This window comes from Mastacembelus armatus, chromosome 8, assembly GCF_900324485.2.
Source record: "Mastacembelus armatus chromosome 8, fMasArm1.2, whole genome shotgun sequence".
Classification (NCBI taxonomy): domain Eukaryota; kingdom Metazoa; phylum Chordata; class Actinopteri; order Synbranchiformes; family Mastacembelidae; genus Mastacembelus; species Mastacembelus armatus.
Genome location: NC_046640.1, coordinates 12,476,420 through 12,548,508, shown reverse-complemented (window position 1 = coordinate 12,548,508; position 72,089 = coordinate 12,476,420). Strand labels below are relative to the sequence as shown.

The 72,089-nt window shown below is 37.8% G+C and overlaps 2 protein-coding genes across 2 annotated transcripts in view; one reads left to right on the top strand and one right to left on the bottom strand.

The window, feature by feature from the left end:
• The window catches only part of usp31 (ubiquitin specific peptidase 31), a 13,387-nt gene extending 4,575 nt beyond the window's left edge, over positions 1 to 8,812 (top strand). Inside the window, exons 10-16 of the mRNA XM_026326154.2 lie at positions 212 to 289; positions 1,198 to 1,327; positions 1,707 to 1,826; positions 2,808 to 3,033; positions 3,134 to 3,292; positions 3,517 to 3,669; positions 4,322 to 8,812. Of these exons, the coding sequence (XP_026181939.1) occupies positions 212 to 289; positions 1,198 to 1,327; positions 1,707 to 1,826; positions 2,808 to 3,033; positions 3,134 to 3,292; positions 3,517 to 3,669; positions 4,322 to 5,808 (2,353 nt within the window). The 3' untranslated portion in view covers positions 5,809 to 8,812. The remainder of the gene's footprint in view (positions 1 to 211; positions 290 to 1,197; positions 1,328 to 1,706; positions 1,827 to 2,807; positions 3,034 to 3,133; positions 3,293 to 3,516; positions 3,670 to 4,321) is intronic.
• Positions 8,813 to 39,850: 31,038 nt separating this feature from the next.
• hs3st2 (heparan sulfate (glucosamine) 3-O-sulfotransferase 2) lies at positions 39,851 to 55,185 on the bottom strand. Its single transcript, XM_026326168.1, has 2 exons — positions 54,674 to 55,185; positions 39,851 to 40,469 (listed from the first exon to the last, which is right to left on the bottom strand). Exons 1-2 carry the CDS (start codon positions 55,183 to 55,185, stop codon positions 39,851 to 39,853), a joined length of 1,131 nt encoding a protein of 376 aa, XP_026181953.1.
• Positions 55,186 to 72,089: the final 16,904 nt, after the last annotated feature.

Below are 72,089 nucleotides of genomic sequence, written 5' to 3'. Positions count from 1 at the left end.
TCACAACATTGCTGGTCTATAAAGGTGCGTGACTGTAACTAAAATAAAAGTAGTTGTAGTCATTAGTGTGATTAATTGGTGCTTTTATAAAGACTAGAATGTCTAGAATTGTATTGCCATAAATACATAACTTGCCAATAAATACAGTTTTATACATGACAGTCACCTAAATAACTTGATTTGTTTCCCACTGTTGTTGTTTCCCCTATAGAGCATATAAGTCCTGTGGACAAGGGGGACCACCACATGTGAAGATTGTGGTAGAGTGGGATAAAGAGACCAAGGACTAGTGAGTAAAAGAATGAATTAGTGTTAGTTTTGTCATCAGTCTTGTTTTATGTGCACTGTGTTTGTTTTGCACAGAATGAAGGGAAGGGCAGGTAATAGCTGTAATCTGCATTGGGAACAATATATTGAAAGCTATAGTTGCAAAACTAGTTTGGGAGACATGCAGAGACCAAATGGCATTTGATTAAACCATAGTGTTTTGCAATAGCAGGTTAAACCACTCATTTTAACAACTTGCTTCGGGGACATGACATTGAATGTGTAATTTGGTGTAATTTTATTGAAGGAGATTGATTAACAGGTAGGGTTAAGAGGCTTGGCTGTCCAAGAAATTATGCCCAAAGCACAATTTAACCAACCAAGTCAGTTTTAATGTTACTAAACATTATAAAAACATATGCCATAACCTAGCAGCAGTTAATGTAAGTTAATTAATAAGTTGTGTGGTTGTTGCACATGCACACACTTTTTATGGTCTGTTGGAAGTTGCATCTTTATTAGAACTCTTGTCTGTGACAACTTTGATTACCAGTTTTTGCATTGGCACCATAGTGACAGCCTTTGGCAAACATATTTAAGACAAACCAAGGCACTGAATGAATCCTCTCAGACTTGTTATTAGTTGATGTTTGTCCAAGACCCTTTTACTCCTAAACAAGACCCGATACTTCAAGAAAAATAAAAAGTACTAGTAGTAGGTTTAGAATATGGTCATTGTATTATTATAGGCAAAACATATCGAAGAACAAATTGGACAACATAATGTGTTAAACAGTTAAATCATTTCATGATGTAAAATATTTGACTTTGACATACAGTAGGAGGCAGCTTGATCTAAATCTCAGGGATCCTATGATCCTCACATGACATAAATGGACAGTGAATGGGCAACACTTCATGTTCCCACAGTCTGTTTGGACACACTGAGGAGGAGTACATTCCTGATGCTGAGAGTGTGTATCTGCACAGGGAACAACATCACCAGCCACAGGCCTGCACCCTTGCTCAGTGCTTTCAGCTCTACACTAAGGAGGAGCAGGTAACATTTTGACCACTCAGATGGATGCATATGCAAATGCAGTCAATTACTGCAGTAAATGTAGTTTGGCATTTTGTCACGTCAGTGGTCAGAATATGTGAAGAAAGCCTTAACATTTGTCTGCTCACTTGTTTATTCTTTTGCTGAAGTTCAAAAGGCCTTCCATTGTGGTTTTACTGTGTAATTGACCCCTAATGCTATTTTTACAATAAACTAGAAATTCTGAGAACAAACATACATTGTGGTTTAACTTGCCTGTGAATGTACCAGAGGAGAATAGAAAAAAACATGAGAAAGACTCAGGGCCTCATTATATTTTATAAGCAGTGTGGTTGGAGTGTGTCCTTGATGACTGCTGTTTGGGCTGTGTGTGTTTTAGCTGGCTCCAGACGATGCCTGGCGCTGCCCCCACTGCAAGCAGCTGCAGCAGGGCCGCATTAAGCTCAGCCTATGGACGCTGCCGGATGTGCTCATACTGCATCTCAAGAGATTCAGACAGGTATTTCAGCTCATATAGACACAGTTTAAATGAAAAGTGACAGTAGGAATTTATAGTCAACATTACTACAAACAAACAGACTTTGTGTAATGAATAGGTAATTAGTTTCGGATGTATTCAAATGTGTTTATTCAGGATGAGGATGCACCAGCACCGCAGGCTATTTCTGATTGAAGGAAATACATTAAAGCACATGAAACTGACATCATTGGTATATTGGAGACTGGCTTGCAGAGTACTAAATTACGATATTGAGATGACCACATTAGATCTGTGTTCAAAGTACCAGTTGTGTTTGCCTCTGTCTCAGGTCAGACTCCTGTTTCTGTGTTGAGGTATTTCATACTTGGACATTTACCACTTCAGCTGTCTGGGCCTCCAGAGCCCTTCAGGTGTCAAAAGCACCCGATAAGTTAACGCGCACATTAAATGATGAACATGAATAACCCTGTTTGTAACAGCACTAAGGTCGTTTTAAATCTTTTCTCCACTGATGTGTAAATACAGACCCAGGTGTGTGTAAAATTGCACCACTGTTGAAAATAATTCTAGAGGAAACCCTGTTCTTTCATTATCAAGAGCAAGTTGTAGTTTTTTGGAGGATGTTAGGAATTGGTACTTGAGATCTGGGAGTGAAGTAAAAGTTGGCATCAATTCCTAGCAGGATTTGTGATCTTATTTACTTAAAATTTCAGTGTTAAACTCATTTCAGTATATTTTGTTTGTTGTTGTTTATCCTTTAGGAGTTAGACAAATAGGTTTATCTTAAATGTCAGGATAGTGCTGACTGGTATTTCAAATAATCAGTCAAGTTGTTGAATGTTTATTATAATGTGATTTTCATGAAACAATTAATAAACCCTATGGCTGAAAATTTATTATATATCACTCATCTAAAATTGCTGTATATTGCTATCAAAAGGTAAACTGGCCTTAGTTCTTAAATGGTGTTCTGTGTCTGTATCTTGCCCTTGTCTTCAGGAGGGGGACCGGAGAGTGAAGATGCAGAACATGGTGAGGTTCCCACTGATGGGCATGGACATGGCACCACATGTGGTTAAACGAAGTCAAAGCAGCTGGAGTTTACCTTCCCACTGGTCACCATGGAGACGACCCTATGGCCTGGGAAGGAACCCCGATGACTACTTGTATGACCTTTATGCTGTGTGCAACCACCATGGGAATATGCATGGCGGCCACTACACAGGTAATGCTACAAACAAGTGCAGCAGGTTCTTTAAGAAAACAAGGAGGTAAATCATGTCTTATGATCCATTTTAATGTACTTTTTTGCTTTGTGCTTACAGCTTATTGCAAAAACTCAATTGATGGTCAGTGGTATTGCTTTGATGACAGTGAGGTTTCACCAATAGCTGACGATGATGTGTGTCAGCAGACGGCCTATATACTGTTCTACCAGAGGAGGACAGCTATTCCCTCCTGGTCAGCCAACAGCTCTGTTGCTGGTCAGTAACTGTTTTTTACTATTTGTCTACCACCTGCTCTATATAAGAAGAAGTAAAATGTTGTGATTAGGGCCATGGTGAGTTTTATTGCGTTATGTATTGCTGACCTGTAAACACACATGGAAACTTTTGGTCATATCTGAAAAAGAAATAACTAGATAATAGGCTGTATTTAAGTTTTAAAAGTTTTTATAAGACTCAGATTTTTATAATTTCTTGCACAGGTTCCACTAGTTCTTCCCTGTGTGATCACTGGATCAACAGGTTGCCTGGTAGCAGGCCTGCTAGCTTGGCTTCTGGAGCTTCGTCCAGACGCACCTCTCTGGCCTCACTGGCTGAGTCAGTAGAGTTTCCAGGAGAGCGTAGTGAGGATGATGGTGAGACCATGTTTATGTTTGTTTTCTGTTCATTTATTTGATTTACAGGTGTTAGATGTGAACACCTGAACTTTCATATACAAAGTCCAAAAATACATCATTAAAATTGAAAGGCTCGTTATTACAAGGATGAGGCATACGTGACAAGTCACATCTAACTGGGATCAAAACATGCAACACCGTCATACTGTGGAAAGCCTGACAACCTACATGAATACAAATCGAGACGGATGTACTGGGCTGCTGTTTGTGGTTAATATAAATGTAGTCCTCCAGAACACTCTAGAATACAGGGTTAGTGTAGACCCAAATATGTTGGCAAGTCAAACTAGTATTTAACTGCAGCTTTCACAGATCTCACTAGGGAGAATGCAACCGTTACTGTGATGTACTGCATTTTGCTAAATAACCAGTTTCTATTGCTTATTGAGTGTCTAAATCTTTAAATATGGCAATACATTTTTAACACATTAGTATTAAGTCGTTAGTATTGTAGTAGATTAATTCTTTTTTCTACACCCTCAAATCTTGTTAAATCTATTTTGGCACAGATAACTGTGTAGTTTCTATTGTTACTTGAATTACATCAGGATTTCCAGTTACAGTCTAGCTGAGTTAACATTGTTTCCTAAAATATTTCCCCTGATTTAAGGTGGATTCTCTGTCCGTCCTTTTGTGAGGAGCATTCAACGTCAAAGCTTGTCTTCCAGGTCGTCCATAGCTAGTCCTTTAGCTTACAGCGACAGTGGGATAAAGCCTTCATGGTCTCTCTCTGCGAAACTGCACATGAGAGCTAACTCGCCTTCACGTTTCTCCCTTGATTCTCGTTGTTCTCCTCCTCTGGAGAGGATAGGAGAGGCCTGTGATGACAAGGTTTCAACATCCTGTTTTGGCAGCTACAGTAGACACGAACGGTATTTTGGCAGTAGAACACCACTGTCGATGGTGGAGAGCAACTTTAGTGATCAGGACAACAGTAAAAGGTTCCTGGACATGATGTACTGCAGGGCTCCCACGCCAGTGGAAAAGAAGAGCACTAAAAATGAGCCAACTGAAAACAACAACCAGATTACAGCAATAGACCAAAACATACTGCCCACCCAAGCTACTCCCTCGAAAGAACAGAAAGGTAAGAACAGTATTGGAGGATTTGCCTCAAAGGCAGAAAGCACCGGCACCACAAAGAGCTCCAGCAAAGTGGATCAAGAGAAAACTTCCAAAAAACGGTTGTGCTCAACCCAGAAGACCCCCACTTCTGAGACATCTTCCAGCACCCCTGTGAAAGGCAAAAAGGTAAGCAATACAAAAGAAAAAACTGTAAATGCTAAGAAAAGCACCTCGACACCCAGTGGGACTCCCTCCAAAACAAAAGTGGCAACTCTAGAATCAACGCCACAACATAAGCCATGTGTCCGTTCCACACCTCAGTCCTCAGCTTCTCCCTCTCCAACTGCAAAGAAGAATTCCAATGTCTCAGAGAAAGGCTCTACAAGTAGTCGGAAAAGACTGGTGGAAAGGAGCTACAGCAGAGATTCTATGCACACTAGCCCTATAGCTGACAACCTCCGTTGCAGCTCAGTAGTCCGCTCTTCAATCTCTAAGAGTGGGGAAAGCAACCGGCTTGAAAGGAGATCCGTGAGGAGCTCTAGCAGCAGTTCTTCTGTGACTAGCCTCCGCTCGCCAAGCGTATCCACTAAAGATCTGCAGCGCAGCAGCAAGTCTGAGGAAAAAGGGTTGTCTTTCTTCAAGAGTGCCCTCCGACAAAGGGAAAGCCGCCGGTCGGCTGATTTAGGAAAAAGCACCCTGCTTGCCAAAAAGGCCTCAGAGAGGACATGTAAGCAGAATGGACAAGCCAAGGACAAAGGTGCTGATAATGGAAAGACAGGAGATTCTGTATCTTTGCAGACTTTAACAGACACAAATAGAGGTGAGGTAAAGTCAGAGACAAAGGAGTCTTCCAAACCCCCAGGCTCTCTCAGTCGCACTCTACTAAACGTAGGCAGGTCCAAGTCTTCCACTTCTGAAGTAAGTCTCAAGTCTCCCACACACGGGAAGAAGCCTCTTGAGAAGATGGCATCTTCCCGAAAGCTGTCAGCAAGCATGAAATCTCCTGCACGTACAACACAGAGGCCTCAGTGATATATCCATAGTAGTTTCATGAAACTTAAATAATGCAGCTGTTTTCTTTGTGCCTAAGTTTCAGTGAGCACCAGATATATTTGTAAAGAGACCCATTTTTTTTAATGCTATGGTTTTATATAAAATGAATTTGATGGCTTTGAGGTTTGAATATTGACAACCTGCTTTGAGCTGTTACAATGTACACTAATATGGAATACTGTATATTATGGCATTTTATATTGTAGCATACTTTAGTGTTGTGTATATTATTGACTATTACACCTTTGCGCATTAGATATAATTTTAATGCGAGCAAATGTAATGTAGTGCTTGATACTATGTTTTCTGACATGGACACTACATGTTTTCTGACATGGACACTACATCAGCCTGGCATATGAGATCAGCTGGACAGCACAACTTATTTGATGGTGTGTACTAGAAGTCTGTATGACAGCTGACTTCCTTACTCGAATCTTTTAATTTTGATTATCTTTCCTTATTATATCTGCCCACCTGCAAACCATTAGTTCGGTTTGATTGCAAAATACCCCAGCGGATAAGCCTGGATAAGGATAAGAAACGGACTGATTTTGTATGCACCAATAATGCATTTTTTTTTCAATTGAACATATATAGATTAACAATCTTCCAGTTGGATGCAAACAAGCTGGTTGTTGATGCTTAAACCTCACTGCTGTTCTATAAGCATTTTAATCTCGACAACAGTGATAGCAGAAACGTTACATTGACAGTAGCCTCTGGAAAAATAGTAAACAGAGTTTTGCACACATACACTCTCATAGTCAAGAGTTCCATTCTGAAATAATTGCGGCCAAGTGGTTGTAGTAGTTTTTCATTCTTTTAAACTGATCAAATTGATTATTAATAAGATATACAATCTCTTCCCCACATACTCTCCATAAACCTCATGTATACATTGGTAAATGGGGATAATGAGAGTGGTTTTTGTCTAAAACTATGGAGGAAGGGCCATTAGTAGACTATATGTTCACATAAGTATTTTAACACTGTCTTGAGATGATCAAAGATTGAGATGGAGTAGAATTAACAAACCTTAATGATGAACATTAAAGTGACAGCTGTGAAATGCATAGATGATGTCAGGCTCTTGACCAAAACAGAAAGAGATTTAAGATGAGAAGTAATTATCGATATGCAAATTGAGGCAAGTTTTCCAATATTTTTGAACATTATTTTTGTTTAATAATAGTACCCTTTTGATAGAAATGTATTTTATTAAATGCGTATAGAAGTTTAACTTCTTTTGTCACAAAAGAGATAGTGTGTTTTAGAATGAAATCCTTAAAGTCCCAAATATAGAAAAGAAAAAATACACTTAACAGAATTATGTAATAATGTAGATACGTCTGCAAAGAGAATGACAGAAATCATATAGCCCTTTTTTTTCTTTCCATGAGCAACATAAAAATAATTTTAAGCGCCTTTCAGTACTGGACATGGAAACAAATAATTGCCTTTGGCAACATAGTAGTCTACTACTGTATGCATCACTGAGTAGGAATGTTGTACTGTTTGCACTTTGTACAGTTTTCTTTTGCAAAGACAAGTCATACATATATATATATATTTATATATATGACACACACACACACACACACACACATATATATATATATATATATATATATATATATATATATAGACATATACATACACACACACACACACATACACATCCAGTTAATATACACTCAGTTGACAGTGTATTAGTCCAATCTAATAGTCTTGAAAGTGATAATGTTGTCTGTTTGTGTGGTGTTGATTCAACTGTATGATTATTTTGGAATATGTAGCTGCTGTTGCAGGTGCTTGTGTAATTTACACTATTCTGAACAGAATAATTTAAAAAAGCCTGCCAGTATAACACAACACAAGTCAACAGGTGCAAAAACTAAACATTATCGCTGTCAGGTAGGAGGATTTACTGTAAGACTGTTAGATTAGACTGTCTCAGTTTTAGCTATGTGTACTTAATAAACTGTCAACAGAGTGTGTACACACGTACACATGCACACACTTAACAAAACTGTGTAATTTTGAATATGTTGTCTTTACATAATTTAGGGACATATCATAAAGTAGTGTCAACAGGCCTTAGACTTGAAATGGTAAAAGGGTACATTCATCTCAATGTTTCAGGGGCCATTTTAAGAAATCGTCCCGTTACTACACCTGGTGCTGTAACAACCTGCTGCTCCTCTGGCACTGATGTTTAATTAAATGATATTCACAACTGTGACCACACACACTTCAGTGAACTAGAAACCTGTTGGCAGCGTTTATTATAACTCGTGGTACTTCACAGGAGAGGATGACACTTTTTTCTTCATGAGGCTGAAACAGAATATTTGTAATGAGCCATTTAATTAATCATAGAACTGCATTTATATTGTGTCTGAGTAGTTGTCCAAATACGAAAATATAGGCTGAATTTTCTTGACTATCTGACTTCATTGTGTATTAGTTTTGCAGCAAATTGATTGAAGCATATAGTGCCACAGGAGCTGTCATTAAACTTGCTGGTTTCATTATGAACTTTAGGCTTTACCATTATAGAATAATAAGCCCACCAGTAATTGCAATATTCATACATTTTATACCAGCATGGTGTATGTATTTAATGAATGAATGTGGTTATGCCATCAAAATCCAACCATTAGTAAGTAGTTTTTACTTTTAAGCATGAACGTTTACAGCATTTCTCTCTACTGTTTCTCTGTAGCATCTCCCAGGTTTACACTGTTCTCAGATGGTTTCAGAGGAAATACCACTCAATTTAAAGATTAAGTATGGTATTTAAATGGCCGGTACAGAGCAAATAGGCAGCCTTAATGTGTCCAGCATAGATCTGTGTGGCGTTGTTTTTGGAGAAACTATTTTCAATCAGGATTTGGATAGCATTTCTTTTCTTTACAATGTAAAAAAAAAAAAAATCTGTAGGCAACATAGTCATGTCACCTTTTGCAAAAGTTGAATAGCTAACTGAATACTACAGGTTGTTTCATAACCAGACACTCAAGAATGCACAGCAAAGTGATCACCCATGCACAGTTGGCTGGCAACATTTTTGTATGTTAACACTTTTAACCCAAATTCTACCCTGCAATGTTTTATTTCTGTTTAACAGCCATATGCTGTGTACACTAATTAGGCCGTGTACACTAATTAGGCCATAGACACAGCAAACACAAATGATCGGTTTATTCCTGTGTGTAGTTTCTGAATAAGCTTCTCAAAAAACATCTAAAATATGTGAAACCAGAGCATTCAACTTGATAACAGAAAAAACTCTGTCAGGCACTTCACCTGTTAAGTGGTGGCTATTATTGACACTAAATCCATGTCCTGTATATCCTCAGGACATTTTTATCACTGTGGTCTTCAATGACTTAACATAGTGTGCAGTCCTAAGGTGTTACAATGCCTGCTGCAGAGCTGTGACTTTTCTGTGTCCTCATAACTTTCCAGTCTCACAGAACCTTATTCTATCCTAACATTAGAACAATATTATGACATTTGTGCTCAAGCTGTCCAAAGACCATAGAAATAACATACCTGTTGTTTAAATGATGTGGTATTCCTGTAGCTGCTCTTTTCTACTTAACGTTGTATTCTATCAGGAACCTGTGCATGGCACTTTGGATCAAAGCAGGGGAATTTTATGTAATGTTGGCTTTCATCTAATTTGCCTCTTTTTAAAGTCTGTAATTAAGTTGTAGTGGATTGTACATTAGCAGGTTGTTGGATTATTAATCCTTTCCTGTAGCCAGAAGCCAGTGCATTGGGATGGGATGGCCCTTCAGTTTTGACACTCATATTTTGTTTTGGTTTTTTAGAAGATAAGTAGATATGGTCAATTATACTGTATATTGCTGTAAATATGGGTCAAACTTTGAGATCCTGTTGTATCCACCTAAAGCTTTTATGAGGCAGAACTAAAATCTAAAAGCACTGGCCTATTCCGTTATTTTCCAGCCATTTTTCAAATGTGTTTATGGCCACCATATTGCCTGCTCTTCTTTTGTTTTTACAGCATATAAAGTTAGATGAACGTTGCAGTGTGCAGATCATTCAGTAGTTTCTTGATAGTGCTGTACAGAGGTCTGTAGTGCAGCACTGTTTTAGAGCCCTTATATTGATTTGAATGTCTTTGACATCTTGTCCTGTATTATACCACAGGAAGTTGCTGTCAAACAAAAGCTTTAATCACTAGCTTCCAATCATAAAATACTGTTGATTCGTTTTATTATACCTTGACCAACATACTAGTGGTAGAACAATGATCCAATATTTGTTTGATGTTCATCAGACTGTAGTTTGAATGACCAAAAAGTGCAAAATGACTGACTTTTGAGAGTTCAAAAGGCCAATGAAGACCAGACAAGTACTCCAGAAGTTACAATGATATATCCAATTAATTCACTATATACAGTACCTGTTGAAACTAGATATCAAAAATTAATGTAGAATATTTTTACTTGATTGGTTTCCCTCTGTGGCTTTCTTCACTGCAGTTATGTGGTTTTCTTTTTTAATTTTTTGTCAGAATAGAGTATGATTAAGGAATGCAGTATTGCATGAAAACGCTAATGCATGTATTTCATTAACTATGCAAGAACTTGTGACTGTGTATAGTAGAAAGCTGAGCATGGCTGGTATATTCCATTGCTTAATTTGCACACCATTCCAATATTTAGAAATTGTAAATTACAGAAAATTTCATCTGTACAATAGAACGGGTTAAACTTAAAAATCTTACCTGTATTAAAATCTATTTAATAGTATAGTTGCTTTCAGCATTATACCATTTAGGCTAATATTTATATTTTTCTCATTATTTTATTTTTGTATTTACGCTGATCTGTGCTCTCTTGGTGCTTCTACCAAAGTGGTAGGTTACTGTCTTTTGTTTCTTTTTTAGTCTTACTTTTGTATACCAGCTGTTGTACACCAGCAGAGACAACACTCTGGATGTGATCATCTTTATGTGGTTACTAAATAGCTTCATTTGTGTATGTATATATGTCTTGTGATTAAAAAACTTCCATTTATTCCCTTAAGTGACAACAGCTTGTCAACCAATGTTCTTAGCTGCATCCAAGATGTGCTGAGTCTCTAATATGTAGACAAGTCAAGTAAATATATATGTATCTATATATATCTATCTATATATGTATATGTATATGTATATATGTATATATATATATATATATATATATATATATATATAGCTAACTGCAATAAAGAAAGAAAAAAATTATAGTTTTGTATCACAATATGTAATGGACATCAAAAGCGAATGCTCATTTAATACATTTTGTAGTGTTTTTTAATTGTTTTAATCATGATGTGATTTTTATTTTTTTTAATATATTTCTTCAAAGCAGCCAGTTTATCATCAAACAAACCGTAACTTCCAGACATGCTTTACAACAGGTTCACTCTTCTTTTTTTTTTTTTGGGCCCTAAATATTAATCACAATTTGCATACAAATCCCAGCATCACAAATCAAAATGCATACAGGTTTCCTAGTAGAAGTTAATTAAAATTAGACAATCCTGCATTGAATTGTTGTTGTAACACAGCTGGAAGTAGTTTACAGCCACAAGAAGTTCCATGTTTTTAAGGAGAAACCAAGGGTTATTATTACTATAGACACAGTTTTGGAACAAAGCTGCAATAACCACTGAAACAGAAGTACCAAAATCCTGCATTTGAACCACAAACAGTAATGATACACAGAAGTGGTGTAATTATTATTAAAGGTAACCTAAATTCTGAGGTTGAGGTAAATAATTAGTACTTTGGGGCTGGTAGATGAGGCTTTTGAGGACATTTTTTGGAAATAGACGATACATGGTACTGAAAGTTTTCAAGAGCCTTAAGCGAAACAATTTTAAATGCATAGTTTTTGTCTTTGGGTGATACAGAGACTGAGGAGCTGTATAATGAATGAATGTCAAAAGGCTCATTTTATTTTGTGTAAGCTATCGTAAAAAAACACTATCATGCTATAAGCATAGCATGTCTCTACTTTGACATTTTTGTCTTTTGGCTTTTTTAAATGTATCATTCATGCAGCATTTTGTATGCTGCATTTATTGAGAACCTTTTTCACTTATTAAAGCTGTTTTACTGTAATGCTTGTACCATTTTAATGAGGTTATTGGCATCTGCATTGTCTGAACTGGCCTATTTTTTATTTGTTTGTTTGTTCTACATTAGGGCCTTTAAACAGCATTGGCTTGTTGATTTTTCTTTGTCAATTATTTTTCAATACATTTGAACAAACTGTTTTGACATTCAGCAGTATCAAGTCCATTAGACTGTGTCAAAGTCCTCTGTGTTAATTTATTATTTTGTTATATATGCACTTTTATAATTTTTTTTCTTTATCTCCTCCAAAAGGACAAATGTGTATATACTTTGTTGTTTTTATCATGCAAGTCTAAAAAAATAAAAATCTAATTAAAAATATTGAAACTATTCCATTGTGTGTCTTGTTAATACTGTTTGTGTGGTGTTGTTATACTTATTTCTACACTAGGGGGAGCTTTTCTCTAATAAATTGTCCTTCAATATGACACTTGGATAGACTCACTTACAAAAAATAAAAAAATACCACATTAAAGTTACAGACTTTTGTACGCTACTGTTTCACAACTTCAGTTTGATTAATATAAGCCTGTGATCTCGCCTTCAGTCAGTAATGAGTCTGTCCGCACTCACATAGCAGGCTCAGTTTTGTCTACAGTCTGCCTTTATGAAAGCATTTGTATTCACGGAGCTGTCATAAGTTGTACTGTACTTGTACAAGACACATTTTGAAGGCGTTTTTAATTTAATGTCCAAAAGGCTCCCCTCTGATCCAGTCGGGGGTTTGGCTGTTTAACAAGTGTACGAGCACACAAATCTGCTCCTCCTTGTCTCGTTGCTGCAGAGACTGTTTTGTCTTGGACCTCAAGGCTGTACAATACTAGAGCAGCTCTAAATTTTGGGGCAGGATTATAATTTCAACCTTTTTTGGCTGCTGAATATAGAGGTGCAGAAGCTGTGATGTGCAGATGCAAGCATGTCTGAGCTCAGTATTTACTGTGAGAGGTGTCAACTTGTTGTAATTTAACACCTTTACCTCCAGTGGCAGTGAAAAATGATTGTTTGTTACTTTAGTTTTAATAAGCAATAGGAATTGCTATTCATGTACCTAGGACTTATCATTTTAGTCCGCTTTTGGACTAAAAATGTCTTTTCCAGAATGCAGAGACAGCTTTCAGGCTTTTAGAGTTTACTCTAACGCAGGAGTTAATGAAATAAGTGCATTAATCATTAACCGGAACATATTTAGTGACCAAGAGACCAGGGTGTCACAGTATCATTATCTTCCATCACCCTGCTGCTTCCCAGTCAACGGGCCATCTTAAACTATGTCTGTCTTTGTATTTTATATGAGTATTTCAGTCCCACTCTCTCTATGGCTATTTGACTGACATCAGCATGTTGCTTTATGCCACGAAACAGGAAAGCTAGTCAGCTCTTGGCTGAGATCCACTTCATAAATCATGTGAAAATTCCTGGTAAGCAGAGGATGCCACTCTTATTTTCCAGTGCTTTTAAATAGAGTCCAACCAGCATCTGACTCCTCTCTCATGATAATATCAGTCCAGCATGGTACAGTGGAGTTACTTTAGCAATTCGCCTGTGGTTTTATCTCCTTTGTCCCCTCTTTTGACTTCAACCCAGAGAGTGCAGAAAAATCAATAATAATTGATTTTAGAAGGCAGGAAAAGGAGGTTGGAATTCAAGAGAATGACTTAGAGGAAGACAGAGACAGAGACAGAGAGGTAATAGCAGAGAGGTGAGAGACCCTAAGCATAATATGCATGTGCTGGCACAGCTAAAGGTCATAAACATGAACCTGTCTGTAATAACAGATTATAAAGTGTCTAGGTCTCACAGCCACTGAAGTCTCACATAGAAAAGAAGGACAACAGGAGTGAATAGTAGCACTGCCTCTGAACTGTACAAAGATCGAATCCATAACAAGAAAGGTCATAAACACATATTTTGTTGACATTCACCTGAAGTGGGCTGTACATGTAATGTACCGATACCAGTTCTGATGTCAAATCTGCCACTGTGCTATCAGCATTGATATGTTAGGTTCGTCCTTGTAGCAGCCAATTAGCTGTCAGTTCTCTACTGTCTGCTGCTGAAGTTCATCACACATTCACTTTCACACCGACTGTTTGTTATCCCTTTTTTTTTTTTTCCTCAAGACCACTCAATCAGCTTCACAGGGTAATAGTCAAAGCAGGACAAGACTGCTGTTTGATTTCTATTGCAGGATTCATCCGGGGCCCAGTGGGTCAGCGTGGCAGGCAGCTTGAAGATTGATGGTTGAGATCTTTCCCAGGCGGAACAGTGTTAGGCAACATGAGCAGTGATCCAAGGCACCAGTGGAGTGGGGCAGCTGCAGAGGTGGTGTATCCCTCAGACAAGTTTATGTATGGGTATGTGTGTGGTCCTTTGGCTGAAGGCCACATCGCCTCTGCTATCAAGACTGCTGAACAGAACTCAGTAGTCTACCTGCAGACTTAGATAGAAGCACCTGGGGACCCATCAATGTTTTAAAATGAGTAAAATTTCAAAGTAAATGGGAGCTTGTTTTTTTATGTCACTTTTTGTTCCTTGTTTTTTTGTCACTTTTTGTTCTTTGTTTTCTTTATTGAATTTTTATTATTCCTTGCTGTCATTTCCTTTCTTTATCTATGGTTTTCAGACAAAGCAAATACACCAAGATTAGCACTGAGAGAAATCGTCACTCTTCCTGATTTTGATCAGAGCCATCCAAAAGGTGAGTTGATTTTAATATAGATCAGGGCACACATGGACATCCAATCACAATACTGTTACGGTGTTGCACTGATTTTTCTTCTCTTATGAAAACGCTTGTAGAAAGTATTTTGTTGATTATCACAGTAGCGATTTTAAAAGTTGATATTTGTCTGGCACGGTCATGCTTCAGTTTGGAGTGTGTTTACACGAGTGTGTTGTGGGGAGGTGGGTGTTTCATAGCCCTCAGATGCACATAGTGTTACTTATAGAGGATCCACATTCTAAGAAATATTCGTTTTTTTTTTACAAGATTTAGAAGCATTTCTGTGAAATATTTAATTAGTGCATATCAAAATATGAATATCTAAATATCAAAGAGTCAGTCTATCTTAAATACTTCAGAAGATGCAGCAGAATAGTCTAGTTTAGGCTCAGTGGTGTAACACAATATGTTGGCTGTGAATTCTAGATACTTTTATATCAGTAGCATACAGTTTCTATTAAAATATCCTGTTGTTATTGGTAATCTGTATGACCAAATCAAACAGCTGTGTCGACCCTTTGTACAGCTCAGTGCCTCTTAAGGATAAATGTACAATATATCTGCACATATTTCTGGAGCAGCATGACATGAATTTTATGATGTGAACCATTTCTTCAGACTATAGGGTCCTTGTTTCCTTATCACATTTTAACTGAAGCTTTTCTCAGAAAATAAAGTGAAATCATTTACGACTGTATTTATGCAGCACCTTGCTTGTTTTTAAATATGCTACATAAGTAAATTTGTTTTGATTTGATTTGGTTCAAAGCGTTTATTGGAAATAAGAGCTTTTAGAGCAAAGAAACAACAAGCCAGCCATGAAAACCCAAAGTTTTTTTGAACATTGCATGAGAAAGAGCTGCATTATGGACTGGGAGGGGAGCAGAACTGTCACATGTGGCCTCCCAGTGCAGGCGTAGGGAGGCTGTAGAACTCCAGAAATTGGCCCAGTCAACCAAAACCAGAGAGAATGTTCTCTAAACCTAAACCTGGTATGCACTGTCCTGAAAAGCTGTCAGAAGGAACTAGAAATCACTGTCTTGCTATTTACAGCCATTAACGTTACATGTCAGCCTGTTGAAGAGCCACAATTATATGGGTGGCACAAAAGTCAGACTCCAGCCTGAGAGTAGATCAACTTTCTCCAAGATGAGATTATCCTAGTTGTGTTTGTTATTTCCTGACCCTCATGTTTGATGTTGTGACTCTAAATATCTAGATTATTGCAGTGAGAACAATACAATATTGGATTAACAGGCAAAAAGAAAAGTGTGTTTTTCTATAAGAACAAAAGGACTTGAAGGAACCATATTTTTAAAAAGGTTGAGTGCTCATGAATCCTCTCTGTCAGGATACATGTTTCATGAGCACAGCAGCTAATATGAATATAAAGCCAGATGGCTCCATAAGCTGTTTCATTATTATTTATTTACAACTGAATATCCTGAACCTCACTAATATGCCTGGAGGCTTTGGGAAATGGTTTAATGTATTTGTTAAGCTTGGTCTGGGATTCTTTATTGTCTGTCAAATCTCTTGAAATAACACTTTATCATTTGGTTTTATTTCTGTTTCTTTTTGCCTGCCTATGAAACTGAGAATCCTCCTAAAATGTGAGTAGTATCTTGTAGTGGGTGGTAGTCGGGGCACTAAGGCACTAAGATCCACATAAATGTTTTTATTATTATTACCTGCATTTACTGCAACTGAAAATGAAAATTTCATGATACTTGTCAAGGGCAAAACTGTTATTTATTGCATATTGCATGTAAAGGTAGGCATGGCTATGAATCCGGCAAATAATACTTTAAATATGAGGGAAAAGCAAGTTCCATCAATCATAATGTTGCACTACAACACAAAAGCATCCACATGTCTTAATGAGCTTGAGGTAAATGCTGCGTCTCTGCTCACATATTTACATTATAAACATAACCTAGAACGCTAAAGGGGAGTAAAATGGTACCTTAATAGAGTTTGAAGGGGCTTTGTCATTACTTTGCTGTCACACTATTTTTGTGCACTTGGAGAGGAGCAGTGTGGCTGACAGAAAGACAAATAGAAAATAGCTGTACTCTACATAACAATCTCTGGTGGATTCTGTTTGTTGGTTTAATGTGGATGAATGCAGGAACAAAGTGCCTCCCATGAAAGCAGAGATGTGCTTATTTGTGCTATTATGAGGATCCCTGTGCGTCCTGCAGATCCCTCAGTTAAATAAATTCATGAATACAAACTGAGGGACAAATCCAGCAGGACATCAAAATTTGACGCTCTGGCTGCCTCGTTGCCTATTTTTTACCTTTATGTGCCATTTCCCTTGTGAAAGATGAGACGTGAGCTACAGATTGTAACACTATTGGAATGAGTCAAAGTTTCCAGTCACCTAATGGCCTTGTGTCATGTTTGTGACAAGTTTGAAAAAGTGAAAGTAATCATCTCTGCTCTGCTAATTAACAGTAAGAAGAGTCCCTATAACAGTCCCCCGACTCTCTTTGTCAACAGTGAGAAAAACAATGAACCCAGCAGAATGAATTATAGATCACCCGATACTCTGAAGAATATTATGAGGACTTTAGTACACAGTAAAATTTTGGTGACCATTTAAAGGCAGTTTTAGGCTGTTTCCAGTACCCACAGAAACTGACTAATGAGTATACTGACTGTGCTGTAATGAGTCAGCCAAGCGTTGGCTTTAACCAGAGCAGCACGCTCTAAACCAGAGCCCTGTTGATGCTGCTGCTTCGTGTGTGTTTGTGTGTGTGTGTGTGTGTGTGTGTTAAGCTCTCTCCTTTATTTCCCACCAGTCTTTGGATGGCCTTCCAAACAGCCTTTCTTGGGTGAAAAGCACCGCCTTTGCTTTTTAAAATGCAAATAACAGTGTTAACTACACCTTTGTAGACATTCTGGAGAGCCTAAGATGAAAATGCATAATTAAGGAATATATATTTAAAAAACATTTAAACATTTTCAGCTTCTCAATGAAACAGAATTTCATATTGGAGATTTTTCTTCAATTTAAGATGTAGAAAATAAAACATATTACCTCCAATTCTACAGATTCCTGACCTCAATATGACAGCTTTTATCTTCTCTATAGCCTCAGAGTCTGCTAAAGGGTTCGTTCAGTTGTTTCTGTGAAAGACGAGATGGAGCTGGAGAACGTTCACTGCAGTTTGCTCCTCATGAAGTTGGAAATGTCAGCCGTGACTTAGAGGCGAGCTGTTTATGTCTACCTCTATCACTGCCATCTAAGAAAACACATTAATAAATAAAATATCAAGCTATACTTTGAGTATGTAAACTTGAAAATCCAGTTGCAACTCACGAGGATCTTAAAACTCTTATTTTCATGCATTTTTAATTGGTGGCAAAATAAAGGGAAAGAGCAAAGTAAACTGAACTCCACAAAAAGTCTTTACATGTAATGTAGAGGCAATTTACAGCAATTTAGTGTGGCTGGAATCCAGCAGCCTCCTTTGGTGCCTCTTTTATTTTCATAGAAGATCCAGTGACAGTAATGAATCATAGTTAAGACCATACTGCAGTGTAAGCTTGCAGTTTATTAAACAGTCAGCAGCTCATTGCTTTTGATCCTTGGGAACGTCATTGTAATCGATTACAGTCCACCATGCTGATAGGTCTCTGACCGATACTTCTCCAGCATTCCTTCCCCTCCATGTTACAGTTTTTATAGTTCTTCACATGGAGCTCGAAGGAAAAACAACAATAAGTAAACAGACTCCAGGAGCCACGTTTTGGAATGTGAATGTACTGACCTTGGCTCGCACTGTCCTCCAGAGCGTTGAGTTTCCCTGTGGCTGAAGGCAGGAATTTAATCATTGCATCCTTTTGTCACTGAAACAGGTTCACTCTGACATTCTGCTGAAGGACGAGATATGTTTGGAAAGAGTTATCAGGTCTTACACAGAAGCAGAACCCTTTCAGTTTTCACCTCGTGCGTCGTCTATCAACAGATGATTGATACTTATATCTGGTTTGGACATGGGGCCATTCTTCGTAATTCAACTCCACATCTGCCATTAACGCCGAGGCTGGGAGTCAGGATGGCTTTGTGCTGTTGATGAGCATGCACCATCAGCAGGGGTGAGGTCTGTGGTGGTGACAGAACCTGTCAAGTCCTGACAATATTGATGTGAAGGATGGAAATATTGTATTGTCACATTTAGAAACCCATAAAATGGGAATGTATTAGCTGAGCAACACCACAAGGTGCTCGGTGACTCAACTGCAACATTTAATTTATCACCCCTTTTGTAACTCTTACTGAAATAATACTAGTAATACTGAGCTGGATCCTATAGTTTCCAGTATTTTCCAGCACAGTAGTTCATGAAGTCAGTCAGTGTGCAGGTATTTAAGACAACTTATGCTTCTTAAATATGTGAATGCATGAAAAATGGATGTGGAAAATGTACCAAGGCCTTGACCTCCGTGCCCCCAGTCACAGCTGCTGTTCTGACTGCTAACCGCTCCATGTCAGTGTCTTTACAATTTCAAAGATGGTGGTAAATTATTCTATAAATGCTTGTTTGAGCAGTCGGAGTGATGTAGCACTTTAATTGTCTTTTCTTTTTACTGTGTATTCAGTTTTACCTAAAATATGGCCTTGTTCTGTGATGCAGCTGGTATTAACCTGCCCTATATGCTTTTCGTCTATTTTCTTGCCTCCATTTAGTGGTCACTTACATCATATTTCAACAACGAAGAAAAAGTTAAAATAAAGGAGTGAAAGTCAGAAGAAGAATTAAAAAAAAAAGGAAGTTTGTGTTTTAGGATCAAATTAAACGCACCTGTACTACCATGCAAGTGCACATGGGAAATGCAGTTCATTACATTTCTTGTTAACTGGCCTCACTATAAAGTCGTGAAGTCCATTGTGTCCAGCTTTGGCACTGCTGAAATTCTTGAGACAGAATGCTTGGTTTCATTGTTAGATAGTTGCATTGTTCAGTGTGAGGAGCCATCGTCCTTCAGAACTGAATGTATTAAAACTGTGTCAAGTTCTGTCATGTGTGAAACAGTTGAGAAACATGTTGCAGACACCAGCTGCCCATCACCACTTCCATCCTTGGTGAGACGATCGAACACAGTCCAGGACATAATGCTTCACAGACTGCAAAACACAACACACCGAGCTGGATGTTGAACAATGAAGTCCTTACATTATATAACATGCCAGGTGTTATACCACTTCCCCTGCTCTCCATCGGCTCTCAGTGTGTATTTTCCTCTGGGGATGTTCACAGCGGGAAATCGTGTGGTTGAGCTAGTCCCTGCTGGTTCAAGCTTTTTCTCTAACTCATGGAGGACTTTTGGTTAATGCTGTAACGGAGTCTGCACTCACAAAAGGAAAATCTGCACTCAGTACTCGGTGATATATACAGTTATATGTGCAGCTGTGAGGGTACACGGAAATATGTGTTCCTATTTCAGTGCTTACATTTCAGAGGTTCTTTCAGTTGTCAAATGTGAGTGGAAGATTATGGAGTGACAGTGAAACAGAGTTGGTGACAGAAATCACAGCTTTGTGGCAGAACAGCAAGACAGACTGTTTCTGCTTGTAAAAAAGCGAAATGAAATTCACTTTGAAAATATGCAGCAGTTGCTTTGTAATAAGATGCAAGTGTTTATCTTAAAACTTAAAACCACCAATATAATAAAAGTAGATGTCAGTTTTACTGTGACTGGACTCAATGTCAGTGAGGGTGGGACTGACTAAACACACCATGATCGTTTTTGGCCATAGTTCTTCTTTATGCAAATCAAACTAAGAGTACATATCTTAATAGAGTAGATAAATTAAATGATGTGCATTGTGTTCGCAATTAATCTTCATGATAAATGAACTGAGTAACATGCACTTCCTTTGGTTATTTAAGGCTAAGTGTACCACTGTTAAGTAACTCATTGAACTGTAATTATGTTTCAGTGGAGCAGTGGTTATTAATTGTAGGCTACATTTTTGGACTGATGATTTCAGTCGGTCTGTTTGAGTCTGCCAGGCTTTGTCTCTTTGTTTAATTATAGCAGGTCTATTTCCCCAAATGTTTCACCTCTTCATTATGTTTCCAAGAGTCTTAGCCATTTGTGCATCAGTTATTCTGTGCTCGATCCTGTGGTCTAGTTAAGGCTGTCGTGAACACGCACTTATCTTGACAATCTACACCTGGTTTGACGTGGTTGCACTTGGCTCAGCACAGGTGCGATGGGATAAACCAGGTGTTTTTTTTTAAAGTAACCCTGGTTTGTTTAAACTCTACTTTTGTGCACAGACAAACCTGCACAGGTTAAATTAGACAAAAACCAAGACAAGTGGTTGTTTTATTGATAAATTCCGGTGCCAGTGTCGACGCAAAAGCTGTGAAACTGGGTTAGTACGAAACAGTCCAAACTGAGGCCATGCCACTACGTGTTTGGAACTGAAACTTACTTTGGCCTTGACGGAAGATTTGACGAAACACAGACCTGCTGGTTCACAGCGGACCATAACTGGGCTTTGACGGGGATTTGACTGGAAAGTTGTACTTTGCGGAAGGAAACGATCAGTGTCACGACTCGTGGATAAAGGTAGGTTAAGTTTAATGCTTTAATACCCGCTGCTATGAATGGACCCACGTTGATGCCATATATGCTATATTTGATACCTGTCTCTTGGACTGTTAACTGCGCGCTTTTGTTTGGTGGCGGTGTTACATGATGAGCGGCCTTATTGGTGCACTTACCTCAGGGTTTGTGCTGCAGTGGCAGTTGCCTTTGTGTAACACTATTGTGTGTAACAGCGTCTTTGCGTTTGTTTCTCTCATAAAGCATCTGTGCGTAAAGTGTGCAAAGCATCTGTGCGTAATGTGTGCTGGAGTGAAAACACTGTGGGATGTGATCACACTCTGCTCCCTCGTGAAACCCTGTTGTTTATTAATGTTGTTTTGTTGTTGTGTATCAACTTTTGTGTCCATAGTAGTATCAATGTATATTAAACATTGCATGTATTCAAGAGAATGTAGGCTTTATATTTATATATATATATATAGAGAGAGAGAGAGAGAGAGAGGGAGAGGGAGGGAGAGAGAGAGAGAGGGGTATGGTTGTACATATTATGTAGTCTATGTAGTAGTATTACATATATTCTGCTAAACCTCAGGTATTGCTATTTTTGCACCACTGAGTCTTTGCTACTGATAACTCTGAAGATATGTAATAGGGAGTTGAACTATTGATTTATTGGGAGAGAGTTAGGTTGCTGCATTCTATTAGCAAACTTTTTTTTTTGTTTTTGCTGCAGTGCAGCCTGCATATTCATTTCTGATCTGAGGTTAACTCAAGTATTATCTGATAGGGGCACATTCTTTGGAGTACACGGAATATTATTTGTACAAGTATTAGACATGTAAGCTGAGGCCTATGACCAGTGTTGATAAACTATGGGACACTCTCACGTCATATGTGTATGTGCTCACTGTATTTGGTGCAGACAATCAGGGGATGAACATATTTTAAGAAAATATGTTTTTAGATGTTACAACTGGTGATCGAATTATGTAAATTGATGGTTAATGTTCTGGAATACCATGTTAGTTCTTTTCCATACTTTACACCAATTAATAGGTAATATTGTTGAGGTTAGGTGTGATTAAAGCAATCCTTCCCATGGGCCCTAATAAACCTGCAGAGAAGAGTGTACTTTAGTTCTTGAAATGACTGTAGACCCTAATTACCTGTAATGTGCCCTAGTTCTCTTATCCCGTATTCTTGTCACTGAGACCTTGGGGAAAATGGTTGTCCTTCTGATTCAAATGAAGGATGAAGGGTTATTAGAAATAAGACTGAACATCATACTTTTTTCAATTTATAGCATTTTAAAATTATTTTCCAAGCAGACTATGTTGGAAATGATAAGATCATGTAGCCTTTTGAATTTTCAGTCTTGTCTTACAAAAGCAGATCTTGTAGATGTGGCATATTTGACTTTCTATACTTAACCATAGATGATTGTACATCTGATTTGAACCAATAAGCCACTTAACAGATATCGAAAGAACAGGAATAGATAAAGCTACACCAAAGCCAGAATTCTTTTCCAATGAGATGTGGAGATGTTATTTTTATGCATGCCTGCTTCCCAATCCAAATAAATGCAGACACAGTTTAATGCAGCTTCTCCCACTGTCCTGGTGGTGGTGACAGAGGTAACACAGATTGATATGAGGGAGATTGTTGCTCTTTAATTGAAATGCTTCTTGTTAGGGATTGTTTGCCCACTTATCTGTCATCTAGTGAAACAAATAGTATCTATCTATATGTATGCATCACTGTCCATTAATGTCTGATTACAAAGAAAGAAATTCAGTCCTATTTGACATGTAGAAAAAATGACTCTAATCAGGTTATCATATCCTGAGACCCTTTTTTTTTTTAAAAAGTCGGCAGAATAAAGAGTCAATCCCACATCTGCTGTGCTCAGCATAAGGGATATGTGAGTGCAATCTAAAAATGTTCCACTAATGGAGACAGAGTATCTGTAGAGCTCTGCTTCTAGAGGCATATAATTTCCCATTTCAGCATATAGGTCTGTTGTGTAATTAATCTTAATTTAGGGACAGGAAGTGGCAGGGAGGGTGTTATATGGAGGCTTCAGAGATTTGTCTGATGTCAGGTTTGACCTGTATGCCAGTCTTCAAATAAAAGAAAAGAAGGAATTAAACACAGTTGATAGTCACTAAGGAAAAGTGGAGAGTTTTGCAGGCCTGACTTAGGAAATCTTTTGGAAATCCTGGTTCATGCAAAAGTCAAAATAAGTTAGTTTAAGGTATTATGCTTGCTGGCTGTTCTGATGAGTTGTTTAATTCCATATGCAATAATTTTAACTTCTTCTTTTTTTTTTAAAGCATAGTTTATTGTATTATAAATCACCAGTGGTTTTATTATGTTGTTCCTGCAAAACAAGGACATATATTTGAAACAGAGGTGTACACTCCACTTCTTTTATGATTATCACCACAACAAAGGCACCAGTAACAACACTTTCATTATCATTCACAACCATAAAGAATGTTGCTTAGATGACAGGGAATGGCTTTGAGAAATGTTTCTGCCATGGTTGCTCCTGTAATTAGATTGTTTTAAGTATATTCTTAATTAAAAAAAACGGATGTTTGCGTCTGTTTTACTTAACCAGCTTCTGTATTCATGTTAAAGCATTTAATTTGTCATTAGACTGTAAATATCTAAAGTTTGGTGTTAGATGTATGATAAAAACCCACGAAGGTGAGCGTGTGCTGGCTGCTGAGAACAATATGGCTGCACATGGTAATATGGTATCTATTTTCTGTTCACACAGGAGCCAGATAGATGAATGTAGCTTGAAATATGGCTCAGGGACTGAAGTCGAGCTGGTGTTTATGTTTAATTGCAGCAATTTATTTATTTAAATCTGTTAAAGAACACAATGTGCTCTAGGATTTACTGTCAGGTATTTTAATGACCCACAACTTAAGGAGAGCAAAGGAATGCTAATGAGGACGGGACCGTAAACAGACTGGAATCTCCGAGCGGTTTTCAGCAACAGTTTCCATATATTAGGAACGACTGCAGGGACCTTTTTCCTTTTTTTTTTTTTTTTAAATTTGAATTGGGAATCAGTTGCTTAATAAGTGAGCTTGTTTAAGGCCACAAACTGGAGATATATAATGAATGCATTTTTAATGTTATAAAGATTATTAGGCTGATCCTTTCACAAGGCAGTGTCTGGTTATTCTCAGACTTCTACCAGATTTTGAGGTTCAAGCTGAAAATCCCTGTGACATGGTTAAAATATCAAGTAGTCCGACACTTGCTGTAATTGCGCATATTTGCAGTGATAGGTTTGCTGTTATTTCACTTGGATGATATGCAGGATGTGTCTTTGGGAGATATTAATTTCTCACCTCACTCTGTCTTTCTGTCTGTCCTCCAGTTCTCCTCCTCTCTGTGTCCCTCCTCCTCTCATCCCTCCTCTGCAGTTCTCAGCTGATATGCCAGCATCTTTTAAGTCGTTCTCAATCTCTGAGAATATTCCTCGCTCAGCAACCACAGATGAACTGGTGTTCACACTGTGGTGCTGTGTAGAGGCGAGGTGAATGCGTGACATGCTTACAGTGTTACCCACACACATTCTCTCTTGGTATATATGACAGATTTATAAAACACTACACCCCAACACTAAAGAAAGCTCAACAAATACCAAAAAAAAAAACAAAAACATTTCCCCTGTGAGTGTGGAGTTTTAGATTAAAAAAAAAAAAATAGAAATGTTTGTTTTTCTGTAGCAAAAGCAGACAGGCTGTGTTTTACTTACCCCTAACTGTGAGTCAGTCTTTTTTTTTTTTATTTGGCCAAACACTGCTAACACACAGGACTGGATACTTGCAGAGATCTGATGTAAGGCAATTCAAACAAGATAGGCCCCTTTGCCTAATCAGCCTCTTGATTGTTATTGATCTTTTGCATTGTGCGAACAGATTCATGAGTATTTTTATCATTTCACACTAAAACAGCTTACATCCTCTGACTGTTTTGGCTCAGTGAGAGTGAGGCTTTTTTTTTTTTTTTTTTTTTTTTTTGTTGGCAACAATTTAACCTCTGACTGGTTTGTATGGAGCAAAAGCAGGAATAAATACAAGTTTATTAAAGTTATGCACATCATCACACTCAATAATGAATAAGGAGAGGAGCCAGTTTGGATGTGGCTGTGATGTGAATTAGAAGCTGTAGTAAATCTTCTTCGCCAAGCTGGCGGGAGCTTGATGCACCACCAGAAAGTTTTACAGCCCATTCATATCGGCCCTCACCAGCTTATTGTTTAAAATGTGAAGGTTGTGTCTTCGAGCTCGCTTCCTGCAAGAGCTGCTTCAGTAAAATCTAATGAGAACACAGCAGCAGTAACCTCAGATGTGGTTTTTACATATTCAGGATTGGCGCTTTATGCGTCAATTGCACACATTTTCACAGTACAGTTGGCTGATGTGTTGTGCAAATCAAGTTTTGAAAAACTGACAATCATTAAAGGTAATGGTGCTGAATCAATTAGCATCTACAGTAATTAGCAGACTGTATTTAGTCCTGCAGACACTTCACTAATAGTCAGCAATTAATCAGTCCTGCAGTGTTTTACGCAATCATGCAATGTCCATCTGCAGGAAATTCTGAACATCAGACAAACTGGTTTATACCTCTGCTAAATTATATAAGGCATGGGCTCTGGGGTACATCAGTTGAAAGAAATTTTCTGTAGAATAACCTGCTCTCATTCCTTTATAATAAGACATGAACTCTTGATGAAAAATCGATGAGAAGGCAACCTCAGTCTACCTAAAATACTTTAAGTAAGATTGCTTTTCACCTCAGTTTTCTGCCATCATGTTTGTTTTCAGTTTCTCTCTGACAGGGCTGAGGTGAGGATACGCCTCAGTGTTTCAGAGGGCAGTGGCCTGTCCGCCTTCGCTCCACGTCCCCTATGAACAGTGTGTCACTTTGATATGTTATTTACCAAGCTGTTGCCATTTTTTTTTTTTTTTTTTTAAACACAACACTAGAGCGAGACATAGCCATAGAAGAAAATGTTTTCTCAATCCTAAAAAAGGGACATATCAGTGGTGCCTGTTGAGCGTTGGCAAAATAATACAAAAATAAATATTTCCTGCTCGTCTTTCTGTTGCAGTCCTCAATTTCAGATAAATATTATTTTCAAACCACTCCCACTCCCTGCAACCATGCAGGTTAATTGATAATATGGTAAATGCAGTAACTGGATAGCAAAACAAAACATCACATTCATAATCAGAATATTTCTGGTGTGCAGGGGCTGTTTTTCCTACCTCTGAATGGTGTGTGTGAACGGGAAGGGTCTGCCCACATACGCCTGAGGCACCATTCACTTTCATTGGTTTCAGTAGGGGTTCATGTCATGGTGTAATTCTGTCTGGGTCCTTCTGCCCCCACAAATCACTGGAGGAAGCTGTAGCTTTACTCATTGAGATTAATTCACAGGTAGCTAATGTCATTATAAATAACTGGTTGATCGCATATATTATTATAATGCTTACAAATGCAGTGTTACTATTATTTTAAACCTTTTCTTAGCTGAAGCATGGGTGTTATATTTGACTGCATTCATGGTTTAGTAATAGTTAAGTGATTGTATGAAATGCTTACTCACAACCTTGTGTTTTAAGCATTTGACTTCTTGACTCTTAAGCTAAGTATCTATAGTGCAAATATCTCTGCTAATGGGGATAAAACCATTTCAAGGCCCATTTGCTGTATAGTCATTTACAAAGCACTGAATGAGGGGGAGGTTAATTGGAAAATTTAAAATCTCACTCTAAAATGCAATTATGAAACTAGAAATTCTTCAGTGTTGCTTGTTTTCCTGGTCAATTAAGCTCAATCATGACCATTAGGCTCTGGAAGTCACAAATTCAAATAAAGATAAATGTAAGGAGGCTTAATAGTTGCAATTAGCAAATCTTTGTTTAGACTAGCAGACTTCTGTTGTGGTTGGAAAAACAAGTTTTACCTTTTTTTTTTTTTTTTTTTTTTTTTTTTTACCTCTTAGTGGTAAGTTGCAGATAACTCACATTTATGTTCTAGAGAATCACGGTTTGTATACAGTATATTTTTCAAAGCAACAAGTGTTCAATCAGAGCAAAAACCTTTCTCACTCTTCTTGTCAACACACAAGCAAGTTAAAATGTCTCCTTATTTCTGGTGTGGAGATTTATATTGGTTGCTGGAGATTTGTGTCAGTATTTGTCAGTAAGTTTCTTGGCTGCTTTTTGTGCTCTGCGACCCAAGCTGGGCCACGCGGCTAACAAAGCGTGTACTTCACTGCATGTCCTCTTAGCGTCTGGATTCCTCTCTGTAAGAGTCAGCAGGACTCCCTCTGCCCAGCCGGAAGGGTGCCAGTGATTTTGGTGAGGGTAAGCTGGCTGAAGGAAAAAAAAAACAAACCCAAAACTAACACATAAATTCATCATGCGCACTGCAAGTAACACCACTTGTGCAATCAGAAGTGAGAAGCGAGTGCAAATGAGCAGTTTGTATGTGGCTAGTGTGCAGTTAGAGAGCTGCTGCACAGCAGAGCCTTCTGATTGTTCCTCCAGGGCAGTTTGTGCGACATATAAATATTCATTTAGCCTCAGATTAACATAATTTTCACCCAATCTGCATCTACCACACATTTACCAAGGACAAGTCCACTCTTTTTTTTTTCCTTTTTCCTCTGTGTTGATGAGGTATAAGTGCTGTTGTGTGGATACAGGTGTCCAAAATCCAACACTATTTCTCACCATTATCTCAATATTAATATGACATTTAATTCCCTAACTGAGCAAAAAGATAACACTGTGCTTGGGTGGTTTGCTTCAGACACTCATTGAGACATTTCCATTCCCACCAACTGGAGAGAGGGTTTGGAGCACAGTCTGTGGATTGGATGTACGACTCCTCCAGGCTGTCCGTTTTTTTTTTTTTTTTTTTGTTGTTTTGTTTTTTTCCCTGAACATGTTGAATAGTGATGATAAAACTGTCAGGCAGGTTGCCAGAATCTCAAGGTTCTGGCACAACAGAGCCCAACTGGGTTTTATAAGCCTCCAAACAAAATTCAATCCATTGCCAAAAAAAGCAGCCCAGGATCTGCTGGCTGTATAAGTTCAGTCAGTCTGACCTGACCTCAGTGATTTCCGTCAAACAACTAGAGTGTCTCTGGGCTGAGTGAGGGCTGACTCTGATCTGAAACAGTTTTCGAAGACACTATAACTCACTCACCCCAGTCAAGGCCACTGCTGCACAAGATGACACTACATCATATAAACCAGCAGGTGCACAGCAGCTGCAAGTGGCCTTAAGATAAGCCAAAAAAAAAGCATCCTGGGAGTGCTTGCAACTACAGGGAAAAAAAGAAGCTTGTGTCTAGGATTTTACTGTTTAGATGTCAGTGTACACATGTAAACTTCATTATGTTGGTCCACACCACTGTCTCAGGCTGTCTTCCAATTTCTCTTTATTTAAAAATGATATTGTACAAAATAATTGCATGTTACAATGACAATGGTTCTGATACTGTAAAATTTGCACCATATTTTGTTTATTAGATAATCCTGCACAGTTTTACCTCAGACTAAATCTGAATCACAGATACAGTTAGTGCTAGACTTAGAGTAAGGCGTGTGCTATACATGACTGTGATTTCCTTTCTTGTACCCTAAAATAACTGTCACGCACCGAACACACAGTCACTTTCACACAGTTTGGTGTGACAGTGATTTACCAAATTCACCCTCTCTGTGTTTCCGTCATAAACGTCAATTCACAGGGTGCTGTAATTGTTAATGAGATTGCTTTAGTTTTTGTGAGAAAGTTTTGTCTACTTGGATTTCTCAGAAATGCTGTCTTAAAATTCAGTCTCTTTCCCTCTGGCAAGGAAACGAATTAGGAATTTCAAATACAGGTTTTAACCAGTGGAAACACTTTTGAAGGTGAACCTGCTAGATTTTGCTAAAACAGAGATAAAGCAGCAGGTCCAGGTGTACTGTGTATGAGAATATTTAGGGTTTAAAAAAAAAAAAAGCATTATCACACCCCAGGGTTGATCAACATGTATATTGCTGAATTGTCTGAGGGAGGATCAATCTACATTGTATCTGTAATAGGATTTTACGAACATAAATTGGTTTAGAAGCTTGACCTTATTCTAACTGCATACATTTCAGTATGGCAGACCTATAAGCTTATACACACAAATAAAGCTGTCACCTTTACCGCATTATAGCACTAACTGTACCTGACGTTGTTGCTAAGCATCCATCCAACTGATTTTCTCCACACACTGTGCGAGACTGACTGCTCCTTTACAGAAAATGGCTTAGTAATTGTAGGAAAACAGATAAATCCCAGCAGATACTGTACAATCAGGGAGTGAGCTGAGTTATTTGCATCTCTCTTGCTATTGATGTTAGAATCACATATTTCATGGCAGGTTGTTTGAAATGTTTCTCAGGAAAGCCTGAAGCATAAATATTCTTTGAACGCTAAAGATCAATTGTATTCAGTGATCAAAAACTATAGTGCTGCTCTGATTCCCTTTTGAAGTTTAAGGCAGTCCTGCTGACGGCTCCTGATTTCAAACATTGCTGATTCAGTGACATTTCATGACCCTTGCAGTTCATTACCATGCTCTAATCTACTTTGAATAATACAAAGATGCCATCTTCCAAGCAATGTGTTGTTCATTCTTGTATGCAGCAGTTGTATTATGATGCTGGTGATTAAAATAATAACAATAAAAACAATATGTTTGGCCTTTGTTTTCAATCAGTACACAAGTTTTAGCTTCTGCACACAGCAATGCTAATACAGGCAGATTAGCTGTTTGCACATTCCCTTTTTTTTTTTTTTTTTTTTTTACCAATTATAGCAGTTCTCATTAAAAGCAGCTAAAATCAAAAAGTACATATTTTTGGTCAAATTCCATACCATTTCTGGATAAGTCTCTCCTGACGGATTATGTTAGTGTGATGTTTGGAAATGTAGAAATGTCAGGCTTCAGTTTCGTTAATAGTGTGTATTTTAGTGTCTTTCGATAAGACATTAAAGTAGACGGTTGATGGATGTGCTTGGGCAAGGCGGTCGTTTTCTGATAAGGTCTGTTGATTATCAGAAGTAACTTTGACATTTTAAAATAAAGAAAAAATCTCTTCCCAGAAATAAATGCACTTTTTGGTGCCTTGACTACCACAAACACAAGCCTGCTCCTCTTTGATTTTTTTTTTTTTTTTTTTTTTTTTTTGAGGTGACAGCAGATGTCTCTTCTGTAGAAACTTAAGCAAATCTCACACATGCACTCTCAGCGTGATTAGATACTCAGGTAACTACTGTAAAATATGGTTTTTGTGTTCTTGTCTCATGGGATTGTTCTGATGTTGCCTTTTTCACACTTTATGTGACTGAATGACGGTTTGTAACGCGCTGACAGGCTCGCTCAAGGTCACCAATTGTGGAAATTCCACACACACACACACACACACATACATACACACAGCCTTTTTAAAACTAAGATAAGACAGTACATTAGTGTAAAATATGGGTTGCTCAGATTTGAGGACTGTGTTGTTGTTTTTTGTACTAATCTATACTGAACCTGTTAAATTGCCTCTCCTGTTGACTTAACATGATCTCTCTTTGGATGCTCATCAGGCCCTCCATGCAGCCAATACGTGTGACCTTTACATGATGAACCATGAGGGGCCACAGTTCTGACATATCGGTTTGTCTTGGGAGTCTTTGGCAAAGAGGCTCAGCTCTCCGCAGTGCAAGACTGCATGACAGAGTTCTGGGGCTTTTGAAAGGCCACTATCCATTTTCAGAACATTTAATAAGCAGCTCGGACACACTGTATTCGCTTGGCCCCATGAATCATAACTGCTCACCCGCATCATCCCCGTTTATTTGCTCTAATGTGTTCTTAGCTTGAGGAAAAAGAAGAAACATTTTTTTTTATCTCTGTGCTCGGCTCCGATTTCTTTTGTCAGCGTCTCTAATACGTTTGTTCTTACTGTGGCTCTGCTAAGGCACTGTGAACCAGATCTGTGCTTCTGTTTGTTGTAATGGTGGTGATGTAAAGAAGAGAGAATCTTATTTTGCTGTTGCACTGGGGGTATGAGCATTACACAATAAATAATTAATATCCAAAATTCAAATTTAATTTTGAAAGCAAAGGAAAAAAGTTATTGTTGGCTTCTTCTGTATTTGGGCATCAGTTTCTTAGCACCATGTAAAAATCCCATATACAATATTATTAATTATTAATATTGTGATATAGATTGAGGAAACACCCAAGATCAAGCTCAGGTGGCACCCTTTTCATATTAAACACCAACGTTAAATAATTTTGTTTTTTTTTTTTTTCCTAAAATATTATGGCAACAAAAGTTCATTAATTTTCAAACGATTACTACAACCACCTGTCACTGTTTTCTTGCTGAAAGCTAGATGACATGGTTGATATCGTTGTCATGTTTGTGCACTATCTATAAAGCCGGAGAGACATCTAGCTAGACTGAACTTATTAGAGCTTAGAGAAGATAAAGATTGCTTAGAAAAGTTTGCAGTTAAACTTAAACAAAGCTTTATTGTTGGTACATGACAGGGTTGATGCAACACATGACCATTACCACTGAAACACTTTACCCCTTTTTAACTTCGAACATAAGTTTTGTTCAGCTACTGGCTTTGAGATCTCGGTGCTAAAAATCAAATTGGAGTGGTACATGATAGAGAAGGTTAAAGCAAAACTTAGGCAAAAAGTTTATTTTCAAGCAAACCATGAGACTACTGGCTGTCTAACAGTATGAAAAAGGAACCAAATTTGCCACAGAATCTTTGAAAAACAGAAGACATTAATATTTGATATGTGATTTGTGTTTTAATGACCCAAACTGGGTTTGCTATCAGAATATTCTGTTCAAATTCTCGCTGCTGGATACGACAACCGAGTTATTTATTTTGAGTGAGAGAAAAACGTATTTGGAAACCTTCAGCGTCAGCTCCTTGAAGAAGCGTGGAAGCGCTGGCGTGTCTAAAAGAAAAAGACATTCACTTCGGCGTCAAGCGGTGATGTCGGCCTCTGTCAAAGCACCAGCATCACTTTGAATAACAGGAAGAAAAAAAAAAAAAAATCAGCAGCAAACAGAATTGCACATACTTGCTCTTGACACTTTGTGGCAAGTCGTCATTCAACACTTACAGATAAGACAGAATGTGTAAATATATTTAAAAACCACACACAAATCTAATAGCAATGTTCTAAAAATATTTTTCATAGTTTCTGTAAAATCTAGAACAAAGATGAAGCTCTGTTGGACCTTGTCTCACTGTTTGTACAATATTTATTTTTATTAATTCATTCATTATTTAAGGTGATCAGAAAGGTCTGTTATCCAGTGTAACTGAACATGTCAAATTACTACAGTCTGAAAACAGGCATTTCATTTTATCAACTCATCTGAAGAGTAAAATGCACCACTGTCTAATCTGTATGGCCCTGACTACAATGTACGTATATAATATATATATAAAAAAACAGATGAGTACTGTTGATAAACCAGTTTTAATAATTCAGTATTCAAACAGCTTTGGTGTAGTAGACACAAAAGCCGGCAGTTTCAGCAGAGCTCACTGTAAGTCCCAGTTATGTCAGCAAACATTACTAATCCTCTTACATTTTGAGCTCATGTAGTGCAACTTGTCATGCATTTCAGATTGATTCTTTTGTTGCCTTCATATAACTTTAGAGTGTCTGAGAAACCGCAAGCCATTAAGCTGTGCACATTTTACAGGCTAAACCAAAAAGATGAGCCTTATGCCTTTTGCTTTTTTTTTTTTTTTTTTTTTTTTTTTATAAATTTCGCAGGTGTGTATGAAGTCATTGAGATGTAAATTAGTCCAATATACTTTCACCAGAAGAGAAGAGTTAAAATCTGAGGCAAGTGTTCACGGGCCCATTTTCTCTAATTTATCCAGAAGATGACAGGCTGCTGGATTGATGTTTTTAAAGGTGCATTAACGCACCATTTTCACCTTTTGTTTCTTCTAGTGCTTCCATTTGCAAGATGCTAAAATGAGGTGAATGTCTGTGATGACAGATCACCCATCTTTTCTTGGGGTGGTAATCGTTCTCTGACAGCAAAAACATTTGATACGGCCAAAGCTGAAATGTCACCCATAAAATCAATGATTGTGCTGTGACCAGAAATGCAACGTAGTGAAAAATTGAAGCCAGAAACTACATGCAAGATTCATTCAAAACCTACGGAGATTGAATTAATCTTAGTCCCCCTTTAGAAGTCTTGAAGTAGATTCTTGTTGACTGCTCAAAATGTCATTTAGTTTTGCTTCTATAACTTCCCTCTCTCATTCAAACTGAGGCAACTTCCTGAGGATCTTAAATGAGTCCCAAATTCAGCCGCTCTTAAATCTCAATTAAAAACTGCAACGTGAGCAGATTAATATTCTGTTCTGCAATTTCTTCATTAATTTTGGTTTTCTAATTTAACTTTGCTCATAATGTAATAGAATCATTCGTTTTTCTTCTATTGACTACATTAATTTCATTTTTGGTTTTTGTTGTCTATCCATGTTTGAATTCATACAGTGTCATGTAAAGCTTTGAAGTGACAAAGTTAGCAGAGATACATAAGTTATAACTTTTAAGTTTGAACAAAGTTTGTTTTTGTGGTCATATGTTTAATTGTGTTGAGTATTAAAGGAACAGTTCAGCATTTTCTGGCAGAGAAGTAGATGAGATCAGTACTGCTCTATGTCTTTAACTATGAACCTACAGAGAGAGCAGCTGTTAGCTTAGCTTAGCACAAACACTGGAAACAGACCGGCTGTTTTCCTCCTGTCCACTGTCTGTATGCTAAGCTAAGTCTGTCTTTTCTACTGTCTTTTCTTTAATGAACAGACTGGAGCTGAAACACATTTCAGCATATGTCCTGAAATGTCAAATTATCACATGGATTTCATAGCTATAACAAACTCAACCTGCTGTAATGCTGTGCAGGAGATATTCATGTCAAAACTCCAAAGACTAAAAAGAGTCAAATAAATCTTTGAATATTAATTCTTCAAGTAAAACAAATTACATTGTTCTGTGTTTCTATTTGAACATACAGACTCTCTGTTCTTCACCTAAAGAGACAGAGACTTAACCACTAAAATTCTATAAGCAGCGATCACAGCACAGAGCTGGCTGGAGTGAGCACAAAATACCCTAAAATATTTAATATATGAGTTGGGGGTTGTGGGCCTCTGACAAGACAAGAGAAGGAGTTGGACTCTGATTGAATGAGCCAATTTTCTCTGAAAGCTTGAAAGTAATGACATAATGGTAATACTTTGATAAGTCACATTGCACTAAACTAGAGCCAGTGTGATTGCAGAAAGCTTTGCTGCAATCTATGATAATTTCCCCCTGAGATTCTATCCCAGCCAGGCAGAAGCAATCTCATTGGCTTTGCATTTACTCTGATTATTGTCTCCAGTTTCCAAGAGAAAGGCCATTAGTTCCCCAATTACTGAGTTATATTCAAGAATGATTCCCTTTTTTTTTTTTTTTTTTTTTTTTTTTCAAAATGCCTACACATTAAGGGTCAATGATGCATTACATCAACAGAGCACTTCCACCATACGACAATGATTGCATTTTATTCACACCCTGAAAACAATCATGACAGGTTTATGGTTGCATTTCATTAGGGAGGCCTTCATGAGTGTAAACCTTCTATTAATAATTGTCTCTGAATGTGTGTATTGACCAGAAAGCCAAGCAGAAACAGTCTTGTAACTGTAACATCATTTATTGTTTTAAGGTTTTATATTTAAAATTCAAATTTGCACAGTAAAGTGTGAAGCTGAAGATGGAAGTCTCAAAAACAAATGCTCATGGAAAAGATCTGTGTCGTGAAAACAAGCAGGAAATAGCTGCATCTGTATGTGAATTACATTCACAATGCTCATCTTTCTAAACCATTAGTAATTAAGTGAACTCTCAGTATTGTTCCGGCTGAAGTGCTATTCATTTCTCACCACCTGATGGGATTTTTTTAAGCTCCAGGAGCTGTAAAGCTTGAGCTGAGGCCAGCAGGCTCTGGTATTTGGCAAGAATGACATAAGTGGTGAAAAGTTTGGGTAAGTGGTGGTCATTTGCCGGAGCTCCTTATTGTGTTCTCCAGTGCTGAAAATGCCGCCGGGCACATTCCCTCAGTTGAATAAGAACTTAATTATCTAAGCTACAGACTGCATTTATCAGGCATCCTGGGGAGGGTGTCTGTTATCACGGCTTCCCCTTCTTTTCCTCTGGGGGTCCCTTGGGCGCAGTCCTGTACACTGAATTGACTTCTGTGATCTCACATTTAAATGGAAGAGAGCAGGCATAGCACAGTCCTTTACCAACACTGAACCATAAATCAGGTTGTATCTCATTGTTTGTGTCCAAGTTAGATTTTTGAATATAATGTGGATTAGCAGTGAGCGCCCAAACATTTACTTGGCCATATAATTTAGAAATTTATAGGAATTCTGTTGGAAATTCATAGGAAAGGCTCATAAATCTATCACCAGCAGGCAGCTCTTTGTGAGAGGAACCGTGACAACACCCCTAAAGCTCACAAAAAGATGTTATATCATATCTGACATATTCAAATCCAGAGGAATTATGGCCCAGCTGAGAAATTTAGTGCATTTTAAAAACCTTTGTGTATCCAACATACTGTGTTTTTATACTAGCTTCATATCCTGTCCATAATTATTAAAATATCTTCACACTGCTGTTATGACTAACAGTATTTTCTACAATCTGTCCTTGTAAACAGGAATAATGAGTAAAATGTTTTCCCCCTTATCTGTTCACTCTCTTTGCTTCCATTCAAGGACAGTTTTTTTTATATGTTTAGTTTGAATGTGAACAATTTAATGCAAATCTCTACCTCTCTGGCTTGTGAAACAATATGTTCATTACCCCTGAGGGTGGCTAGTGACTGCTGTGGTATCCCAGGAGCTGGTACGCATCTTCCACCAGTACTGCTTAATTAGTTTGACTGCGTGCCTGGAGACCCGTTTTGCACTTGACCTTTCTGAAGGTAAGGCAAGCCGCACATATTGAACAGACCAGAGGAAATTAGGCGAGGGGATAGAGTTTCACATTGATTATTGGTGTGTGAGCTTGTACATACTGTACATTAGTTGGGTATTTATGATTGTGGTCTTCCATTGTGCCATAAGAATGTACGGCTTCTTTAAAAAAAAAAAGCCTTTCATTACTGTGGCACAGAGCATGTTGTTTTGCATCAGACATAAAGCATTGTGAGAAAATGTAACTTTGTTTTTTTTTTTTTTTTTGTATGCCTTTTAATTTAGAGGAACAGCTTGAAATATGATACTTGATACTTGGTTGTAGAACACGGTCAAAGAAAAGCCTTGGGAAATGATGACATATTCAGAAGTTGAATTGATGCAGGTACAGTTAGCTTGCATGCCATTTTAGTATTTAATGAGATTTTCTCTGGAGGGGTTTCTTGCCGGGGAAGGGAAGTCTGTTCTTCTCATTGTCCACTGGAGACAAGGAACATCCTCATTATCCTCAATTGCTTTGGCTCATTAGTGGGGACAAGGAGATTGTCCAATATAAATACTTCAACACTGCCCCCCCCCCCCCGAAATGGAAGAAGTCTTAGTAAAACCACACACTGTAGTTAGAAACAAGAAGCTGTAAATCTGGGTGCATTACATATGGAAGTTTCAAGTGACATTAGGAAAGAAATAGCAGTAAACTCAGTATATTATATATGTGCAATAAGCCAATTAATAGTATAAGATCGTTAATTTAACTTGCACTTCTTGCAGCATTACTGCGCTTTCTGGGACACAGCACATTTGCAGCAGTTTTTTTTTTTTTTTTTTTTTTCCGATATTGTCCCCACAATACAGAGATTACAGACACAAGCTTGTAAAGTGTGTGAAGTTTCAGGGTTAGAGCCTGAGTTGAATTTCAATAAGTTTTCAAGGCAGGAGTTATAAAAAAAAAAAAAAAAACCTTCTACAACTTTGGAGTTTGCAAGAGGTTCCTGCAAAGTACACATTTGAATGAGGCCTCTTATCTTTCTTTTTTTTTTTATTTTTCTTTTTATTTTGTAAAAATGAAAATAAATGGATTCTATAGCACTGTGGTAATAATTTTATTGTGTACTTCTGGGTATTTCTGATTAGTGGTGTTTTTTACCTCAAAGTTTTTCAAAGTTCATGACATTTGCAAAAGCTTCTTTGGTATTTACTTTGAAGGTTAGAATGGTCAGTCAGACAGCTTTTAGTTAGAGAACACTATGTTCTTTCATAATGAGGACTTAATGCATTGTATACATCAATGTACGTTATGTTTTCATTGCTATAACTGCAAGCCTGATATTGCAGGTTGATTGCCTTTGATACTGCAAGAAAGCATAAAAATTTAATGAACTCGAGCATTCGAGGAAAGGCTATTTGAAGGCTGTCATTTTCCTCTCTGCAACACGTCTTGCATGAATATTTCCAAAGAAATCACCTCACATTCTTCACCAGAAGTCGTATATAAACTAGCTATATGCACATCAGATAACACATCAAAGTGCTGGGAGGCTTTTCTCAGTGTCATGTCATCAAGCCCTCAGCATTCTTGGGGAAAAGTTCTAATTAACGGAGCTGAGATAAAGTTGAGCTTACTGCTAAACGGGCCTGTCTGCAGATGGCTCACTAAGTAGCAGGCAGCTGCAAACAGCATTGGCAGGTTAATCAAAATTTAATGAAGAATATCACAAATGACAGTTTAAATACGTATTGGCCAACAGACATGGTATACTGGAGGAGCACACTGGGAGTGAATATCCAATTTCCTTAATACCCTTCAGAAGAATTAATTACATATGAATATATTCGGAAAATATCTAGAATCCAGTGTCTCTCTACATTCCAGTTGCACTGCATCTTCACTGTAACACATCAAAAAGGCACACGAATCATACAATACAGTACAGTGTTCATTTAAACTTAGATGGATGCTTTAATGGGAACTCCTCAAATTAAAAAGTTTGTCATGTTTTCACCCTATCTGGTAGATTTCATGCAGCCTGTTTAATTTTTGTTCAGATGTGTTTAGACTATTCTCCCATCTGAGTTCTCAAATTCAGTATTTCCTGTTCCAAACAAATAGATAGACCAAAAGCTTAAAACAGAAAGCAGCTTTTAATCTAAAATCAATTTGACATATGAGCCTTAATTTGAAATGATTGTGGATGTTTTCTCTTTCTTAATCCTGTGTTAATGACATGTCTGCACTGTGTACACATTCCACCATGCATTTGCTGTCATATTTCTAAAACACAGTCTTAGTATAACCATCATAGATTAGCATATTATTCGTTTTATGTGTTATTATTATTGCTTTGTGCAAGGATTCCTTGGTGGTCTGCACGTTTTTTTGTCCTTCTGCTGAGAATTTCAGAGGAAATTATTAATGACATGTCAGATTGGATTCAGGGTGCAAATGTGGGAGGTTAATCTAGCTGCTAATCTCTCCCCTTTCAGAGAAGGAGCATGATCAAGTCCATCAAACAGAGGAATCTTGAAAGTTAATGAGATCAATGACATGCATGACAACATTTGGCAAGGAACATTTTATCTTTCAACAGACATAATGCAAACCTCTTGACACTACTGTGTTATATATTTTAGGAAATTTGGCCAGGAGATGCTTTTCATACTGTAATGAAAAAAATCTCACAAATGTAATGAATACATTTGACTGTATACTTTTACTAGGTACAATCACTAAATACCCATAGAGGCAAGAAAAACAGAAAATATCTCAAATTGTTGAATTCAAAATTTTTTGCATTTTATTTGAGACGACAACAAAAAATACACAGAAAAACTGAAGAAGCATTCAGTAAATGATAACTTAATCTGGCTTAATATAGTTATATATATATTTTTTTCTTCTGTTCTGTTGCATATATTTATTAAATTTGTCATTGTTGCCTATGAGCTTTTGTCAATAATAATGAGAGAGATTTCAGTCCAGAATAATTGACAAGCTGATTTTTATTATTCATTTGACATTTTGCTGCAGCTTCATGTTGAGAGCTCATTTTAACTGTAAAGCCAGTGATTCATTATCAGTGGAAATGATGACTAAATAAGCAATAGGTAATGAATATTCAAGCAGTGCCATTAATGAAGATCTGATGTGGCTAAATGTCAGGAAGGCAGGGTGAATTGGTTAATGAATTAACAGTGGTTGTCTAAATTCATATGTCATATCTTGTATGTAGAAAAGAAAGTATATCATTTAAATAAATGGCACTTAACATCATTATGACCAAGCATGATGAGAAACCATTCATGATTTATATTTTAATTTCTCTCTATAATTTTATATCATGGAAATTTGCACATTAAACTTATTTTAACATTTTGTTGAAGATACCCTCATTTTAACATCCCTCTGGAAGTAACCTTTTTTTAAAAACAGCAGTGTATGTATGGCACTCTCAATCCCATTTGAAGTCTTGTCCCACGGTTTCGTAGAATTTGATATTAAATGGCCTATAAAACTCCTGCAGCTGGTCTATGACCTCCTGGTCGATCTGCACGTGAGTTCTGCCCTTAGATTTGCCGAGGCAGCGCGGCTGGCTGCTGCTCTCTGGCTTCTTCAGACAGGGGAAACCTTTGGTTCGATTAAAGTAGAAGTGTTTGTCCGTGATTATTCTCTTCAGTCCTAAAAAGTCCTGAACACGTCCCATTTCCCCTGCTGGATCCGTGATCAGACGCTCCCCGCTCACAAAGTGCATCTGTGACAAGCGAAAATACTGCAGCCAGTTCTCCAGGTGCAGAATATACATCCCAATCCGAATGGCGTTCCAGGAAGTGTCTACTAGACCCAAACTTCTGTTCTTAAAGGCCAGTTCTTCAAACGTAGGGATGTCAGGCTTTTTGGAAAGAGTCTGTGTGTAGTCAGAGATGGCTCTTGTGACTGGGTTACGCACTACAACAATCAGCTTTGTCTCATGGGACATGCTGGAGATGCGTCTGGGTGCCTCTCTGGTGACAAAGTAGCTTGGAGTCTTCTCTAATGTGATCTGGCTGTCTAGTGTTCGTGGCATTAGTCCCCTTGGGAAATAAAAAAAAAAAAAAAGAATAAAGAATCAGATAAGTCACCAAGAGTTGCTATTTTCCTGTCCAGAAGTATTTCCACATACATATGTTTAATGGATGACAGTTACAAATCTAGAAGTCAGAGGAGAGTTTTGGTTTAGTAATTTAAACATGCCCAATAAAAATCAATACTTTTATCATAAATAGTAGTATTTAAAAACAGCCATAGCAATAACGTGTTATAATAAACATGCATGGACTATACATCAGATTGCATGGCATTTAAGGTCTTAGCAATACAATAATAAATAAGACAAAAATACTGGAAAAGAGCATATGTCAAGTATGTCTAAATCTTAGTATTACAGAAACATGCAAATAGTTTTATATATGTTGTACTGAAGAATTATTCAGATACATTACTTAACAGTATAATTATTTAAAAATGTACTACTATAACATAAAACACAAATTTATATGTAAAAGTCTTGCATCTGATGTCAAAGTAGCACATCACACATTAGATTAAAAATAAAGCTGTTCACAATGCAGGAGAGTGACTCGTCATTAGTTTCTGTTTTATTGGATTTTATTTTATTGGATTTTTGTAAGCGATGTAAGCAACATTTAAATTTTGCAGCCGATCATTTCATTGATGTTTAGTTTAATGTACCGAATGACAGTGTATATGCATATTTCATGCATATTTTAGATGTTTGTCATAGTTCATCTTAATTTGTAACCAGGAACTACAAATGTCAAACATAGTCAGGTAAAAAGTACAGTAGGAACTAGAAAATAGTCTAACGATACTTCAAAAATTGCAAAATGCAGTATCACACATTCAGCTAACACAGAGTATCGATGATGGTTGACCAAGCCCGGATAAACACAATGGGAATGTATTTGTTAGACATCCATTGGTGACAGGACAGCTTGTACAACAAAAGCATTAATCATAATTATCATCATGCTGCCAAGATAACGGTTTTGCAAACTACAAGCAAATGTTTTATATTTGTCATGTGAGTTTCCCTTCCCAGTGTAATATGTCATTCAGCTTTGGCACTTTGGTTCAATAACAGTTGATTAATGGGCATCTGATGTTGCATCAGCCACAGTTCAGACCATCCATTCTTTTGTTTGTGGTTACTTTTAAACACAAAAGTTACTCTGTTGTAGCATCAGTACAATATTGCTGTGGTCTGACAGTACTATTAAAATGGTCTTTTACTTTTATGATTACATAAGATATTGCACCTGAATTTCTTTGTCTCACCATGTGAACCAGTGGATTTCAGATACAGTAGGTTAGTTCTGATGATTAAATACCACACTTTCTTTATTATTACTGGGGGAAAGCTTCGATTAAAATCTAACCTTTCACAAAGCTTCCCCTCTCAAGGTAGAGGTAGCCATAGGTTACCTCTAAAGTCTTGGAAATATTGATCCATTTAGCTTTATTTATGAATCCTGAGTTGTTGGCTAGGGTGCCTCAGGGCCACTAGGCAACTATTAATCTTTTATGAGAACAGCACCTTTTCAAGCAAACAGCTTTGCTACACATTTAAAAAAAAAAAACAAAAAAAAAAACAAACTTGCAGGCATTTTCCTGGAGGTGCAGAAACTAAACATATCTTTGGTTGTGTGTTGAGGAAAAAGTCTTTATCCGGCTTGTCAATTCCATAAATTTTCACCTTCCTCAAAGATTGCATTAGTGATCCTGTATGTGCTGGTTCAAAACTACAACTTGTCATGTCATAAAGCTGGACTGAGCACATACAGTAAAAGGTCACAGATGGCTATTCTTAAAGTAGTGTATATATACAGCTGCCTGGTGTTGTCTGTACTGCACTATTATGTAGACAGCAGGTTCACACATGCACTGAAGCAATAGGACTGTGGGAATAAGGTGTTTATCGAAAGATGTTATATTAAGAGGAGATTTCACACGGAAAATTTTCTCTCATCTTAGCTGTTTTTGTTTAAATACAGAACAAAAAAAAACCCTTAAGTAAGCATGTTCATCAGAGGGAATTGCAACATGTGCTAATTTAGTTTGAATTATTACCCCCCCCCCCAGTTATTTTTTTTAATAACTTAACAGTTACACAACAGAAGCTGTACAAAAAAAGCTCTGACGTGTTGTTCCTGTTTACTGCTGCTGTTTTTGAGGTGAAAGTTTTGACTTCAACATGTAAATGTAGCTTTATGAATACATATACATAAACCACAGCCAGCAGAGATAAAACACACAATACGTCAAGGTGTTGTGTGAGTGTGTGTAAAAAGCACTGCAATTGAGACATTGGATGACATCTGCAGGTAATGTGAATCAGGGTTCAGTACAACGATAGGGCATCTTAAATGAAAATACAAAGCTGTCTTATGAAAGAATATGAGGGGATACTTACACAGGGTTAATTTAACCCTTTGCTTTCACTTTTGTTGCTTATAGTTCAAGTTAACTTGACAGTAACTCCACAGCTCCCTATCTGTGTTGCATACATTTGTTAATCCACATCTACTCTGCTAAACACTGTGGAAGTGTAAGTAGTGATGGATGTCAGATGTTTGATACAGAGGCTTTGTGTATTTCCAGGGAGTGAATGGATGAAGAGGGAGGAGGCCAAAGAGAGGGAGAAGAGATGCAACAATAGAGACAGAAACAGGGAGAGAGCAAAGGAGATGCAAATGATAGATTGAAAGGTGAAAAAATGAGACTGATTAAGAACCAGCCCAGGAGTTGGTGATAGAGAGATGGATAATCTCAAACGCAGAGACAAAAATTGGTTCATGACTATCTCAGTGGTATGTTAATTAAATCCTATCTAGTTCAAAACACAAGACTGGAGCCAAGTATAAAAATAATTGACAGATACATAAAAACAGGCCAACATTTATATTAACTTAGTGTCTTCTGCTAAAGGGCCGATTACACTGTTTGTACACTCAACAAACATAGTGGACCATTTAAATTCTGATTGGAAACACCAAATTCAAGTTTTCCACTTAAAATTCTTCTTTGAAAGCAGACAACACATTATGAATTCACACCAAATTGATGAAAACAGAAATTTATTCTGTTGCGCATCATCTATTTATGAGTCTAATTTCACTCAGTGGCTCGTCAAACTGATCCCAACAGTGCAGCACCTGCTTTCTCTGAGCTCCGGGTGTCTGATGTTTCACCTGTAGCAGTCAGTTGAAATGATTAACTTGCAGCTCTAGCCAAGAGGAACAGGGTGCAATCAAATGATCAAAGAATGGTAGTCTTTATTTATACTGGAATCAGGATTATTTATAAGGGATGCTTTCATGTCAGTGGGAGGAATCCAGGCCAGTCCCACTCTACCTGTCTTGGAGTGAAGTTAATGAGAAGCGCTAGGGCTGTCTGTAATATCTACAAACATTGTTTTGATCTGGCGTTTTGTAGCTGGGGCTCATGTTCATGTTCATTTGTCTGGTCATCACAAATTTAGCATTCATCTGAGCCAGCTCCACTACAGCCACTTTTAATGGCTACATATTCAACCTTAATGGCCATATGTGCCTTTTTAAATGATGTAACAAACAGAAAGCAAGTGTTGAGCAGAGTTATTATTTTTAATAAATCATTTTCTTTGCTCACTCAAACACAGGGCAGCAGTAGCCTCAATATGTGTCGGCTCATTTCTGAGATTGAATCAGGCCAGAAGGGGAACATGTGATACCTGAGGCAGGTGTCTGAACCAACCATTTGGAATTTACTTTTCTGGGGTTTTTTTTTTTTTCCCTCCCCCATGCCCCCAAGAAACTATCAGCCCTGCACACAGCATCTGAAACTAAAAGATAACATTTTGAGTCTGTACTGTGGCAGGTTCTGGTTGCAGTCCTTGCTTGGTAATAATTACTCAAAATTAGAAAATTGTAATTCTAATGGAATTGCTTGGAGGGAAGTTGCTGGTCTTAAACATGCTGTAAACTGCCACATGCACACATATACACACAAACCCAGATTCACCTCGATTACCTACCATTTGAGTGAAGTGCTATGATTGATTACCACCTTCTCACCCAGAATCAAAGCTAAATTCTTTTGGGGTAATTTACAATCTTCTTCAATTTTTAGTGAAACCTGAAGTCAGTATGCATTACTGGTTTGGCTTTGACATTTTAATGGCTCTGGCAAAATGAACTCAGGTGTGGAAGATCTGCTCAGTACTGTAAATGAGACCTGCACATGGTTGAAAGTGGGTGCTTCAGCATTGCATTTGAGGTACAGTACTTTTTAAGGTATTATTATAAACAGTTTATTTTATTCTGATTATCCTTGAAAATTAATATATAAGTAAAAAGGGACCTGGCTGGTTAATAATACAATAATAGGAGCATTATTATTTGACTCAAGTGTTTGTTCAGCTTTTGTGATAATTATTTCAATTTCAATAACTCAATGTAATGTATACTGTGAATACTGAGACACAGGAGAGGGGGAAAAAACAAAACAGGTACTATCTTAATCACCTAGGTCCAGCTCCATCTGCTTAAACACAGATGGAGGGCAGACTCCACTCGTCTGTTCTGCCTTGGACATTGGGGCTTCTCTCCCGGGCTGTGCTGCCCGTCTGCCCTGCCTTCTGGTTGCTCTTTCCAACAGCTTCTTTTTCCTCTCTGGTCCAGAAGCAATCCGCTTTAGCCTTCAGTCACCTGGACCACCCGTCCAAGGTTCTCAATTCTTTCAATTATATGAATTCAATTAACTTTCTGTTAAATTTATTCGTGTAGCATCAAGTCTGGATACAAAAATCATCTCAGTTACTATACATACAAAACCAACAAATCTCTCATGAGCAAGCAGTTGATGGTGCAGAGGAAAAACTCATCTTTAATTGAATAAAACCTCCAGCAGAACTAGGCTCTGAGTTTATGGACATTTCAAGACTTGTTGTTCCCCACCTGTCTACAATGCCCTGAGACCTTTGAGTCATCTGCTGCACATACCCACCTCCTCATTCGTTTCCCATTTCCTTATCACACAGTACATATACCAGCTCTTTTGCTAAATTGCCAAGTTCCTCTAGTCCCTGTGGACTTGTCTAGTCATTGTGAGTTTTCTGTTCCAGTTTCTGGTGCTGGTGTTTTTGTTGCTGTTGGCAGAACCTGCCTGCAGTCATCTCCCTGCCTGTGTGGCTGCATTTGAGTCCTCCTTCCTGTCGCCTTGTACGGTGACTTTGTCAAGCAAACTCTGAAATTAAACAGACTTATTTAGAAATTGCCTCACACTAGTATTGCATGTATTCATTATTAAATACGGCCTGTTTAAACTGGAATTTAGGACAAATAATAAAATGAAATAACGCTTTGTAAATTTTAAATCTACTTTTTCTAACAATTCTGCTCGGTGATAATTTGATTAATTTTTATGTTAGATTAGTTTTATGTTGCCCCATTTCATGAGAGGCAAGTTCCAAAAAAAACAAGTATATGTCTGTAACTCTTATCTATATGTAGTTAAGGTCAACAGTGCAAAGCATGGAAAGTATGGGAGTCACAGCCATTTAATGAGCTGCAGTGTGCTCATAGCTAGTCTGCATATTATAGTGACCCTGAAAGAGCCTGTTGGCTATCGCACTGAAAGATCTATTTCTGTTGGCACAGTGGAAGCAGGAGGTCTGGAGTTCATACTCTGAATGCTGCTAAATCATTAGCGAGGAATAAGGCCCAAACATGGCTGTCTTTATCTGAAAATACCAAGGACTCCCCATTAAACCTAAATACACCATTCTTCTGCTGTGTATATTTCCACTGGGAGTCCATGCTACACTTTCTGCAGCAGTAGACTCAGTACTAAACAACAATTAGACTGTTGTAGTGTCACCAATCAAGAGTCAGGTTCAAGGCAACAGTTATATTACCCTTTGTTCTTCTGATAATTAAATATTTATGCAATATTCAAAGTACATGTACTAAGGCAAATATTCAGGAATGTGTGCTAGCTATTGCATTTGAATCAAGACTATACCACAGGTTGATCTGAGCACAATGACATCTGCAGTATGTACTTTACATTTACAATACAAGTCCAAGTTCCTCATACAAGTTCCTCCTCTGAAGAACAACAGATATTCTCAGTAAAACTGAATCATGGCAAACTGAACAATCAGTCTGAATATTTGCTACATAAAAGTGGCTAACATGGCCTGCTGCTTTAAAGCATTAAAGGTCAACAAACATAGCATTTATTTGAGGCGAAATTTAGGGCGGTGGTCATTATAGATCAAAATGTCAGTTTCAAATAGAAGATGACAGCTCAGAGAAACAAAGGTGATATTGGCCTACATACAATTCCTATGGCTTTCAGAGCAAAAAACAAAACTTTTTCCAAACAGAGACAAAATCAGCTGTTCTCAGACTGCAAAATCTAGTTACCACAGTCAAAAGGTCTCTGATGGACAAACTAAGCAAAGTTAAACTGGACGTTAAAGGCTGTTTGGTGCAGGGTTGTGATATAACAGACTGAAAACTGCAGAGATCCACCCCCCATGCATGTGACAAACTGCAAAGAAATGAACAAAAAATGCTGCGTGTTGCTGCGTCATATCCAGTGTGTTACTTTTCTTCCATGGTGTAAAGTGAAGCTGAGAAAACAGTGGACTGTTCAGCTCTGCACAGTGTGTCTTTGTTGAAACTGAAACTTTTAAAGAGCAACCCTGGTTCATCAGGGATGCAGACCATCAGAACAAGTAAAGGTCAGCTTTGAATCATCTCCTTCTGAACAATCAATGAACTCAGAATTTATTACTGTCATTTCACTCTGGTTTGAACTTAAAACTAAACGTTGCATATTGTCAGTTTCACGACGAGCTCCCAACGAAGCTTTACAAAAAACACATTTTCATATGTAATATTCACACACAAACATAAGACATTCATGTCTTAGACATGTGGTTTACAGATCACTTACTTGTGAAATATAAGCAGTTTTACGTGATAATGTAATATCACAATCCACACTGACAGTCACCCAATGATCCAAGGTTGAAAATGCTGATCTCATTGGGATTTAATGTAGAAACCATCAATCACAAGAGTTTCTACAGAGGCAGAACGATTTAAAGAATAGCTTTTACCTCCCACTGGACAACAAATGTTTGTCATTACAATAACTAATAATGAACACTGCACATTAGAAAATATGCAGGCTCACAGGGTAACCAGGGAGAGGCCTGAATCAAAGTATCCATTACATGCTGTGTTTGTCTGGTCTCTAGACTAATTGAACAACAAAACAGTTTCACAGCAAATTAAGATAAAAGTCTCCTAGGCTCTCGTCGCCCATGTGTTATCACAGAAAGCAGCATGCAGAGGAATGATGGTAACATTCCTTGGCATTGTACACAGAAAGTGTTGCTTCATGGTGACATTTTGTAGAAGGAATAGATTAGTTTGTATTAGGCATTGCATTTTCAGACAAAAACCAGAATAGCTTTATTGTGTAGCTTTAGGTTTTGTTATCCTCTGATTTGATTATTGCGACTGGAAAAAGTAACACTGACATAAGAAAACAGAACAAGTGCAAAGACTAATTATTATGGTCTGGTTAAAAATGAAGGAGGATCAGTGCTGTGCTGTCACAGCAGTGTTTTTTTTTTTTCTTTGCAGATGTTTTCAATTGTCTTTGGAAGTATTGGATTTTTGTCTTATTGGAGTTTAAAAAATACGTTTTTGCTTTTTTTTTTTTTAAATGGATGATTTAATATTATTTTTAGATTTTCATCATCATTAGTCAAGTGCTGGTTTGTCAACTCTGTTTCCAAACTTTCTTTTCATCCTTTTGAAAACTACCATGGGAAATTGTGTTTCATACAAACCATTTGTCCTGAAATGTCCTGGAAACCCAATAACACACAGACTTTCTCTCTGCTGTCCAAACCCATTAACAGTTTGCATTACGCAGGTAGACTGTGCAGAGAAAATGTTCTTATGCTGCATGATTCTCATAATGTCTGTGCCACTGCGCTTCCTAAAAATGTCATTTTCCTCTTTCCTGATATGACAGCATAGATCCAGCCTCCACCGGAGAGCCTGCTCCATTATTAAAGTATCACTCACTTAGATTACAGCTGTGATGACATCAGATCATTAATCACCAGCAACAGGGGCCTACTGCCTTGAAAGTCCATTAAGAGTTAACAAAGAACAATCCAGATGAATACTGCAATCCTGCAGCCAATTCAGCTAGGTGAGGGAACAGAGGTGAATAACAATTCAGCAATCTGAGAATTCAGCATCTATTGCTCTAATTTAATTAGAGACAAATTAGGTGAAAATAGCAGACTGGGCCAAATGTCTTGCAACAGCAGATCTTTTTAACACGAAGCCCATTCTCAGCCAAATAGTCACATTAAACCATATTTATAGCAAGAGAAGGCAGTCCAGTTGTATTTTAAAAAAATAAATCCATATTTAATCATTGTCATTTCAGCTCTAAACTGTTGTTTGCCTTGAAATAACAATTATTCATGGTTTAGTCTGCAGAGGGAAATGACTGACACTTGCTCTCCTTGAGCAATAACACGTTGAATTGAAGTGAGCTACGAGCTGTCACATTAACATGTGGCATGGGAAAGTATCCGCCGACATTGAAATGAAGACACAGAGACAGGAAAGCCTCTGAAGTCCTGAACTGCACATTTCCAGATTAGATTTACTGCTTACTCTGTTTATTTTCCGTATGTTTCGATTAATTTACAGCTGCTGGACTGATGAACACACAAAATCATTTCAGTAAAGGAATTTTGCAGCTTTTTGTTATCTTTATGGCAGCGAATATAAAAATGGTTTATAATATAATAATTTACATGAAATGCCCTTTAGGATCATAACATTGTGACATAGCTTTAAGCAGATAATGTCCTGTAAGTAATACCTTATCTGTTACTCATTTGTCAGTTTTACAGCAGCACTCACCGAAATTCTGATTTCTCAAATTTTAATCATTTGAGCTGTAGAAGTTCTTTCTAGATATACAGTGTAGCCTGAAGCAATGTGACAGTCATTGATATTATAAATGTAGAGCAGATGGTTGAGACACCTTTTGCAGATTCACTATTTACTTATAGTTTATGTTGAGGAAAGTAGACAGAATAGATGGCAGAGAGGAGGGAAAGCTCAGGCAGGATATGGTCTGTGGCCAACAAGGCTACGCTGAGTGTCTGAAACTCAGGAAACATGAAAAACTGTATCTGTCATACAGCACATTTTATGACCATGCACATACACAACCCATCACTAATGACTTCATCAACAACTCTGTTTCTCAAAGAGATAGTCCTCTTCTTCTTAAAAAAAAAAAAAAAAAAAGCCCTATAGGTTGTTGGTGCAAGCAGCTTAATATGAAGGATAGATAGAGTTGCAACATCTACAGTAGAGGCAGTGTCTGTGTCTGGAGACCGTGAATATTTGTACAAAATCTTATGGAAATCCATTGTATATTGTTGAAGTATGCAACAATATCAATCAGGCGGTCAAGTGATGGACCACTGATTTATTGATGGCTAATATTAAAGTGTTCCAAGTTGTAAACACTTATTATATTAGAATAAATTATTATAAAGTGCCTTCAAACTAAAGACTCTCCACACCATAAGTGTTACCAGATGGAAGCGACTATTGATTATCACAAATCCTAGAGCTTCAGCATGTGAGTGGTCCACAATGACATTATTTCCTGAATTATTCAAATAAAGGAATAAAAGCACCATCTTTTCACATTTCAGACTGATCTCACTGGGGAAACATCTCTGAAAGAGTTGTTTTCTAATTAATGTTAACCAGTACATGTTTCTGAGCTGCACTGGAATGAAGACAGCTCATTAATAATGCAGAGTTACGCCTCACCAACCCTCACTCTATAATGTGTACTTTTCGATGTTAAATGAGAACCATCTAACTTTCTGTCCTCATCAACCTTTCTGATGATACTGTTCCAGAGCTCCCTGCCTCCCTGAGCCAATTAATGTGGACCTGGAGAATATTTGTTGCTGCAGCCTCTCATACAATTTCAACACTTCTCAGAGAGTCTGCTGAAAGTGCTTCTGACTCCTGTGAAATCAATAGAGCTGAGATGCCCTTTCAAGTCTTGATGGTGTACAGCGACGTGTTTTTGTTTGATCTTTGTGATTCTGTGGAGAATGGAGGGTGGGCGGGGGGGGGGATATGGCCAGAAAAGTGCAAGTAAATTGGTGGCAGTGAAATGTTTTATCAGGTCCTGTATGGTTACATGAATACCCTCGCACAAAATAAATGAGGCTATGTGTGTGTTCTGCTCAGGAGGCACAGTAATGAACATTGCACCATTTTTCTTCTGAGCCTAAATGATCTGTCACACGCTTAATGTAACAGGACAGGCTTTTCCACAACGAGCGGCCAGTGCACTGAATCTGACGAGAGTTCATTTGGTGTCACATTTATGTTTCTATCAGCTCAACAGATATTAGCCGCTGAGAACGAGTTCAGATATAAACAAGGAAGATCTTTTTTTTATCCTCTTCGGAAAACTGTATTTTTGAGTTTGGGCTAATTAGGACTGAATAGTAGTCAATCAGTTCGTCCTCGTCATCTTTTGAAGACACCGTGACACTTGCAGTTGCTAATGAGAACTGTGATGTGGTTGATAGCTCAGACAAAAAATAGTAAGTGGACCTTGTGTAGAGAGTATTTAGTCAAATATACTTACCCCAAGGTCAATAACTTCTGAGCTAAAATGAATTAGTTAATCAACAGAAAATGACTGTAGCCCTGTGAGACTGTAGCACTAATTAAGGTTAGTCTGTCAAACTGCTGCCGCCAAGGTCAAGACTGAACTTTGATGTTCAAAGTTTGCATTATGTCAGCATGTCAGCAGTTAACACCCATACACTTACTACATCGGATAGCATGATATGGGAGTGCTGAAAGTAGGATTTATGACTGATGGGAGTAAGGTTAGTAGTTTTGGCATTTGAAATTAAAAGGTTGACCTGTTGGTGGCACTATATGGTCAGGAGATCAACAAAGTAAATCAAATTCATCCTCTAAAGGACCAGAAATATCTTCACCAAAGTTAAAGGCACTCCAAGCAAACATTTCACTGTAGATGTTTTTAGAGAGCCAAAATATTAACATTTACAGCTTTTCAAATAATAAAAATTGCTTATTTTTATAATAGTAAATAAAGTTGCCACTAGCAGCTGTTTTCATTATTGTACATCCGCAGGTTATTTCCAGGTTTTTATTGTGTTCTATCTGTCTAGATAAAGCTCTTGGCTCATTGTATTTTATTTGTATTTTTGTACTGTGTGTTTATAGCTTGATAAAGGTCACTATGAACTCTGGTGTTTACTACTTTTTAAAAAAATTTCATGGCTAAAAAAGTATGACAATAAAAGATAACTGGATAGTGCTAATAAAAAATTGCCATTGTTTGAATTCCATTGATACACAGACAAACAAATATACTGGCCTACTGAAGAGTCACTCACTGTAACAAAGCACAACATGTAGCATTTACAAACATGTTACTTGCCTATAGAGACAAGTGAGCCATTTAATCAAAACGGAAAGACACTTCAGGTGACGCACTACCAACAACCTAAACGCAGTGGCAGATAATCACTGAGGACCAGTCTAATAGCAGCACTCAGATGCCTGTCAAGTTGAATAACTTTTTCTACAGCCTGATTTAATCCACTCTGTGTATGGATTTATCTTCAACGTACGAACTCTCATCTTGTGACAAGTGTTTTAGCTTTGTATTGCACCACAATGCCTCATCATATCAGTGAGGGGCCTCTCTTTGTCTGTCCTTAAATCTAAAGTGAAGGACTGTAAAGCTCAGTCCTTTGGTTTCATAGTTTGCTGCTAATGAAGTCAACTGTTGCTACTGCATCATTAAGCTCAATTTAGATGGTAGATTTAAGTGGCGGAAGGTTGCTGGTGCAGTGAGTGGACTAATGGTTGGGGCAGGACAATGTGTTAATGTCTGTTGGGGAAACAAAAAATGCCCTGCAGCTTTTCTTTTGTCCTGTAAACCATCTACTTTACTGCTTTATTTGGTTGTAGTTCAGACATTTAGCTGGTGTTTGGATAATTTTTGCCAGTGTCATGTTGAGCCTTTGGTACAATTACTGACTTCATTACATCCTGTCCGTGTCAGTGTTTGGCCTTGGGTGTGCATGTTTCCATAAATTAATCGATCCACCACTGTAAAGGAATATCCTCTGAGCCTATATTAAATATCTCCATGTGCCAAGTTATTTGCTAAGTTAAGCTATTTAACATGGTTTTCTAGCTCACTATATTAAATGTTACACAACCAGTTTGTTTCTAAATCAATTTAATTTGTGAAATGCACACAATAGAAAGTGTTTTTAAATCATCTTAGATCTTCTGATTTAAAAAAAAAAAAAAACTAAAGGGTCCTTCCTGTGTAAAATGACTTTGCAGTTTGAGCTTAATAAACAAGTATAACATACGGACAATGAACATAAATATTAAAAGTGACTTTAATACAAGCAGATTATTGAACAAGTATTTGCTTTGTAACTTTCCAGAAACTTCTGGACTGTTTTGCATCTTACATGAATTATTATTATTATTTTTTTTTTATATATTATTATTTCTCCTGGTCCATTAGTTTGAAGCTGAAAAGGACTCATTCCCTCTTCAGGCCTTTTGAGATAACTGACACTTTCTTTGTGTTTGTTTTCATAGTAGATTTTCTTGTTGCATCTGCTTCAATACAGTTTGACAGTCTTTCATACCTGCATTGTCTATACTCACAATAATATTGATACATTTATTATCACCCTGAAATTAAATGTCGGACATAACAAGACTGCTAATACATTTAGATGAATTAACATGTCCAATCATCTTTGGACTTTAAGGACTGATCCTTAAACCTTTGCCTTCATTGCTGAGATATGCTGCATCACTGCCTGATTAAATAAAGACGATATTGTTGGTAATATTACAAATGTTCCAAGTTTTTAACATATTACGCAGAACATTTAGTTACTCACCTCAAGACAGTGTCTCCTCCTTTGAAAATGACAGTTTTAATGTAAGCAGTGTCTCTGAAGCCAAAAAATTAAACACATGTAGAACTAGAAATAAAAAAAAAAAAAAAATCATATCCTTTCATTAAAGGCATCAGGTGAAAAGGTGCAAAGTAAATTAGGTACACCTCATGTTGTGCATGTCTAATGAGATCTGAGCAGACTATTAGCTGAATATCATTGGCAGGTACTCATACACATCCAGTGCAGCCTGAGAACAGGCTTCTTTACTTGGTCAATGTTTATCGTTTCTCTGTCTACTGCTCTTGCCACACTGGTGGCTTGTGGGTATGTGAGTTCAGAGCTGTTTAGAGAACATCTGCAGACTTAAGTGCAACATTTCAGGTGGTGCATGCTCAGTTTTACTTAGAAGAACTTGGATTTTTCTTATTTTTCATCATTGTATCTATTGCAGTTTGTTTTCCACGTAATTGGTTAAATGCTGAAAATATGAACTAGACAGGTGTCTGGTTCATACATTCAACAGGGGCCACCAAGATCAAAATGAATCAAGGGAGCAGCTCACCGGTGGGTGGAGGTGAGGCTGTGGGCTCGTTGTAACATTTTGTGCCTGCGTGTAACCTGTTTGAAGGCAGCTGGGAACCTGAGGGCTGCCCGTGTCACCTCTGCTTTTGACTGTGATTGCGTGAACAAGATCCTGTGTCGGCTACATGGAGCTGTCTGCTCAGCACCATGGAGCTGACAGCTCGCATCTGGAGCGCAGAGCAAAACACCATCACATGAAGGCAGGAGCAGGATCAAAGCATGTCGTTTTAGTGGTGACACAAAACTTTGGTGTGTGTGCATGTGTGCAGTGTGTGGTAGCCCCAGTCTGTGCATTATCACCTAATGCTGGTTATTGAGCTATAGTAAAAACAAGTGTATTACTGTGAAGTGCCTTAGACTGTGCCCTTAATGTAGAAATCAGGTTAAATGGACATTTGCAGGAGGAAGTACCTACATCAGGACCTCACATTTCACCAGAGCCCCCTGTCTGGGTTCATTGTACTGTGCTGAGTGACAGAAGTAAAGCCAGTACAGCATCCATGCAGAAATAAATCAGGGCATAAGCATCTGTATCACAAAATCAGGAACGAGTGCTTCATTGTTTCTTTTCCTTTTTTTTTTTTTCCTCACCTGTACCAATCCATCCCTCTGTCATAGTTTCTGTCGAAAAAGTGCGGCTCTGTTCCGAGTGCGCGCACATCTGGATGTATCCGGATGAACTCCAGCACCGCCCTGGTGCCTCCTTTTTTTACACCGACTATTAACGCGTTAGGTAGCTTCTTGTTCCCATATTTTTGCGCAACACTCATGTTTCTCGGCTTCACGTCAGTCCAGTGGCTCCCAGACGAGGAAGAGGCTTTATTTTGTCCGCCTAGATCGCTCGATCCTCGCCGGGCAGCAGACTCGTCCAGAGCGGACCTGACTTCCAGCGAAGCGCAGTTGTCTAATTTTCCCAGAAGTTTTTTCCCTCCCGCGTTCTTGGTCGGCGGGCATCTCTTCCCCTCGTATCCCTGGTTTGTCATGATTGTGCTGCGACAGAAAATGATACTATAGCACAAATAGGTGCACGACAGGGATACGGTGAACATAAAAGCGAATCTGGCGCTGAATTTGTTCGTAGATGAGAGGAACCTTTGCGCCATGGCTCCATGGGTTCAAAGTGCTGCATGATTTTCCATCGGAGTCTTCCTTCCTCCTCTCTTGGTCTGAGGTCGGAGTCTGGCAACAACGTGGGATCCAAAGTCAGACAGAGTGCCATATGAGGATAGGGCTGGCTTCTTGGAGGCATGAACTGCGCGTAACTCGCTTCATTTTCTTTTCGCAGGCTGCTGAACTATGCGAGAGAACTTGAAGCATCATTTTAGTAAAAATGGGTCAGTCCTCATTTAAACAAGTTGTTCTTAAGCACTTTGAAGTGAGTCGTTTGAGTCAATTACTGATGCCACTGTCTTAAAATGAAGCCCACAGGAATTTTGACGCCCATCCTCATCCTCCTTCTCCTTGTGTGTCGACTCTGGAATGAAATGGGGGGGGAGAAAAAAAAAAAAAGTCCAACGCGTCCTTGGTGTCCCTTAAAACTCAGCAGCGCGATTGTTCTGCTCGTCTCCGACGGGATTTCGATGATCAGCCCACCTTTCCTTTCATAATGAAGTTGTGAAGATATATATATATATACTTAGGCTACCGGTCATAAATATTTAATCAGCCCTTTGACGTCATGCACATGATCATAATTCTATATGCGTTTTATCTTTTAAAGGGACATTTCGGGTATTTTAGGGAACATCATATTTGGAGATTTATGTCAGGATCATTTCAACTATACTTCCCTTACTTGAGGATGTCAGAGCTTGAAGTATGTGTGTTCTGTGTATATATGAGCACATTTAATGTTTGAGATATTAATAACTATTGGCTAATTTACTATATTTAAGAGAAATCCACCATGCATTTAGGTTTTGATAGCAGCTAGTAGTATTTGCAGTACCTTTTCTGCTTTGTGTTACCTGCTTGCTTTTCACTTCACACTAAAAATGAGTCAAGGCTCAGCATTATTCTTTGCATGCTGGGTATTTTCTTTACATACAGCGAAATATTAGCAGCCTCTGAAAGTCAGAAACACACATGGATACTCTCTGTGTTGATGTGATGTGAGCTGGATGCAGGCTGGAATGCAAAGCTTCAGCGTTTTCTGTGTCATGGTTAAAATTTGTTTCATTTTTGGAAGAGTGAATATCTTATTCAGTCTCTGGATAAACAGTTGCTGCAATATTCAAGAGTAAACTCATGCAGCGGTACACACTTGCAGCTTAGAGGCAAACAGTTCTTCTTCAAAAAAAAAAAAAAAGCATACAAGCGAAAGCCGATGGTTTTCTAAGGGATCATAATGATAAATGTGTACTTAGACTGAATTTGATAGAAGTGGGAAAACAGAAGTGGTGCAGAGGGGTGAAGGTGAAGCCACTCTTGAACAGAGAATGCACATACAAAGTAAGTAGCCGCTGCCTCCTTCTCACTCTGTTGCTTCAGTACACCTGCACTCACTGCTCATTAAAGTCACATTTGACATAAAAAAAAAGCAGTGGCATTACATGAACATAAAAAAAATTAAAATAAAAGACACTTTTAATGAACAATAAAGATGAAAGGGTTGGCATCTGTTATTATCCCCTCTCTGTATCATTGAGTTTATTACATATTAAATAAGGACATAAAGCAGTTTTATGTTGCTCACACTAACTACAGAAAGTGAATTATATCAGAAGAACATTCAAAGGTGCCTTGTGATTATTGTCACATTATACAAAATAAAATAACCTGATATTCATTGCTGCTTAAACAGACAGTCTTGATTCCCTGGGATTTACTGTCACACTGCTGCACTGCACTCCAGGTTATAAACAAGTGGCTTTTTTTTTTTTTTTTTTTTTTTTAACACTACTACATCTTGTACAGTTTTTATGAAGCCATTCATCAGGCTCCATGAGCTGGCCACCAGACAGCATCATTTCACCTGCAGCTCATGTTAAATGATGTCAGGGAAAATAACCAGCTCCAAAAAGTTTGATATACAGCCACTTGGACACAAGCAATTCCTTTGTGTCCTTTTTTTTTTTCATTTCTTGTCTCACTTGTTTTCAGTTATTAATAGTAAACACATGATTTAAGAATCAGACAACTCACTTTATATCTTTAAAAAATCACTTAATGTGAAAACTAAATCATAGTTTTAAATAACTGCAGCCTTAACATCATTTGTACTTCTCCTGCCATGTAACTCAATCTGACACCCTGGCGTCAGTCCAGGTTAACCTGATCAGAAATCATATAAAGGATCCATCAAGGTCAAAATGACTGGGATAGAAATATTAGCACTGAAGCCATTCAACAATTTAGCAGCAATAGTAGGATAGTGAGATGCAAGAAACCGCACTGAAGACAGTTTTCAGACTTTTTGTTTTGATGTGTGGCTTATGAGAGATTTGGCTTCGGACTCCAAGGACACTCATATTTGTACAGTAGCTGTTGTGGAATAAATAGGGGCTTGAAAATTTAAATTCAAAGAGAAAATAGGGAATTTTGTTCTTGCATTCCTAAAATGTGGAAGGTCATTTTGTTTTGCGATCTGTGTGCAGATTAGTAGTTTTTATTTTTGTCATTACACACAGTTGTCATCCATCTGGTATTCCTAAAAATAAAACTTGTTTGTGGTTAATTAGCAGTCACTCATGTTCAGTGGCTTGTTGCTTTTACAATAACTTTTAACACACTGTAGTAGATTCCTCACTTTTAGGAACACCTTACCCAGAAATACTCTTTCACCTACTTAAAGTCTGCTCACATGGACAGGAGATAGTGAAAGATCCTTTCGATAACACTTCCTAGAACACTAACACTTGTGGACAACACTGCATTAGTCTCACATCCTTCCCACAGTGCAACATGAACTCTTTGCCTCAAAACAGCATCCCAGGACAGTGAGCTGTAAATTGATCCACTACGGGATTTCTATGATATTTTTTTCTAATGATGCATTTTCAGGACTGAGCTCAAACAAATTATCATACATTAACATGTGCACATACTGTATGTACAAACTATGTGCATAGACACAGACACACACATGGAGGGAATACCTCCAAAAAGACTGAAGAAGCCCAGGCCGTTGGAGCTCACACTCAGCAGGAATTGCTTCAGGTTATAATAATGGAGAACTCTGGAATTACTTGTGCGTGGCAGAACACAAAACCTCAGGAATAAGAGTAAATTTGATTGTTTTCTTCTTACCGTCCCCTGTTGTTGTTCAATGGAGCAGGCTATATAATAAAGCTTGGTATTCCTAAATTACAAGTTTTTGCAACATGTGAATGTTTATTATACAGCAAGCCTTCAGAAAATATTACTTTTATAGGGTAACATAGACATCCATGTAGTTTTGTTCTGCATCTCCAATCTCATACTTAATTTTCTCCAAAAATCTACTCATCTGATCTTATTTTAATATTCTGTATACATAGCAAACACAACTCCTACAAAACAACAACCCTTTTTTTTCTTTTTGTTTTGTCCACTTGCTGTTATGTAGCAATTAACATCACATAGATTCTCTGTGTTGCTATATTAATGCTGCAGAGGGTCCAGCTGTGCCCTGGCTGAAGCTCAGGTTTCCAGCTGAGAATACTGTCCCCACGGCTTCAAACAATCTTTCCCTTTAAAGTTGCTATAAACCACTGAGAATAAGCAACCTTGCCAAGCTTCTGAACGGCAACGCAGCAGAGCGCCCTACGGTAATGAAACACCTTCCCTTTCTTTTTTTCTGTCGCTCCATAATGCCAAGGATATCAGGATAACGCACATTTTCCATTTAGTTTCTTGCTCTGCAGAGATTATATGATCACAGTATCAGTATGATATCAAGACTTGACAACATTAAGTTATTCCACCCACTCCATGTGGAAAACCTGGCATTACAGGGCTAAATTATGTGGCGCACTGTAGGTAACGGTTTTGTAGATAAACTTGCAAAAGATGCCAGTGTAAGGACAATAAGTATTTTTTCTTTGAAAAAAAGTTTGGCAGCAATGATGAGTTTTGAAATTCTGTTATACAGTAAAGTGTGTCATTTGTGTTTGTAGTAAACACCCACTCAGTGTTTCCTATAGATTCTTGCCTGTCTGATGGGAATCAGAGTGAGAGTCGACTTTTAGGACCTAAAATATCCAGCGGAGACTGAGTTAGTTATAAAGGCAATGCTTTACCACAAGTGATTTTAAATCATGTTGCTGTAAGAGGCAACAAACTCATCCATGCTGTGTAGTCATGCTGAAAACCTGGACTTTTTGGTTTCTTTTTCCTGGTTAGTGTTTAAGGTAATTAAAACATAAACCCTAAAAAGTTAAAAATAGGACTTGTTTACTGCAAGTCAGGAAGCCTAATCTGCACAGTTGTGCACTTTGGGCAAGTTATGAAATGATTGTTCAGGGAGAAGAGTACACGAGGAACAAAGGGAACCATGGGAGTTATAGTAATGTTTTGTTGCTTTGAGACTATGCTAATGTTTCTCTGAGAAACAACATAAGTATCCTGGATGTGTTACACAACTACTGAAAAGCCCAGTTCATCAAAATGTCCTAGCAGGGATACGAATGTGGGCTGCTGTAAATCAGCAGGGGGAGATGATCTTGTTGCTGCTTCTTCTAATTGAAGAATGACACAGTGCTCTTTCTGTTTTAGTTGATTTGTCTTTTTCTGCCGTCAGACACTCCTGCACATTGTTAGTAGTTAAACAACAGCCCAAGACTCTGAGAATAAAGACACAGAGGGTAGTTAAAAACAATCCGCACACCAACAGACCACTTTTACTGCAGCTGTTATACTACACCATCAAAATTAACTTCACAAGATTTAAAGGCTTTATTTCTAACTTTGCTAGTTATTTATAGTTTTTATTTCACATTTCTATTTATAGCAACTCTGCTGGAGTTTTCTCTGTTCATGCATGGGAGGAGGGAGTTATAAATCTCATAAAATAATCAAAGGTCCATATGTACATTGAAGGTTTTAGCTCGCTCTAATCATTCATCCAGTTCATCAAGGCTCCTTTCTTAATGTTCTTCGAATGTAAAAGGGCACAAAATCCAGTGTCTTTGTTCTCTGCAAAAAGGCTTTTCAAAGCTTGTCTGAAGTTAATGAGGGTTCAGCAGTCTGAGTTAATCAAATCAAGTGGGGATCTTCCTCTGTTACAGTTTTCTGTACAAAATTGGCAGATGGGTAGTAGCACAGAGGAAAGTTGGCACTGAAAAGACTTCACCTTTAGAGTACTCACCTTCTTTATTTAATACATGAAGTAACTACTGATGCCATTTTTACTGAGACATTTAACCACTAATATGAGCAGGAGTAGGAAAGACTACTTTTAAAAGCAACAACGTTAGTTTAACTTTAAACTGCTACAACTTTATCACAGCGATCTGGAAAGTTCCTTGGACTTTCATGGCTTGGTTTGTGTTGACAGTGTGAACCTTACAGGTGTTTGCTTTATTTATCCTAGAGATGTGTTTTCGAGTCTTCGAGCAAACAGGATGCAACTGGCTACAGCTTGCAGTATTTCACCAAATGGTATGGATGTGTTTATAAAAGTGAGATTTTAGTATTTGATTTTTAATATATTTAAAAAGGGCAGCACAGTGGATTAGTGGTTGGCACCGTTACCTCACAGCAAGAAGGGCCCAGGTTTGTAAACCAGCAGGGGCCTTTCTGTGTGGAGTTTGGATGTTCTCCCTGTGCTTGTGTGGGTTTACTCCAGGTACTCTGGTTTCCTCCCACAGTCCAAAAACATGTATGTCAGGTTGATTGGTGACTCTAAATTGCCCATAGGAGTGAGTGTGAGTGTGTGAGGTTGTTTGTCTCTATGTGGCCCTGTGATGGACTGGTGACCTGTCACCCAAAGAGAGCTGGGATAGGCTCCAGCAGACCCCTGTGACCCTGGTTAGGAATAAGTGAGTATAGATGATGGATGGATGGATATATTTTTTAAAAAATCTCACTTTGCCATCAAGGGTTGTTGAGTGTAGATTAATGGCCAAAATCTGTGTGCAAAGTGTGCAAAAAGGTAGCAAGTCCGAATACTTTCCAACATCATTGTATTGTAGTAAAATTGTTGGGGCCCTAGAAGTGCTGAATTTTGTTTTAATTTTACCTCATCATGCACATCCTGGGCTTTTCTAACAATGAGGATTTGACTATGAAGTAGCAGTGTAATCAAAGAGCAAAATCAGCTTCACATTCAGCTTTTTTCATAGCTGACTTTTATGCCTTGTGCTTCAATAACTCTCTTTTTGTTTATTTTCTTAAATTTGGACTGTCTTTCTGCCACTATAATAACTATTACTGCTAATTGCTTTTTGCCCTTTTCTTCACGTTCTTATTTATCTTCTTCCTCTTTCTGTGAATTTGTTGCTGATCTAAGAAAAGACAACGAGCACAAAAGCCAAGCTCCAACTAAAGGCCATTGAACAGCGGGTCACCTCTTTCCTCACCAACGGTGGTGTCGGCTAATTGCTGCTGACATTTTACCCATGTTGTTAAAAACTATTCTGATGCATCGTTTTCTTTTGTTTCTTTACAAAAAGGGGGACATGGTTCAGAAATGCCATCCTCTCTGACATCCGCTGAGCACATCGACATTCGACGTACAACAAATTGTCTAATTATCACACAGTTGGCTTTGACAGTTCTCAGCAGTTTCCTGAATACAGCGAGTATTTCTAACACACTTTGTACAGAAGGTAGAGTCAGCACCCACAGATTTGGCTCCCACAAGGTTTTTAAAAGACTTAACTGACAAGAGGAATCCCAAAATTTAAATAAGTTACAATTTGGGCAAAAATCCGAGTAACACAAGAGCCTGGTTGTTGTGATCTCTCCAGCGCTGATTTATTTTGTTACGGCTCTAATGATGGAATAGGAATCCACTGCATATTTATTTTAAGTAAAAACAGCACACACAGATTCTCAGCAGCTATAGCTCTTGTGTGTATTAGTACTTAATTTACCTTTTAAACAGAAGTAACTGAATTCAACCTGTTGCCATCTTTATGCCAAAAATCTGGTTTTTGGACATGCAGAGTCCATCTCTGCATACAAAATATTTTAACACCTCCACTACTGACTGATTTACAGGCATTTTGTTTCTCTTCAGCTCTCTGATGGGCAGCTGCCATCAGAGGACATGAGCGTTGTTCAAAATGAAGCTGTTTATTTATCCTGAGCTCATCCGAACACAACTGCTTATTGATCGAGACAAACCACACGCTTGATGGATTTTGTGAGTTTTATTTGGGTTTCAGTGACATGGACAAAGGGTTGCTACAGCGAGTGATTGATCGCTGTGTATAGAAAGTATAACACCCCAATTTCTGTTGCTTAAATGCAATGAAGAGTTGATTGATGGCTGTGGAGTGGATTTCAATGTCTTTTCAGTGGCTTTCTGATGTGTTTTCTTTTGATTGCATCTCCACTGATTCTTTATTCCACCCAGTAAAAAGCACATAAACAGGGAGTACCTAATCCCTGCTGTTATTCTACGGCTCAACAATCCTGAATCCAAACAAAATGAGGACTGTCCCTCAGTGCAGCCTGGGAAAAAAGGGAGGGGGGGGGTGACACTGCACACAACAGTCTATGTAATCAAACATGCTGCTGTTACTTGAACATCTAGTTTAGCTTCTGGTATGAGCTCATATGCTCTTTTCACTTAGTATATTGATTTTATTTGATTTACACAATGTCTTTTGTCAAGAACCGGTGTTGTTACATGCAATACCTACTTTGTCATCCACTAACGTCCCACATTTCACTTTAAGTTGCCTCATTTATGGCCTTTAGAGAGAATTAGCGCTAACAAATGTTGATAGTAATGTCCATAAAAACCATAAATACAAAGGTTAGGTTAGCTGGTATTGGGTCAGCCAGTTACACCACATCTCTTTCAAAGGCAAGTGAACACTGGAATTAAATACATGTAAAGAGCAACTCCTATAACATTTAAGCCAAAATATTGACTACAGTTTTTCAATAGTTATGAATGTTAAACATCCTGATCATCTGAACAAGACTAGGTGGGAAATGCAGATGTGCACCAGTATAATAACAGGCTTCCATACCTTTTACAAATGCTTTGTGGTAGTACAACAATGCACTGCTGTGACTCTTCTGCAGATACTTGTTGCAGATTTTTCAGAACTTCAATCATAATCCTCCCCTTGTTCTGACCAAAAAAGCAAAATATTTATATAACATTTTCGATGTCTCGTTTATGCCATGATCTGCAAAAAACTATGTTAGGATGTGTTGTAGGTAAAAACAGAGTGACTTTTTCCCTAAATTCCTGCACTGATCTACTAATCAGCTCCCATCCAGAGTGTTGAGCATTTCATGACTGATGCGACTGAGATGGGCAGAGCACCCATCCACCTACATTCACATAGCATTTTTTAAAAATGCCTGATACCAACTCCCACCCCTACAGCATGCTCCTCCTTGAGCAGTAATTTTTGATATTCCTGAGGAGTCCTGCAGCTCATCAGACATCTCTGCGTATGAGTGCAGTCAGTGCAGGAAGAAGCAGCTCTCCTCTTCCAGAACACCCTGTTGTGAAAACAGAAGTGAGATCTCAGCTTTTAGCATCTGCTTGCAATTTGTTTATAAAAAGTAACTTTATTTGTTAGCATATATCACAGATGCGTAAATTCAGCAATCACACAGATGAGTAACGTGTAGTGTGAATCCCCAGCACTGAGTACAGGGTGTTATATAATTGAAATATGTAGGAGTGTGCTGTCAGAAGTTTGCTCTGTACACACCAGTTTCTCTCTGATCAGTCACTCATTATGCACTTGCTGTTTTACCCTTTCATAAACAGAACAGGTGGCAAATCTGAAGTGAGCGCCTTCATTAGTAACACATTTACAGTATCAAGCTGTACTACAGTGCCTGAGCTTTATAATCAAATAAAATGTCACGGCTTTTAACTATATTCAACAGGAAAAACTGAAAAAAAAAAAAACCACGAAGTTTTATCTCTCATATAAAAAAGGAACATAGTTTAATTGGTGTTAATCTCACAAACAGCAGTGAATAAATGTGGGTCCCATATGGATCGACGGAGGACTAAATCATATCTATTATTAAAGTCTGACTGAGAATTTTTAGAGCCCTCTGAATTTCTGCCCTATTCATAATTTATAGTTAATTCCCTTTTGGTCCCAGCTACATATTCAGATCTCATTTACTGTCATCTGTACAGACTCGGCACCTTATCCTCCAGGAATCGAACCTCAGTTAATGGTCTTATCGGGATTTGGGAGGGGATTTGAGCAGGAAGGTGTTTCACAGTGACCATGGAAACACACAATAGAAACAATCTGCGTGTTCCCGCACAGACTTTGGCTTTTGGTGCTTTATTGCTATCACTGGGATCAATTTGTTCACCATGTTCCCTGTTAGAGCCTTGATGTTTTATCAGAGCTTGGTTAAATATGGAATCGCACATGACTTAAAAAAAACTGCATCTACAGGAAGATTTAGAATTAGTGCATAAATGTTTCTTTACTGGTTGTTGCACATATTGGTGGAGTGTACAGTTCTCTGCCTAGTTTGTCTTGTCTCACCATACAATTTCTGCACAGCCACTTTCTGTCAGAGGAGATAGTATAGCCATTATATAGGAGAATGAAAAAACCTGAGAGGAAAAGCTTCAATCATTCATCACCTCTCGCTGGTTCAGAGATGCTAAAACTGCAGAAACAGGAACAGTTGTTCTGGTGATTTGTTGTTGTTTTTGCATGGTAGACAGAACCGTGAAGTATTTCAATTTGGCTGTAGCAAAGATCTTCCAGAACCACAAGACCATAAGTGTCAGATTTATTTCAGTTCACAGAAGGACAGTTTGTTGTTTACTCGTGGTTGATTGAAAAATTAAAGAAACATTACGTCAAGTATGTTTCAGCAATCAAGTTAATTGTAAAATATATATATATATACATGAAGTTATTTTAATCCCTTATGAAAAATCACAACATAATATATCAGATGTTTAGTAATGTCACTTCTAATGTTACTATATTTTTATATTGATCTCCATGTCTGCAAATGCTGTAAAATAGTGGGAGATTTTTTTAGAAAAATGTTTGTTCATAAAGACCTGGTTTCATTTTCATTAGTGTCTTGTTTAATATAAATCATAAGAGTTTGTGCTTTGCCAATTTGCTACTTTGTTACTACAGATATAGGGCACATCAGTGAAAGATCAGCATCAGCATGAATAATTTAACATAAGCAAATCTTATACAGTCTTTGATTATGAATTGAAAAAAATGCATATTTGATTTCTACATTTTTTTTTTCTTGTTTACACCTCTGATTTTTGCTAAACAAAGGAAGCATAAGAAACAGAAGTGGTGATGCAGTCCTAACTCAGTGCACTTTTAAGTGACCAGTCAGTGATCAGGATTAGAGTCACGGCTATCGGCACTACAATTTGGATTAATTAAGCAACACCTAAAAGCATAATAAATAGTATTCTGCTGCTTGTAGGTTGCAAACCAAGCTTGTAAAGTTACCTCTTCCTCTGCAAAATAATGATGCAGAGTTTACATACTCCTTGATCACAACCCACAAAGGCACATCACCTCATATAGCTCAGACAGAAACTCAGAGAAAGTCCAACAGAGTAAGCATGAGACAACTGATACAGCTTTAGCAAGTACTGCAATAACATTTAATTTTTGTTATTGTTCTGTCTGTAGTTGGGGCTGCAGGAAAAAGGTTGATACAAAAAGTACTAATTGTAAAATCTTTTACTTACGCTCTTCCAGTTTCTTGTGATTTGTGCAGAACTGACATCAGGAGACATTTTTGATGTGTTATTTTTGTGAACAGTAAAAAAAAAAAAAAAAAAGTTCTGTATCTCAGTCAAACATACACAACTGTAGCATAGAGCAATGTCAGCACTGACATTGCCTGTCAAGGATATCAGAGCCAAGGGAGATGCCTAAGTCCCTAATCTTAAAGGCATACTGCCAATTTGTTTGCATAAACACAGAGTAAACTGGGGGCTAATGGCAAGGTTGTGTGCTATATCACCAACAAAGCTCCCAACGTAATAAATGCCTGCAGGGACATTCTCCAAGAAGGAGATATGAGAACAGTGTATGCACTGTACACTTCAGCAAGCAGAGGTTAAGTTGCAGATATTTATCAGCGGGCGGCTTTTGGGATTTGTGCTTAGTGGGATTACCATATGTGATCTGGAGGCAGTTAAAGTTTACATTTATATAATAGAAAATACGGTACTTACTGCAGTAGAAAGTACACAATACAGTAAATATGTAACCGTAAAACTTCACAGCGGTTTCAAATGGTAACACCTTATTAAATGTGCAGTTGGATTCAATTTGAGGGAGGTCTGCCTTTTTTAAGAATTACCCTCATATGACTCATGTAGTGATGATCTTTGTTTTATGAAGTTTTTATAGCAAAACTTGTTGTTTATCTGCTCACAGCTTTACTGTTTGGGATCATAACAATGTTTCCAGTTACAAGCAGCTGTTTGCATCGAAGAAAGATGCACTGTGCACTACCTGGTCAGCACTAAATGGCAGACAGACATGGTTAAAAGCCTCCTGTTAAACATAATTTGGACTTTATTAGCTAAAGAGACAAATGGAGTTGATAGAGACAAAAAACAGAGCTAAAATTCAGCAGATGTCTGGACCAAGAAATTAGTAATTGGAACAAACAAGAAAACCTTTCTCTCTTGTAATGATTCCAAAATAAAGTCTCACAAGTGTTGCCTCAGAACAAGAAGGTTCCATGTTCGAATCCTGTTTAATGGGTTCACAACCTTCAAATGATAAGCAGCACATAATGGATGATTAAAGTCACACAGCCATGCTAAACTACGTTACAGCAGAGTTTGTAGACTTACTGAAATCACCATCACCGTCATTCAATACTTGATACTATGTCTTGTAATATGTCTCTCAAATATCTCAGAGATCTAGCCAATAAGAACAGTGCACATGGCTGTGGACAACATGTGAGACTGGCTAACTCACACTTATTTAGTATTAAAGTATTAGTTTGTTACAATTGAATGTGATTTGCTATACTGGAGCAGCTAATACACACCCTTATGTATATTTGACAGTTTTTTCTTTGAGAATATCAATACAGCTCTTTTCTCATTATAAAGAAAGTACATATGAGTAAAGAGCAGTGAATGGAGTTTTATACTAGACCTCAAATTGAACACACATAATATCCTAATACAGAGTGAAATGTATTTCTCTCTTCACTATCTTAGTCAAGCTGAACACATCCTATTTGAAAAGATGACAACTAAGAGGCTCCAGATGATGGAGCTGACACATCCAGAGAGTGCAAGCTGTGATGTCTCTGTACTGAAGCTTGAAATTTTGCCACACTATCGGTGTAAGACTGCTTTTGAAGTGAGCTGAAAGAACTTAAATCCAGTGACTACTGGGTGCACTTCTTCATCTGTGACCAAACTGTGGGTATACTGAGTGTGGGTAAATAACAAACCTAATGAGGATGATAATATTTCCCTTTTCCTCCAAAACAGCCTTCAAATAGATTATGTTTTCATTGTGCTTGCGGTATTAGAATATTATTAAATGGCAGAAGGGTTTATATGGTACAGGTAGCAAAGATGTAATTGAAAATCTAAAACTAATAATTTATCTAACAATCTATTCTCATTCACCCCCTCATTAGTTTACGTTCAGTACCTCTGGGTGACTTGGTGTCTGGTGTGCAATAGAAGACCCAATACATCACATGCAGATCTGACAGAAAAAAAGAACTCTTTATATTTCACAGGGAAATATATGAAAAGCTTTTCATGTACATGCAGCATCTGGGTGGTACAGTGAGAGAGTAGGTTGGGGTGGATGGATGGGTCAGCAAACACAGGACTTATGATTTCATAACCATAACTGTGTTAATGGTTTCCATGACAACAAAGATCCAGTACACCTGCAGATGGAACAGGTTGTATGGGTTGTATTACTGTTGCTATGATGACCTTCTTCAGGTCATTTTTGGATATAGCCAGAAGTTTCAGACACTGTTGGACACGTGTGATTTATGTGTTGAAATGATGGCGGTCTTCAAATTGTTGGTCCATCAGTGTGCACAGATGGGACTGTCAGGGTTCAGTGTGAACAAATGAGCAATAACATTACTCTGACTTGAGGAGACAGAAAGCTAATCACACACTTATTCCTGCTAATGAGAAATAAAAATCTGGCCTGGCCATCAAATTGCACAAGTTTCTTATTTTTGTGTTGGTCAACATATTATACCATACCATAGCATACCATATTTGTACATTGTTATTCAGAAAAGATTTTAACTTGACAGTTCTTCCACCTCCTGTTTTTCCCTTGCTTTGTAACATATCTCTGACCTCTTTCTGTGAAAGAGTTGTTCATGCTCACAAATATCCAGACTGTCCTTGACTGCAGGAAGGTCAAAAAGTATGTTTCATATTTAAACAGGCTGGTTTTAGCAAACATACCAGCAGTCATTTGAAAAAATCTTGCTAAAATGTCAGCATTTGGAGGGGGGGAAAAAAAAAATCTGCATTTGAAATGCAGATTTTATATATATATATATGTGTATATATATATATATATATTTGCTACACTATCGGCCACACTATCGGCCACATGATCAGTGTAAGACTGGTATACACTGGATTTTCTTAGAATGAGTCTTTTAAATTTACATATGGAGCGGGTCTCCTTTCATGGAGGCAGCCATGTTGCATTGCCATGTTTCTACTGTAGCCCAGAATGGACAAACTAAACCCTGCTCTACACAATGAATTGTGTTTTATTTTAAAGTGATGGCCACTATGCCCTCCTTCACACTTGTAGATGGGTGCAGTCTCACCACAAGAGGCCACTAAATCTTTCACATTTTACACATTGCACCTTTAACACCTGCAGATTGGTTTTGAGCAGTACCTTTCATTGATTAATTTCTGAACACGGCATTGATCTAACCAAATGTTTTTATAGTTAAAATAGAAAAACAAAATGTAAAAGCATGTTCCCTGACTGCCTACAGCCTTGTAGCAGAAAATTTGCTCAAATAGAAGCTGTCAGCCAGCACATCTACCTCCCAATTATTTTATAATTCCACATCCAAAGCACTGACTGGAGCAATTGATGTCCAAATATTTAGACGCCTCATACATCAGTATTTCAGTGTCCCAAATATTTAATTTTCCCAAACAACATTTCTCTCTGTGTCAGTAAATGACAAGTTGCTTTGTATTGTGGGTTGTAAGGGATGAGAGACAATGGAGGACAAGGGAATAAAAGGAGGAGTTTGGAAGGCAGCATGCAGGAGCAGATCCATAGACAGCTGAGAGTCAGCAGTGCTAATGTGGGGTCTGAGTGTGTAACCTCACTCTCACTGCGCTCTGATTAAAGAATGATTTATAGGCCTGCTGGAGAGCCCTCTCAGCAATCCGTCTCTTCAATGAGATTTTTTTTTCCCTTTGGAGGGGTTTGGTAAATCAAGCCATCTTGGAGAGGATTTCAGGTTGGACAATGTCAATGTGTTACTGAGAGGGAGCCATTAAATGCTATAATCATGAAAACATTGGGGGGGTTTACAGGTGCATTATTTGTCACATGCAGAATACGTCCAAACTCCTTCAGTGGGATATGTCAGCCAATGGAGACATTTACACACCTGTCATTTGTTCAGAATAAGACTAATCTTAGTCTCTCAGTTTTAATGTTCATTTGCATGTGAAGATTCAAGATGTGTTTGATGGTGAGTGTGTGTATCTCCCCCCTCGTCTATAGTCATGCTATAATGTTGGGTTTATACAGTGTTTGCTGTTCAGACTTAACCCATGAGTGACTCTGCATGCAGGTGCGAACTCCATAAAAAAAAAAATTTACTTTACAAGAGTTATTGAGAAAGCACCGCCATGCGGTTGGTGCTATGTCATGTGGCCAGCAATGCCATCTAAAAGTTGTGTATTTTGCTCTGGACTAAACCACAGACAATAATGCCATCCTGAAGCATTTTGGAGGGAGGAGTGTCAGTGTTTTGAAGGAAAACCAAATAACTTGGCAGATTTACAATCATGTAAAACTGACGCTTCAAATTGATTTTCTGTTGAACTCAAGTTGAGGACCTTTCTCTAATTGCACTTGTTTATAGAAAATAAGGACAGAAATTAAGTTGGAAATTTCACGTGGTGGGAAGACTTCTGCACAACAGCACAGTGACAGCATTTATGATAGGAAGTCACTGCCGAACATTTTGACACACCCATCAATCATTAACAAATCTTCTGCAGACTCAATCCTATCTATCAGATCATGATGCTATTTGTCCAGAGTGTGCTGCATGATGCTGTGGTCTGAATCACAAGTACAATAGTTACTGCAGCAGCTAATAGCTTGTCATTTCCGTATAATCTTTAAACAATACATTATGTCTGAACTGGGTTTGGTTTGGTTATAATGCATAATGTTTCCATCCTCTGATCTTGACCTTTTTTATTAAACAAAATACCCAACCACTCCAAGTGATGTTTCCCAGTGAGCTCTTCCTGTTTGCCCAATTACATTAATTAGAATGGTGTGTATTTGCATAACCCAGAACAAATAAGCTATTGAGCTAAGCCTATTATTAAACTTCTGTGAAAATAATTACTCCACCTACTGATACTATTGTTATAATGTACAGTAGCTCAGAGTCACAGACAGGCCTGCTTATTTACAATGGGGTTGGGATGGGGGGGGTCTTTGGGTTTGATGTTTTTATTATTCTGTAAATGTGCACGTATGAATATGAACTGGTAAAACCACAAATAAAATATCACAATTTTACTTATTAGTGATAGAAGAGATATTTGGATCTTTTTGAAGAACCGTTACTACCAATACATCATTGTAAAACTACACATAATACTCCTTCATTCAAAATCCCACCTAAATAAACTCCAGAAATGTTAATCAAAATATAATATAATATATATTAATATTTAAAGTAAAAGTAGTTTTCTGTTACGAATTTTTGCTTGAACTCATGACCCTCAGGTGGAAGAGTCCAACAATCCTGCAAATGCTTTGAAAATGTAGTTAAGTGCAGAATTTGGACTGGTGTCTGTCCAGGGTGTGCCTGCCTCTTGGCCTTTGTCAGCTGGGCTCGAGCCCCCTGGAAGGATAAGCTGGATGGATGGATATTGGATGTGTTTGTTTGTGTTTTCCATTGCTTTTCACTTCTCTGCATCACTTCATTTGCTTGTCAGCACTGCAAAAACCTTTACAGCAGTGACAATAATGAAAAAAAAAAATTGTATCTTTTTTAAAAAAAAAAAAACAACAAAAAAAAACACCCTTATGTTCCAGTGCAACAAAAACAAACAAAACTGGCACAGGGACAAAACTTTTCTACAGCATCACTCTATATTTTCAGGTTTGGCCTTTAACAATGTAGCCCACGTACAAAGCTCAACTGCCTGAATAACAGTGATTAGATTGGGCAGACAGCTTGCTCATCATTATGGCACAAGGAGAGGGCAGTCAGAGAATACTTGAAGGTCCTCAGCAGTCACAGAACACAATATTTTTCTCTGCTGATTATCTTACATAGAGCAGAAGAGCATGGGTGATTATTCCTGAAGATGACAGAGGCAACATGGTGGAGCGGTTCTGGCTCTAAAAATGTTGGGCTAAGCAAAGTAGTTTAAGGTTTTCAGCACCATTCCCCTGTTGCATAGTCCAACTGAAGTGAAATCATGTTTAAGACCAAAACATGTTATCCTTGACGATTATACAGAATAAAGAGCAGCCTTGGCAAAGATACAAAGGCACCTAGTAGAATGTTAAAAGACAAAACATGTTGCATTATCTCTGGATCACAGTAGCTCATTCTGCCAGTCACATCACTGCTTTGTGTCTGTGTGATTAACCAGGTAGTTCGTCTTGCA

What these genes read in the sequence shown, in the direction of transcription:
- hs3st2 (XM_026326168.1), bottom strand. Translation starts at nt 55,185, where the DNA reads ATGGCGCAAAGGTTCCTCTCATCTACGAACAAATTCAGCGCCAGATTC. An exon ending in AGAGGGATGGATTGGTACAG is followed by an intron (nt 40,470 to 54,673) that starts GTGAGGAAAAAA and finishes TTATTTCCCAAG; the next exon opens with GGGACTAATGCCACGAACAC.